Source organism: Pyrus communis, chromosome 6, assembly GCF_041283825.1.
Source record: "Pyrus communis isolate YQ-2024b chromosome 6, ASM4128382v1, whole genome shotgun sequence".
Classification (NCBI taxonomy): domain Eukaryota; kingdom Viridiplantae; phylum Streptophyta; class Magnoliopsida; order Rosales; family Rosaceae; genus Pyrus; species Pyrus communis.
The window spans coordinates 21,212,548-21,284,636 of record NC_142570.1 but is presented as its reverse complement, the minus strand read 5'-3'; the positions used below and the strand labels follow the sequence as shown (position 1 = coordinate 21,284,636).

Genomic DNA, 72,089 nt, shown 5'->3' with positions numbered 1-72,089 from the left:
GGGTTCGTCTCTAGTAACGCAATCTCAATACTCTAGTTCTCTTGCCCACTACTTGAGTCTAAAATTGTTTGCTAACTTGACCGTTGAAGAGCCTTTGGCCTGCACACACCTTCTCCTTGGTCTTAGGCTTATTCACTGTTGTTCTCTGTTTTACAGGTTGCTCGAATTTCTACCTCCACCATCTGCAGTGTTGCGTAGATTTGGTTCTAACAATTCATTCTCATGATTAGACATTTTTAACCTTATCTTGGCTTTGCGTTCCGATTTATTGGAGTCAAGGCTAATGGAGATAACATCTTCATCGACCTTGAACTTCAGGATGCTATAATCTAAGGGGTTAAGATCTAAATCGAATTCTTTGTAGCTTGGTTGTTGACCCCCTGACTGTGATTGCTATGTTGTCTTATCTATGGCAGAGCTGGAGCTTCGTTTTCCTTTCCTAGATAGTGTTCATACTTTCTACTGCCCAGCAAGGTGATCTCCCATGATATTTTTACTTAGCCGAGCGTTGGGTATTGAAGTAGTTGATGGTAAGATGAAGAAACTGTTTTCATCTTATGAAACTAGTTTTTTCCCAATATGGCATTGTGTAGGGATTAGCAAATCCATGACATGGAAAAATACTAAGTAATTGTAAGGTTCTGCTTGAACCGTCTTTTTCACCGTTCCAAGAAACCATATGAGACTTTCATTGAAGGTATGATGTGTAGTCTTGCCCTTGTTAATGATGTCTAGGATCCGTATTACCTCAGCTGCATCTTTGAAAAGGATGTTGGCGTCAAACCCGTTATCTACCAAAAAACGGCCGACCATGGCGTTGGGAATTTGGACCTTGATGACAAGAGCGTCATCATGGGGTGAATGGATGAGAAGAACGTTATCATGAGGATATTTGAGTCAGAAATGAGTGGCTTGTTAATTGTCGCCACCATCCGGGGCTTTTTGCATGTCTTTTTTCTTTCGTTACGGGTCTTTCCCTGGTATTCTTGTTCCCCATAAATGTAGTTGATGCTAAGTGTGTAGCTTTCGGCTGGATCTTGATCTTTTGAGGGTTCTTGAGCTTTTTGGGGCTTATTTTTTAAAACCTTATGGTTATGGCGTCGAGGCTTCGCTCGTAAGTTCAGATCAGGGGTTCTTGCTGGGATCTAGATAGGCGCTAACTCTGCTACAGGTCTTATAAAGTAGAAGATGACTTCCTTCAAGGTTTTCACTTGTATTTCGAGGTCAACGAACCCCTCATGCTCTCTATTTTACGAATCCTTTCAGAGCTTGTTGACTATTACGTAACTCTGTAGCAGACTCTCCCAAATTCTACCCATAGGTGGGGTATCTTTGTTGGCGCAATTGCACCGTGTGGTCATTGTTGCAGTCATAGTAGTAGTAAAGTGATCTGGTTGAGAGGTTCTTGAGTTTAAATTCTCAATGAAAGAACCACGTTGTTGAACCAAATTCGCACATCATTGTGAGCGACAGAGATGCTCGAATCCATTTAAAGTAAAAGAATACACAACCATGAGTAAGCCAATGACCATGGCGTGTGCGGGTCAAAGGCTCTCCAACGGTCAAGCTAGTAAGCAACATTAATATTCAACCAATGGGTATAGAATAAGTGTGCAAAGATTGCATTACAAGATATGAAACCTAGAAGGGTGTGCTTATAGCCTTCGAGGAGACGACTTTTAAGGATAGCTGAATTCATAGTAAATTGGGAGAATCCTAGAAGGTATTTAAGCAATAGATATTGCATCCTCTTAGTAGTGTGATTACCTGTGGCACATGTCAATCCTTATATTGTAAGGACTCCAAGATTATAAGAAACCTACAGATCATTCATTGCAGGATTAGGTTCTTGAATCTTACAGAACAAGAATAGCCTATCTCAATAAAGGGCTTTACCCATTGATTCTGGAACAAGATGATGGTGGCATCACTAATCCATTTAGTCAACTTCATTAGAAGGTTGTTGAGTCCATGACTGGACCTCTAAGGTAGGCCTACTTCGATTCGTCTTACTTGAGCCCTAGAAAATTACGGTCCCACGCCTAGGGTCCTTGGATATAAGGAGTTTGAGTACTCTGGCGTAGACAATAGAAAGCTCTGTTTTTCCCTAAATAATCTGCATTATCTACGTGGTCACTTCAAGAAAAAGGTTGAATGAGTTATATGTGTTGAGGTGAAAAATATGCCAAAAAAGAAAATAAATGGTGGAGATTAACCAAAAAAAATCTCTACCCTTCATTTATTGAAAAAATTATAAAAAATCAATTAAGGCAACAAGGCAACAAATAGAGGGAGAGACAGAGAAGAACATAAGACAACAAGGCAAGAAAACAAAAGCAAAACAAAAAAAAGAAGGAAAGGAGCACATAAAGGTTAACGGCGAGGAGGAAAGAGCAAAATATTCAAAGGTTTAAAACGCCTTTGTAAAGAGCAAAATACTGTGCAGAAGTTGCAGATGCACCCCAAAACAAAGATGGAGGTGGGGACTTTGTAAAGTTCACCAATTCCCCATGGCAGCAACAAAAAGTCCCAAAGCATCTTCATTTCCCTTCAATTCCCCTTTGTTCGAGCAGGAATTTCCCTCGCACAGCTCCCCGAAGAGGTGGCACTTTGTTGGTTGTCGGACGAGTTCTTGTTGCTTGGTGTGCTACAAGATAAGTTTATAGTTAGTTTGAAAGGTGCCTTTGTAGGGACAATAAAAACCAATAGAGATCTGAGCATGCCACTATTATCTCAATATAATAGATTGATAAATAGAAGTGAATTAAGTTGATTACTTGCACCCCAAGTTACTTAAACTTCATGTTACCAAAGGATTGTCACATATGGGTTAAGTCTGCATTAAGTTCTTTTTGTAGCCTTGTAAACCATGACTTTTAGTTCATAATCTTGTATGTCCACAAACGAAGGGAGTTCAAGGCCCTTTCAACCATTCTCACGATTACAGTTTACACTTAATAAAAATAGGCTTAATACTTAACCAAATTAAAAAAAAAAAATGAAACTCTTAAGTGGGAAATAGTTGAAAATGACTTAGATACACGAAGGAAAGTACGTTTAAACAACAGATCTATTAACTATAAGTACAAACAGAAGGGACTCGGGCAAGATTTAACTTTGTAGGGCAAGGTTGAACTTCTTGCAGCCACTTTTCTTTGAGTTTACAGAGATTTTTATGCTAAGAGGGATGAAAAGTAAATAGGTTTTACACAAGGGAATCGATACTACAATACTAAAGGAAGGTAGTAGAGCTTTTACACTAGACAAAATATGGCTTTTTCTAAGGGAACTATAGCTAAAAGGATCTGGATCTAGATAAGATTCAACTTTCTGGGTACGAATTGGATTGAAAGCAGAGTTTGTATGTCTTTTGATTGGTTTGTTGAGTGTCCTTGTCTCTAGTGTCTCTTTCTCCTTTTATCAGCAATTTGGCTAGACAGTCTTGGCTTTGCTCTTGGCCGCTGGCTTTTGGAGGGTAGTGAGTCATCATCTATTTACTTCTTTATGCCATCAGAAAGTGCTTTTTGGTTGGTGGTGAGTTGGTCTCTATCACCCATCACTTCCATCATAGGCACATGGCCTATACCTTAGCTGAAGTGGCTCTAATTTGCTTTAGGCTTGTCGACTAGGCTTTGGGCAAGTCTCCATTTTACTTTGGCATCCTCGGGCCTTACCAGCATAAAGCCCAACATTAAATATTAACCCAAACAGTGCCTCCTTTAATCATTGTTAAGTTTGCTAACCAAGATATTAATAATGATTAAATACTAACTGCTTGCTTTAACTCAGGACTTGCACCACTTAAATAGCCGTTTTCAAATGAACCTTTGCATTAACCCACGATCTCCAATGTTAACTAAACACCTATTATATAACCTCCATTTAAATTTCTCGACCAACACCTCCAGCAATCCTTATTCTCTAAATTTCCAGAATTTCTAGAATTTCTCCCTACCCTCAGTCTTCTCTTGCTTTCGCAGTTCTTTCTTGCTTTCTACCATCAATCTTCTTTCCTTTCTTCTTCAAAATTAATCAATCAATGGCACCCAAACTTCGCCCTGGATGTGAGTCTAGTGAGGGGATTGTTACCATGCATTGCCGACTCAACGACCTTCATCACCCTCTAGCTTGCCTGAACTTATCGATTTTCTTCGATGAGAGAGGAATGCATTCTTTGGGGCCTGCCTAGATTGCTCGAGTTCTTTGGGGCCTGAACTTATCGATTTTCTTCGATGAGGGAGGAATGCATTCCTACTAATGAAAGATAAAGCCTGGTCGTAGTGGGTGGACAAAAGTGGATGGCCAATAGATCTACGAGCTTATCATGCTCTCCAAGGTCACGATTATAGCCAAGTTCGAGCTTTTTACCACAACTTTCTTTATCGGAAACAATGGGACTAACACATTCGACTTTAGAATGGGTTCCATGTCTTTCATGGTCCTCGACATGGCTCAAATTTTTGGTCTAAGGGCCTTGGGCAGATGAGTAAACATCACCCACGATTGGTCATCACCTTTTTGCCTAATCGCTGAAAGCTCAGGTGAATCTGAGTCTGTTAGTCATTTGGAGTATAACTTCTCGACTTCAAGAGCTATGTGACGTCCTACGTGGGCTTCATCCCATTTGCAAAGAAGACCTTCAACCCGTCCTTTTCCACTGTAGATAGGGCTTAAGAACACATGTACTTCATTCTTTATTGGTTAAACAAGCATGTGTTCCTAAATAAGTCGAAGGGAGTGACGCTGGAATGGATCCCTTTGGTAGAGACCCTACAATCCTTCCATGATGTGGCCACGGGGCCTTTCCTTCTAGCACATCTCTGCCATCTCCTTTATGAGATAACCAGAGGTGAACCCTTTGAGACCAACCACAACGGGCCAACCTGGATAGTCTAGCTATGGCTTTAATGCTACTTTCCAGAGTTTCACGCGCCCAACTTAGAGTTCCCTGAGGGAATGGCTTCAGCCCATATCCTAGCAGAGGCTTCTCCGACAAATCATTCGACCTTTACTTACCTTTACTTTTTCAGAGTATGTCGAACTCAGGTAGACTTGGAGTGTGGTGCCTTTATGTTCAGGAGATACTTATGGTTCTCAGACCAAATCTTCCAAGATGCCTTTAGAAAGGATGCCAGTGGCTTTTGCAAGGAGAGGTTCATAAGTTGCATCCAATAGAGGGACCTGACTTGGGGAGTACGCAGTGATCGCACGGGCTACAAGTACGGGCTATAAGTCTATTGCCCTAATTTTTGTGATAGATAACTAAGATTTAGGCATGCGATCGCAGTGCCCTTCTTTGAGTATATGCATTGTGAAACCTCTTATCGCCTCCATTCTCCCGCCAACGTGACATTTCGGGCAACTCAACGCAGCTTGGAAGTGATGACCAGAACCACCCTTAAGCTTGTGGTATGAACTTTAAGTGCACTCTTTCTTTTGTCACTTGGTGGGAGGCCAAGTGGTCAAAGAAGTATGATGGAGACATCAGAGACGCCCACGATCGTCTCTTCATACAGGTTTTCTTCAATTCTTTCCCCAAGAATGAAAAGTTTGAGAACTGGAAGAAGGCAATCCACCAGAAGAACCAACTTCTTTTTATAGGTATACCCTATTACTTTTGTTTTTCTTCTCTTTGTGATGCTTTCATAGTTTATCATTTGCTAAGTTTTATATTTGTCTTGCAGCCCGATGCAACTCTGAAGAAGTGGATATCGCGCTAGAAGAAGAAGCTGCAAATGCTCTAGTTCTTCAAGAGGCCGCTGCTGAGGTAGCAAGGTAAGGGGTAGGGTCCAACCAAGCTGCTGGAGATATTGAAGACATCTCCGAGCTCTTTAGGGATTCAGAGGTCGATGATGGGCCTAAAGTGGAGACAAGGGCTCTTCGTCGAGCAAGGGCTACCATCGTGGAGTTTTCAGATTCTGGGCTCGAGGAAAGGACCCAAGCTCAGCTTGCTTTGCCTGGGCTGAGGGTAACTCCTACCAAGAAAAGGATCAGGTCATAGATCTCTCAGGCCTCCAAATCTTCCTTTGCTCTTCCAGTTGATGTAAGCAAGAAGAAGCAAAAAACTGCCAGTAAGCAACTTAGTCTTAGTTCTTTTCTTTTCAATATTTGATCATTCTGAGTTTTGGGCTAACATACTCATTTCTTTTGTAATTAGGGCCTTTAGCTTCTAAGAAACCTACCCTCATTTCTAAAGAAGGACAGTCGGGTGCAGAAGTCCAGCAAGGGGATAAAGAAGTCCTTGCCAAGATCTTCGAGGAATTGAAGGTATAACTTTTATACCTGAAGCACTAGGTTACTCTTAAAGTTCATTTTCTCTGACACTTGTGGCTTTTGCTGTTTACTTGAAACAAGATACTAGAGCAGAGGCGACTTCCCAGCCCGAGTCTTCATTTTCTCCAGCCCGACCGGTGCATTCTTTTTGTTGGAAATATGCCCACAAAGCCACTCATTTGATGTAATAGCTTTTGGAATACTTATTGTGTTAAACTATTATATGTTAAATAAAGGGCAAAGCTTATTGTTAATCAATATTTATTGTATTATGTGTTTAAGCAATACAGGAATCCAAGGAATGTATTTAATCTAAGAGAGCCAAACGATTACCAATTGGGCATTGATAATCCGCTAAAGTTAGTATGTGTTATGTTAACTCAAGCGTAAGTATGACTAGTCTCAAGTCATTTATTGTTAGACACTGAGACAAACACATACGTGCTCAAAAGGTAATTGAGTACACTGAACTACGAACAAAAGAGAGTTCAAACATACATGTCATGTAAAAACTCAAAAGTTCCAATATGCAAAGTAGTCATTTGACCTGAGGCATCATAGATGTCCAATGGTTAGGTACTTGATCTTTGATCATGTCAAAGGCATTCCATCGAGAGTGTCCATGACATTGTTGGGGTCAAGCTATCTAGTCATGTAGGTATATGAATGCACAACAAGGGATCTCTAACCTTCTATGGCGGAGGGAGAATACTCTGAGATATGATTTGGGAGTCTTTGGCCAAAGCCTACAAATATGACTTAGGAAGTTTGTTCCAAATTATATTCAATTGAATCATATAGAGAAGTATCACATTGGATAGTAGACATGAAACAAGCTATCACTCAAACAATGTGATTAAGAGTATTGTATTAAAGAATGACCGTATTGCATTGTAATTGTAATTGGATAGGTTCTCTAACCACTTCTACTTAGCTTGGGTAGCCATGACATACTGCTAGATGTCACTTATGGTTTGTGGAAACCCTGAAGATTAGCAAACACTAATCTTCATCATAGGGAGTATTGAAATGTAGTTTCAATTCACAATCGATCATTAAAAGTAACAATCGCCCACTGCGCTGCTAATTGGAACCTAATGGATCGTACACCAAGTAAGGATGAAAGTGAAGAAATATAAATGAGATGGATAAACAATTAAATGGTTTAATTGGGAATGGTCAACCTTAATTAATTAGTTAATTAATTATACGAAAGGTTCGTATTGGGCTTTCAAGTTTGTCACTCACATGTGAGGTGGTATAAAGGCAATCTTATAGACATTCTCTCACTAAGGTTTTCTTTGAGGCAAAAGAAGAGAAACTTTTTCTCCCTTTTTCTCTATAGAGGCCGGCCACTTAGGGGAAAAATAGCTAGCAATCATTTCTTCCTCTAAGTCATCCATTCCATCTTCACACTTCATCTTTGGTGTGGAGACTTAGAGACACCAAACTTTTGGTGTTCTTGGAGATCCTTTCCTCACATCCTCAAGGAGCAAATGAGTATCAAAAGGAAGAAAATCACAAGGAAGATCTGAGGAGCTAGGAGGTGACTTGAAGGCCCTCCACTTGGGTGAATCCCTTGTGTAAACAAGGATGAACTTCAAGGGTAACGAATCTCAAAATCCTTTCTTCTCTTTAATGTAGTTAAAGAGTTTTGTGGTTCACCATTCACTAGGCTTCAAAAGTCATGGGTTTTAGAATTGTTTTTTAATGCATGCCTACTTTGAAGTGTTATTAGTTTGCTTATGTGTTCAAATGTTCTCACATGTTCTTAGCTAGGACAAAATTTATCCTTCATTTCCCCTCATTAGGCCAAGCCTTCACATGTATATTTATCTTTCAATCTTGGTCAAGTTTGTAATTTTCCAAGTTTTACAACTAACCACCACTTTTATTATTTTCCAGGCAAAGGTTAAGGCACATACACCACAAGTCGGGCAAACTTCAGCTCCTACTTCTTCTACTCCTCATCTTCCCATGGTGTTGACTCCCATTTCTCAGTTCAATCCAACAATTGGGGAGAGTTACTGCACTGTGGAGGATGACAACACTTCGGTAAGTTCTTTTCGTCTAGCTCTTTTGATTTTCCTTCTAAGTTTTCTTTCAAATTCTTCCTTGTTTTACACTTTGTGTTTCCTTTCTGCCAGTCATCTCCAGTGCACGAGGCCTCTAACCAGCAACCACCAGCCTTTGGGGAGCCAATAGTTCTTAAGATACCTATGGTCTCAGAAGTAACTAGCCCGAGGGCTCCTTAAGCTACTTCTCCGACCAGTCCGCATGTTTCCCCCAAGGCAGCTACAATAACAGAGGCCCTATAATCCAAAGCTCAAGGGCTAGCTCAGGTATATAAGTAATTCCATTTTATACTTTCTTCCGTTTAAGTATAAACTGGTCATTTAACTCATTCTTTTCTTTATTTAAAAACAAGCTTCTGGTGAGGGCTCAGGCAAATCCCCTAAACCTGCAGCACATAAGGTTCATTGGCCTCCTAATGCCTCTAAGGTCACAGGGATCCTCATCCCTAAGCCCAAGAAAGATGTTACTGCCATTCTTGTCTTCGGATCTCTTCGTTCTACCTCCATTGAAGCTGTTTCCACTGCTGCTGCTTTTAGAGGAGCTGGAGTAGTGCCTTCCCCTTTGACATCAACTCCAGCCATGACCTCTTTGCCCGAACTAGTCATTTAGGAAGATTGGGACAAGGTTAAGGTCCCCAAGGCATCCCTCCGAGCCTTAAAACCTCCAAAATCAACATTGGGTCTTCAAGGAGTGGATGCAAAGGGACTTTACTGCTTCATTCGACTCTTACTGAGTTATATAAGGCTCAACAAATGTCCAAGGTCCAGTACAAGTCATTATTCTCCTTCTTCGAGAACCTGAGGGCTTTAAGGGATTAGCACCTTCGGGCTGAGAAGCATGCCTACAAAATAAAGTGTTACAAAAAGAAGCACACCAGAACTTTGACTTCTCTATAGTAGTTGGTGGAAGAGGGCTCAGCCATAGAAGATAGGATCATGATGGTGACCTTCGAGTTCTAGAAGTTGGAAGAGCAGCTTTTAACATTAAAGAGCAAGCAAATGACCCACTCGAGTAAACTTTGTCAGAAAATCAAGGAAGTGAAGAAGGTCAACCAAAAAGTGGAAGACTCCGAGGCCCAACTAGCCAATAGCAACGTAACTTTAGAAGAGCCTGGCAGGGTTTTTACAATTATGTAAACTTATTACTCTAGAATAGCTGCCTTAGCTAAAAATGTAAAAATGTTAGGCTAGAGTCTTTGTAACTTTTTCCAATATGAATGAAAGATCTATTATGTCTCATTTGACTTGTCCATCTACATCTAACTATTAAACCAAAGCTCCAACACTTCTCTTAATGTCTAAACTTCATCAATGTAACAGTCTCTAACATCCCATAGAGTTGGGTGATATTTCTTTACGAACTTAGCATTAATTGAATGTCTTTGCAAGTTTCCTTCCAAATCTACCAAGTAATATCATCCTCTGTTTAACACTTGGTTGATAACGAAATGACATTCCCAAGTGGGATTCCACTTCCTAAAACTTCTAACCTGGGCTCCCAATGGTAGAACTGGCTTCCAGACGAACTCTCATTCTTTGAAGGTTTTCAAGTTCACTTTTTTGTTGTATGCTCAGGCAACAACTTACTTCCTTTCTTGGATTTTGTTCAAGGCTTCAATTTAGGCTACATCCAACATTGATTTGATTTCCATAGGGAGTACATCATCTTACTCGAAAGTTAAGGCATAAGGGGTAGTCCCATTTCCTGCTCTTTTTGAGGTTCTATAAGCCCAAAGAGTATCTTTCAACTTTTTATGCCATCTTTCTAGGCTATCTGCCACCATTCTCTTAATAATATTCACCAAGATCTTATTGCTAGCTTCTGGTTGACCATTTGATTGGGGATAATAAGGGCTATACTTGATCATCTTTATCCTGAATTTGTTTGCAAACTCCTCCACCTCTTTCGAGATAAAAGATAGCCCTCAGTCTGTAATAATTATCTCGGGCACCCCATATCTATGTAAGATTTTGGTTTATTGGTTTCAATGAATCTTTTCACATTAGCTAAAAAGATAGTCTTCACAACTGAAGTCTCTACCCACTTGGTAAAATAGTCAGTTGCTGCAATTATGAAGATGTGTCCCTTGTTGGAAGCTAGGTAGACTTGCCCGATGAAGTCCATTACCCACCCTCTGAAAGGTCATGGCTTCACTACTGGATTTATAGGTACTAAGGGTACATGTTGGAGAGGTCCTTGTCTTTGACATCCTTCATATCCTCTAGCATAAGCCTTATAATCTTTCTCTATGTTGGGCCAAAAGTAGTCATACGTTCTCAACAACCACCTCATCTTGGTTCCAGCTTGATGTGCTCCATAAATACCTTTATGTACTTCAACCATTACCCTCATTAACTCTTCTAGGCCTAAGCATTTTAACAGAAATCCAATTGGAGTCTTCCTTAACAAAGCTTTGTCACATATGACAAACTTAGTTTCTTGCAACCTAATCTTCTTACTTGTGGGGAAACAAAGGTCTTTCAAGTACTGAATAATTGATGTTCTCCAGTCTTCTATTTCACGTTTTTTGGTCATTACGTCAAGGTTGAACCCTCTTTCAAAGATAGAGGGGAGATTCCTCCTTTGTACCTCTACATTCACCTCAAATCTTCTTTCTTGAATATGTGCTCCAGAAGTGAATAGTGCCGTCTCATTAGCAATTAAATTTGCTTCCTTGGGAATATGGTCGATTGATACTTTAGTTTCCCAATAACTCAACAATTTAGTGGCTGTCAAATAATAACCTGCTATTGTGATGTGTCTGCATTTGGAGTCTCTATTTAACTGGTTAATTACTAGCTCAGAGTCACCATATATCTCAACCTCAGTTGCCCTTAACTCCATCAGGATTTCCAAGCCAATTATCAATGCCTCATACTATGCCCTGTTGTTGGTAGTATCTAGATAATCTAGAAGGAATGAATAACAATGTTGAACTCCCTTAGGATTAATAATGACAATCCCAGCTTTAGCAGCATGTTGAGTACAAGATCCATCAAAATACAACCTACAATGAGTGATTCATAGGCTAGTAATTCTTCTCACTTCTTGCTGGATCCATTCTTCCTTGCCTGAGTGATCTTTACTTGGTGGGATCCAAAGATTGGCCACTTCCAGAGTTCCTGGGATGTTGGCAAGTTCATCCTTTGATTCTTGGTGGTCGGTCAAGAAGTCTGCAATTACTTGCCCCTTTATTGCCCTTTGGGGTATATACTGGAAACTGAACTTTGATAGTGCTAGAATCCACTTCCCAATTCTTCCAGTTAGCATTGGTTTAGATAGTATGTATTTTATCACATCAGTTTTGGCAATGATATGGATGTGGTAAGGCAACATATAATGCCTTAACTTGCAAGCAGTGAAGTATATGGCTAAACATAGCTTCTCGATTGGGGTATATCTTGTTTCCACTTCAGTAAGGATCCTACTGAGGTAGTATATTGCTTGCTCCTTCCCCCTTCATTGTTTTGGGCCATCAAACTTCCTATTGACTTTTCAGAGGCAAATATATAAAGCTTCAAAGGTTTCCTTCTCTGAGGAGGCATAAGTGATGAGTCCATATTATACTATATATTTTACCCTAATCTTAGTATTAATTTATTAGTTATTTTGGTGGAATTTTAATACTTTGTTTTATATTTTCAATGTAGGACATTCGACTTCCTCTGGAGCAAAGATGTATTCAAACAGACGAATTTTGGAGTGATTCCAATTGGAGGATGTTCGTGTGCCTTTCAAGATGATTATATCAAAATTCCAGATTTTTCTACCAGGCCGTTTGACCGTGGTGAAGAAAAGAAGGCCCAACGCGAAGCTTTTCCAGATTGATGTTTCTGGACGTTTTGGGTATTTTGGAGGTCAAGATGGCATATTTTGAGGAATATTCATTCTGAGGATTTGTAGGGGACATCTTTAGCTTTCAAAAGAGATATTTTGGGACCAAATCAGAGTTGATTTGGTCAGTCAAAAAACTAATTTTCTGAGAACTCCGAATTCTAGTTCAAATAGGAAACCTTTTATTTTCTGTTTTATTATTTTATTATGTTTCCTAGTTTTATTCTAAGACCTTTTACTAGGAGGATTTTAATCTGAGTAGTATAAATAAGGCTTGTTAGCCATTAAGGTTTTTTACGCAACATTAGAGGAGAATACACGCACTACTCTACAGGGTTTTGAAGTTTGTTTTCTAGATGTTTTCTATCTCTTTTCTATTTCAACAAATTCTTTTTGTTTTATGATTTTTTGTAACTAATTTCCGTTTGCTAGGGCGATGCCTTGAGCCTTAGCATGAATTTGTAGTTTCTATTTAATTGCTTATGATTATACATGCATGCTTTGAATTATTAATCAATGTGTTTTAAACTGTCTCTATATCTTAATGCTTAGCTACCATTAGGATGTTTAGATAAGTAATCAGATGCAATTTCGTCGGAATGCCACCGGGGAATTGAGTATTGCTTCTTGTGATTGATAGTTGTAATTTCACCTAGGGCGAATGCCACGTCTTAGGGGTTGCATGGTTTTTCAAAGGGTTTTTACAAAGCATAATGAGTCATGCATGTTTATATTTGATCTGAATGCCACAGATGGATTGCATGTTTAATATATATTCTAGCTTGAATGCCACAAGTAGAATATGCATAAGGAAAACCTAACCTTCAAAGTTGCATGTGTAATGCATAAGTAATTGGTAAATCTACATAGGATTGTCAAGGGGACGGCGGAACCCTAGGCTTTTACAATTTGGTTTTCAAAACGTTTTCTTTTGTAGGTCAAAACGTTTTTTTTTACTTTGTCAATTTATTTTACTTTGTCAATCTACATGTGTAATTCAAAACGTTTTTTTTACTTTGTCAATTTATTTAATTGTTTAATTTAAAATTCGTTTTTAATATTATAGGTCATAAAATCAACCTCTTCCAAACTTTATTTTCAAATAATTAATTGAGATTTGGTATTTACATAAATTATTCATTCAATCCTTACGGAAAACGATTTAGGGTACTACAACTACCTTGTTTTCTTGCAAGTATTTTTAAGTGTTTTTATTTCTACTTTTGTAGGTGGTAAAAATACCTATCAATAAGCACTGGTGGAGAGGCTAGGCAAGCTTTTACTTTGTCAAACGCCTCTTGGTGTTGTGGGCCCCATTCAAACTCTTCTTGATTCTTTAGTCTTAGTAAAGAAGTCAATGGTCGGATTTTGCCAGCCAAATTAGCAATAAACCTTCTCAAGAAGTAGATATTTCCCAATAACCTTTGCAATTGCACTTTGTTGGTGGGGGAAGGTGACTCCATTATGGCATGGGCTTTGTTTTTGTCTATCTCCACTCCCCTTTGATGAACAAGGAATCCTAAAATGTTGCCCGATCTGACTCCAAAAACACATTTCTTAGGATTTATTTTCAACTTATGGGTCCACATTCTCACCAAGGCTTGTTTAAGGTCTTTTAAGTGTTGCTCCTTAGTTTTAGACTTCACCACAATGTCAATGTATACCTCCGTGCTATGCCTACTTAAATCATGAAAAATGGCATTCATTGCTCTCTGATAGGTAGCACCAACATTTTTCAACCCGAATGGCATGACTACATATTCATATGCCCCTACATGTCTTGGGCACCGAAGCCATTTTTATTTGATTATATCCAGCATTTCCATCCATAAAAGATAGAACTTTGTGTTTTGCAACTGCATTTATGGATAGGTCAGCCATATGCATGAGGTATTCATCTTTAGGCATGGCTTATTTAATGTTTCTATAGTCGAGACAACATCATATGGCATTAGTTACAACTTTTAATAAAGGTACAATGTTGGCCAACCACTCGACATACTTGGCAGATCTAATAAATCATGCCTTCACCAGCTTCTCGATCTCTTCTTTGACATTTTCTTCTATCTCATTCAACATTCTTCTCGGTGCTTACTTCACAGGCTTGTACCCTTTCTTGATAAGCATTTTCTGCTCAACTAAACTGGGGTCCAATCCTGGCATCTCTGTGTAATGCCATGTAAAGCAATCCTTGAACTCATGCAAAAGGTCTACCATCTTTGCACAATCTCCAGTTTCCAACAAACCACTGAGTTGTATTGGCCTTGGATCCTCCTTAGTCCCCAAATTAATGGTTTTTAATGGGTTTTGTACTTCTAGTGCTGTTTATCAGGCTCTGTACATAAAAATTCAACTGACTTTGGACCCTCAGACACATCATTCAACTGCTTGAAGCTTCTTTCTCCCACTTTGCCTCTCCTTGGCTAAGCTCTCTGATGAGTCCATATTATACCATATATTTTACCCTAATCTTAGTATTAATTTATTAGTTATTTTGATAGAATTTTGATACTTTGTTATATATTTTCAATGTAGGACATTCGACTTCCTCTAGAGCAAAAAGTATTTAAACAAATAAATTTTGGAGTGATTCCAATTGGAGGATATTCATGAGTCTTTCAAGATGATTCCATCAAAATTCCAGATTTTTCTACTAAGCCGTTTGACTGTGGTGATGAAATAAAGGCCCACCGCGCAACTTTCCCGGATTGACGTTTTAGGACGTTTTGAGTATTTTGGAGGTCAATATGGCATAATTTGAGGAAGATTCCTTCTGAGGATTTGTAGGGGACGTCTTCAGCTTTCAAAAGAGACCTTTTGGGACCAAGTTGAAGTTGATTTGTTAGGCCAAAAGTGTGATTTTCTGAGAACTCCGAATTCTAGTTCAAATAGGAAACCTTTTATTTTCTGTTTTATCATTTAATTATGTTTCCTAGTTTTCTAAAACCTTTTTAAGGTAGAGTTTTATTTTCTAGTAGTATAAATAAGACTTTTTAGCCATTAGAAGAAGAGGGAGAACACACGCACTACTCTAGAGGGTTTGTGAAATTTATTTTTCTAGGTGTTTTCTATCCTTTTTCTATTTCAATAGAATTTATTTCATTTTATGATTGTTCGTAACAATTTTCGTTTGCTAGGGAGATGCCTTGAGCCTTAGCATGAATATGTAGTTTTTATTTAATTGCTTATGATTATACATGCATACATTGAATTATTAATTATTGTGCTTTAAATTGCCTCTAAATCTCAATGCTTAGCTACCATTATGATGTTTAGATAAGTAATCGGATGCAATTCGGTCGGAATACCACCGGGGAATTGAGTATTGCTTCTTGTGATTGATAGTTATAATTTCACCTAGGATGAATACCACGTCTTAGGGGTTGCATGGTTTTTCAAAGGGTTTTCACAAAGCGTAATGAGTCATGCATGTTTATATTTGATCTGAATACCACGGACGGACTACATGTTTGATATATGTTCTAGCTTGAATACCACGAGTAGAATATGCATTAGGAAAACCGAACCTTCAAAGTTGCATGGGTAATTCATAAGTAATTGATAAATCTACATAGGATTGTTAAGGGGACGGCGGAACCCTAGGCTTTTACAATTTGGTTTTCAAAACGTTTTCCTTTGTTTTCTTAACTTTGCTAATTTCTTTATTCATTTTAATTAAATTCGTTTTTATTATTTTTAAATTCAAAATCAACCTTTTCCAATCTTTGTTTTCAAATAATTAGCTAAGAATTAGTTTACATAAATTATTTATTCAATCCCTGCGGAAAACGGCCTTGCTTGAGCTATTTATACTACAACTACCTTATTCTCTTGCAAGTATTTTTAAGTGTTTTTATCCCTACTTTTGCAGGTGGTAAAATCCCTATCACTCTCCCTCACTTCTTTTCTTTCTCTTCCATACACTAGCAGTCTCTTGATTAAGGACCTGATTGCAATCACTTGGTCCTTCCTCCTATGTTCTGACATCATTGGTGTTGGGGGGTTGGGACAATGTGAGGCCTATCCCATTCCTCCTTGGTGAGAAATAACCCTTGTTCTAGGAGCTTTCGGGCTGTCACCTTAGTAAGGCGGCCGTTCTCATCAGCTCCTAAACACTGCAAGATCCCAACAATTGGATTGTAAAAACTTGCTTCAGCAATATTGGCTATGGGGAGAAATGGTCGTGACTCAGCCTTCACAATCTCCCAAAATCCCAGTTCCTCAACTCTGGACTCATGGTAGACAGCAATGATAGGAGCATATTTATGCGACTTAGTTAGCTTGTTTTCTTGCATTTACATAGTTAGTTTCCATTTATTTTAGTATTTTAAGCTATTTTTGTGTGTTTGTAGGTCTAATTGACTAAAGTGGCAAGAAAGTGCAATTTGGAGCATTTTGGAGCAGTTTTGGGCTTTGAATGGATAACATATGCATGGAGCAAGGTGGATGGATGTTTTTGAAGATCAAAATAGGCTAGGAATGTGCTTAACATCTGGAAGAATTAAATCAAAGACTTGGAAGATAAGGAATCAGCTATAAAGAAGGAACATTTTCCAAATTTCCTTATCTTATCCAAACCTTATCTTATCCTATCCTATCCTAATCTTTTCCTACCTTAATTCCAGCTGCAAAGAGGACTCATTTTCACATTAAATCACCTAAATATCAGGTTCTAGAAGCCCTATTTTCATGCCCTAAGTTTATGCCACATGTAACCCTTCTAGAAGTTCTAAAATCTGCCACAAGGACCATTCCTTGTCCTCTTTGGAATCTGATTGAAAGTGTCCTTGTTCTTTGGTGATTTGGAGTCCAAATTCCTCTCCTTTTCAGCCCAATTTTGTGCCTTGCCTTCACCTATAAATACATAATGCCGCAATACTCATAAACCACCACCCTCTACCACAATTTCACACCACACCTGGAACTGTTCTTGCCATTCAAAACGTTGGATTGTTGGAGCGTTTATAGGTGTATTCTATTCTTTTTTTTCAATGTTTAAATTTAATTATCTTTGTTTTGTGAACATAATGAGCTAAACTCGTTTTAGCTAGAGGTGGATTCAAAGCCATGAACATATATGTGATATGAATTGATTTCATCCAATTATTGTTTCATAAATTGTGAATGCAATTTGCTTAACTGCTTGATTGATAACTTATTCTTGTATGTTGATTAAGGAGGCCTACTTAGTTTGCATGCATGAATTTGATGCTAGAATATAAGGGAGTTTCACGTAATAGTTATTCACTTATATTCATAAGTAGTGGAAGTCACTAGTCATGATTGTGTTAAGTGAATCCTTGGCAGGAGTCTCATGCGTTTCATAGTGATGAATGCCTTGTCAATGCTTATGATTTTCATAGAACTTAATGATTTTTTATATGTATCTCTATCATGCGTTTCATATAGGGAACTTGAGAAAGATAATTTGGTTGTAATGCGTATTCATTCAATTAAGGAAAATTTGATGGTTGGTTGTGCGATGCAATTAACTTGGGGCATTGTCATTCATGGTTTAAAGGAATAATAACTGGAAATCGATTTGCATGCATATGTGTCATGTGTGGAGATGAACCCTCTAGCTAGCCATTCACCCATATTTCACCCAATTTCGTCCAAGTTGTTTAGAGTCTTTATAATCAGCTTGTTTTTACCTTAATTTCATCCAAAATCCAATCCCCTTTTACTTGGTTGTGTCTTTTAGTTAGAATCTATCCAAATTTATGTTTTTAAGTGTTTTGAGTCAAAGTTAAGTTAGAATTCGTCCAAATCACCCTTTAGAGTCTAGTTTGAGTCTATTTGATTGTTTTGTGCTGTTTTGAGTCATATAAGTCGAGTTAAGTGTTTTTAAGTTTAGTTTTGTGTTTTTAAGTCAGTTTAGAGTAGATTAGCATCTCTTCTAATCCCCGGCCTAGAACGATCCCTACTTTCATATACTACAATCATAGGGTTTTAATTTGAGTGTTAGAATATTTCACATCAAGTAATTTGTTGATGTAAAGTGAAGGGCACTTGACAGATTTTGGTGAATCCAATCCCTGCCTAGCAATGCTCCATAAGTAGAGCTGCTATCCACCATAAAGAATGCCAACATGATTTGATTGGATCCCAAGTCAACCTCCAAGGGCAATATCCCATAGGTTCTGGTGATTGCTCCAGAGAAACTAGAAACTGTTAGATTAGTGGGAATAAGATCTTCCTCACTTCTACATAGCCTCTTCATTTGTTTAAGTAGGAGCACGTTGACTGCTGCTCCGCCATCTATCAACACATTTTTTAAGGGTACTCCCTCTAGATAAATTATTATGTATATGGGCTTGAGATGGTTTGCCAAGGTTGGGCTCGATCTACTGAACACCATTTGGTCAGAATACACCTTCTCGGGCTCCTTTTGTGCAGGTTCAGGTAATTTTGCCATGCTTAATCTATCTTTCCCAACTTCTTCAATGTTATCAAATGCATCATTGGTTCTAGTGCCAAGTAATCACCCTCCATTATGGTTGGTTGATCTGGTTTAACGCAAAACACAATTGATACAACATAAGTTATGTTTACATGGAAGTTACAAGGTCCAGGTACCTCTTTTTCTTTTTCCATCCAATCTGATACACAAACTCGTCCATCCAGGCCTGAGCATCCTTGGTTAACATCAACTCGGGCACCTCCTCCTCTACTGCTATATCAAAGTTAAGTAATTGCCTTGGGGTTTCACAGGGTGCATCTTCCAGTCTAGGTGAATGTATCCCCCTCTCAAGGGAAATGATCCTAAAACAGAGAGGCTCTGGTGTAGGCATCATCACTACACTATCCTAAGCTCTTTTTAGGACTCTGTACTTTCCTGGATGGGTATTCTGAGGTACATGATCTCATTCATCCTCCATTTTACTAATAGCCTTTTTTATATCTTTTTAGCTTCTCCATTTGGAGGTGTTTTCTTCCTCCTGGTGTGACCTCTTCAAACTTGACATTTCTAGAAGCTTCTAAAATGGTAATGATTTTTAATGAGTTCATATGGGCTTTATGCTGTCTTTGAACTCTCCTTATCATAGATGTTCCCATCTCTTGAACATGTCTCCTATCTTTCCCAACTATGTACCACTTTCGACCAAGTTGGGCTGAGTTCTTCTTAGTAACTGAGGGAACTGGGTTCATGGTTCTCTTTCTCCATCCTTGCCTTGCACTACCATGATAACTTGGCTGGGGAGGTTTCACTTCTACCTATATTGGCGTCTTGGCTTCCTTGTCCTCAACTTCTTTAGAGACTTCATAGTTTCTAAATACCTTAGATAAGCTGTTTGGTTCTGAATCTCCACCTAACCTTTAGAATACATTCTTGGAAGTTTCCTTCTTTGCTGCCTGAATAACACTTATGCGGGCATCTTGCTCTTCCATCTTTTTTCTTTTAACTAACTCTCGATCAATAATGGCACCTGATGCTGATACCTCTAATTCACATTCACATTGACATTTACTACATAAAACCACTCCCTTGATTATAGCTGCTTGAGGTCTGTTGGACAATCTTCTGACACCTTCAGATGGCCTAACAGCTTGCCTTCTCTCACCATTATCTTCCTAAATAGCCCTTCTTTTTCCTTTCTCAACCCAGTTAAGGTTAATCACGTTGATTGGAGCTTCTGGGAATGGATTGATGTCAATCATCATGTTAGCTTGGGGGGTTTTTTAACAATAGCTTTCCCTTGACCATGAGATCCTAGATCCAATACCTGAACTGCACACAATTGGCTATGGAATGGTTGAAGGTGTACTGAAGTTTGCAATACTTTTCCCCTCTCAGATATTCTAGTTTGGGCATCTTTTTGGTGTTGTCGGGCAAGATTACCTTGGCCTTTACTAACTCTTCATAGATGTCAACCACCTTGCTTAAATCAAAAGAATAAGTCTGGTACTTCAGGGGCTTTATAGGCACAAAAGCTCCATCATTTATAACAACCTTCTGATCCTTGACAGGTTGGACTAATCCTTTCACCATCAAAGGTTTGAATGCGGTGGTCATCTCTGTTGTGCACAAATTAATTCCTTCTCCCACACTGATGTCATTCTCTCCTGGTTCTAAGCCTTCAAACTTCAATTGGTGTATTGGGGCTTTGTTCTTGTAGAAAGGGCGCACTTTAGACGAGTGTTTCACTTGTTGTTCCTCGGTCAACAACTTTTCATACTTGGTAGCTACAATCACCAATTCCTAAAGCTCATTAAACTGTACATCATAAAACTTTTTCCTCAAAGGTAGCCTTAAAGCCTTATGGGCAATGGCTATGAGCTGGGCATGATTGATTGGAAACTGGCATCTTATCCTTATTCTCTTAAACCTCATCATGAAGTCCTCTATAGACTCATGTTCATAATGTTTCATTTCCACTAGATCATTGATGGTCATCTCAGGCTCCACCTTATAGAATTGCTAGTGGAAGGTCATATTCATATGCCCCTAGTTGGCAATGGAATTAAGGGGTAATAAAGAGTACCACTGAGATACCAAGCCAACCAACGAATTCCCAAACAACCTCAACTTGTAGTTAGAATTATCTTCAAATGCTACGCATTAGTTGGAAAATTTGAAAATGTGGTATCTGGAAGACACATTACAGTCCTCCCCACTAAAGGTTAGGAACACGGGCATCTTGAAGTTGAGGGGGAAAAGGTTCTACTCATCAACATACTCAGGGTAGAGCTTCTGGTATGTGATCCTAAACAGAGGGCGAGCATGTGGTTGTTGGTTAGCTGCGTTGTTGTGTAGGGTATAAAAAGGTCCCTACTTTGGGCTACGCTCATTGCCTGTGAAAGCCTAATTTTGTGGCTCTGGCTGTCTCCACCTAGCTTCCCATCCCTTATTAGCCAATAGTGGTAGCTTAGAAGAGGGAAGTTTGCCCACAGTTAGGGACAAACTTTTTCCAATAGACTCTCCAACTTGCTTAATCATTCCAAACTTCCATCCTTCTAGCTTGATCTGCCCTTACCCTTTATTAGGAATAATAGATGGTTGGGTAAACCTGTTTCATGGATGTCTTCTTCCTCAAGTTGACTAGCTTTAACATCCTCGTTCTTCTTCCCCTTATCCTTCTTTTCCTCGAGCAAGGGAAACAAAGAAATCACTGGCTCTTTCTCAGGTCTTGCTTCTCTGATCACTTCTCTGGCATAACCATCTCTTGGTGTGGAGTACTCTAAGTCCAACTTTGTCTGCAAAGTTCTTGTTAAGGAACAAAGTCTGCTAACTTCTCATCTGATCTCCAAAGTGATCTTTTCCATACTTCTCAACACTTGCACCATAGTAGCTTGTAAGTCTTCATTAGTAACTTTTCCACCTGACTTCTCAGAAGAAGTTGGGCTTTCCAGAATAGCAAGACCTCGTAGGGAGGGAAAATCTTTCCGGTGATCTGTTATTTCTATCGAACGATGGTGTTGCCCATATTCTGTTGTCCACCTGAAAGTTTACTTATTCATTCTTCTTCTTGGCATACAAAACTACCAGGGTCTCACCGGGCTTGCCAAAACTATGTTTGGGCAGGAATTTCCCTCGCATAGCTCCCCGAAGAGGTGGCATTTTGTTGGTTGTCAGGTGAGTTTTTGCTGCTTAGTGTGCTGCCAGATAAGTTTATACTTAGTTTGAAAGGTGCTTTTGTAGGGCCTTTGGTGTTGGCCTTTAGGCTCACAATCAAAACTAATAGAGATCTGAGTGTGCCACTATTATCTTAATATCACAGATTGATGAATAGAAGTGAATAAGTTGATTACTTGCGCTTCAAGTTACTTAAACTTCTTGTTACCAAAGGATTGTCACAGATATGTTAAGTCTACATTAAGTTCTTTTTCTTGCCTTATAATTAAGGACTTTTAATTCATGATCTTGTATGTCCACAAATGAAGGGAGTTTAAGGCCCTCTTAACCACCCTCACAATTACAATTTACACTTAATAAAAATGGGCTTAATAACTTAACCAGATTCAAAAACAAAATGAAACTCTTAAGTGGGAAATAGTTTAAAATGACTTAGATACATGAAGGAAAGTACGTTTAAACAACAGATCTACTAACTATAAGTACAAACAGAAAGGACTCGGGCAAGATTTAACCTTGTCGTGCAAGGTTGATCTTCTTGTAGCCACTTCTCTTTGAGTTTACAGAGATTTGTATGCTAAGAGGGATGAAAAGTAAACAGGTTTTACAAGAGGCAATCGATACTACAACACTAAGGGATGGTAGTAGAGCTTTTACACTAGACAAAAGATGGCTTTTCTAAGGGAACTATAGCTAAAAAGATATGGTTCTAGAAAAGATTCAGCTTTCTAGGTGCGAACTAGCTTGAAAGCAGAGTTTGTATGTCTTTTGATTGGTTTGTTGAGTGTCCTTGTCTCTGGTGTCTTTTTCTCCTTTTATAGGCAATTTTGCCTGACTGTCTTGGCTTTACTCTTAGCCGATGGCTTTTGAAGGGCAATGAGTCATCATCTATTTACTTCTTTATGCCATCAGAAAGTGTTTTTTGGCTGGTGGTAAGTTGGTCTCTGTCACCCATCACTTCCATCATAAGCACATAGCCTATGCCTTAGTTGAAGTGGCTCTAATTTGCTTCAGGCCTTCGGGTAAGTCTCCATTTTACTTTAGCATCCTTAGGCCTTACTAACATAGAGCCTAACATTAAATATTAACCCAAACACCCTTATTTCTCTTTTTCCTCTTAAGGAAATGAAGAAATAGAAAAGGGATTAGGAACTGCCCAACTTCGTCATTGCTCTCTTTCTTCCAAATAAAAAAAGAAGAGAAGCTCAAGGGTGATAGGAGCATATTTATGCGACTTAGTTTGCTTGTTTTCGTGCATTTATGTTATTAATTCTTAGTTATTTTAATTCTTCAAGCTTCTTTTGTGTGTTTTCAGGATCATAAGACGTATTTGACGAAAGGATGCATTTTCGAGCCTTTTGGGGCCTTTTGGAGCACTTTTGGGCTAAGGATGGATAGCTTATGCTTGGAGCCAAAGTGTTGGATGAAATTGAAGGCCTTGTATGCACTTTAGGACATAAAACAAAGGGCCTAGCCCATTCCACAACCTTGCCGTGCATTCCCCTTGCACTTCCAGCTTTCCCACTTCATCATTCAACCACATGCTCTCCCATTCATGCACCCTTTAATCATTCACTTCCTAGCTGTTTTTCCATTCATTCCCTTCATTATTTCAGCCACCAATCACCCTAGCTGTCACTCACATGCTTTCCCATTCTATAATTCACCCACATGATCTCCATCACTCCATAACCTTGTCGTGCATTCCCCTTTGCATTTCCAGCTTTCCCACTTCATCATTGCAGCCACCAATCACCCTAGCTGTCACTCACATGCTTTCCCATTCTATAATTCACCCACATGATCTCCATCACTCCATAACCTTGCCGTGCATTCCCCTTTGCATTTCCAGCTTTCCCACTTCATCATTGCAGCCACCAATCACCCTAGCTGTCACTCACATGCTTTCCCATTCTATAATTCACTCACATGCTCTCCCATTTCTATATAAAGACACACATTCATCAAGAGAAGGATTCAGCCGCAAGCACCACTCCAACCAAAACCATTTCTCTGCCGTGCCTTCCCCATCAATCCCATCACCCATTCACCCTAATCCGCAACCATCTCCACCATTCCATACACTTTCCACACCTCCATACACCTTCCCACTACCCTACCATCACACATCCATTCCTCCATACAAATACTACCCCAAAACCTATCCTTAGACCTTGTGCCGCAACAAAGAGGAGGAGAAAAGGGCCTAAACGTTCATACAATTCAAGTTTGAGTTGTTGGAATTTTTAGGTGTTTCCTTTCCTTGATTTCAATGGTTAAATTTACTTATCTTTGTCTTGTACGTATGAGGAACTAAACCCCCCCTTGGCTAGGGGGGGATTCGAAATACATGTTTATGCTTGCGATATGATTTGATTACTTCCTAATTGTGTTTCATAAGTTGTGAATTCAATTTACTCATCTATGTGAATTACATTGATTTGTGTGTGTTGGTTGAGAGTGCACGCTTAATTATCATGCATAAATTGAATGCTAGGATATAAGGAAATTTCACCTAATCGTTATGGAATTATATTCACAAGTAGTAAAGGTTGATGATCTCAATCGCGTTAAGTAAATTCTTGGCATAAGTTTCATGCAATCATAGTAACAAGTGCTTCGTCAATGCTTATGGTTTTCATAGAACTTAATGATTCTTGCTTGTATCTCTATTATGCAATCATGTAGGGGACTTGTGGGGAATGTTTTGGGTTGTCGTATGCAATCATCCAATTCAATAACGTTAGGAAAATCTGAGGGTTAATTAGTGCAATTCACGGTTAATCTGGGACGTTGAGAATTCATGGTTTATTGAAAAGCAATTGGAAATCGTTTTATATGCAAGTATAACATGTGTGGAGATGAACCCCTTAGCTATCTTCCCATCCATTCAATTCTATCACAATTTGTCTTACAATATGTTTTCTTTACAATCTGTCCATTTAATTTAATTTCGTCCAAACACAATCCCCCCATATTTTGTTAAGTCTTAGTCATTACAATCTATCTTATTTTGTGTTTTTAAGTATTTGGAGTCTTGTGGACTTGTTTTGAGTTTTTGTTAAGTGAGTTAAGTGTTTTAAAGGTTAGTTTTATTTATTTGAGTCAGTTTAAAGTGTTTAGCACCCCTAGTTAATCCCCGGTCAGAACGATCCCTACTTACATCATTACTACAATTGTCACAAATAGGGTTTAATTTGTGTGTCACATTCGTATCGCATCAAAGGGCCACTATTGTAAACACCAAAATCCATCTCCACCACAACCCGCCTATCTTCCGCTAGCAGTGGGTAAACAAAACATCCCATCCCTATATAGAGGCGCTGTTTTAAAACCAAATCCTACTCATTTTTTACTGGCAACAACAAAGAGACACCCATCACGACGACTTTAAACCAGAGTAGAAAGCCATAGGCCTTTAGAGATCTGCACATGCATTACAGAGTCAAATCCTTGAAGTGGTACAAAACCACGAAGGTCTTTCTGTTTGAAAATATTAGTATTTTAGGTATTATATTGTTTGAGTTTTCTTATGAGTTTAGTTTGGGCTTAGCCTATTAGTATTTGGGTTAGGTTTGTTCGCTATAAATATAATGCTTCATATCTCTGAAGAACAAGTTAGTTAAGATGTAACATCTTGTGGTTTTGTAGCCATTTCAACATTCTTGTTTGTTTAATAATATTCTTATTTGTTTGTCGCACTCTGATATTCAACTTGATATCAGAGTAGGTTTGATTCTTTAGGATTTAATCTGTTTTTGATAGGTATCAATCTGTTGTTTGTTTGATATTAGTTTTGAAAAAAAAAATTGAATATGTTTGCTCGGAAGTCACACCATTCCCAAATCCTTGCATACTCGAAACCCTAGCCAGCAACCGCCGCTTCAAACTTGTCATGCCCAGTTTTTCTGCAACCTGCCACTGCTGTTGACTGAAGCCCAGAAACATACACTGTCATGTCGAAACCTACATCTGTTGTGTTGCATTCTGCGACTCGAACCCGATCTTGCACCAAGCCACTGGTCGGATTGGCCCAAGAGAATGAATTTGTTGATGGGCCAAACTTATTAAGTTGGGTTATTGTTTTCTGTTGGTTTGAGACCCACACGAATAACATGAAAATAACTTGCTGTTACAATTTGTTGTTTCTCACAATGATTGTTCAAGTGCTTGGATTGGTGACCACTTGAGTGATAATACTTTGTTTTTGTTCGTTCATTGTTACAATTCAGATATGGAAATCTCGTCTGTTTAGTGACAGGTTCTTTCCATACTCTCAACATTAGCCAGCCTGAATTAGAACCAATTTGCCAGTTCTCTAGTCAAGTCCAATTTGCCAGTCAAGTCAAGCCCAGTTTGCACGCCTACCAGTCTGCCTAATGGAGCTAGTCCGCATATGCTTGTTTGCAAACCCATGTCGTATACCGCCATGAGTTTGACGAGGATGTTGGAAAATATTAGTATTTTAGGTATTATATTGTTTGGGTTTTCTTATAAGTTTAGTTTGGGCCTAACCTGTTAGTATTAGGGTTAGGTTTGTTCGCTACAAAAATAATGATTCATATCTCTAAAGAACAAGTTAGTCAAGATGTAATGTCTTACGCTTTTGAAGCCGTTTCGACATTCTTATTTGTTTAATAATATTCTTATTTGTTTGTCGCACTCTAATATTCAACTTGGTATCAAAACAGGTTTGATCCTTCAAGATTTAATCTGTTCTTGAGAAGTATTAATATGTTGTTTGTTTGATATTAGTTTTGAAAAAAAAAAAAAAGGAAAAAAAAATTGAATATGTTTGCTGAGAAGTCACACCACTACCAGATGCCTGCATACCCGAAAACCTAGCCAGCAACCGCCGTTTCAAACTTGCCGTGCCCAATTTTTCTGCAACCTGACGCTGCTGTTGACTGAAGCCCAGAAACATACACTGTCACGCCACCAAACCTGTATCTGTTGTGTTGCATTCTACGACTCGAACTTGATCTTGCACCAAGCCATTGGTCGAATTGGCCCTAGAGAATGAATTTGTTGATGGGCCAAACTTATTAAGTTGGGCTATTGTTTTCTATTGGTTTGAGACCCACACAAATAACATGAAAATAACTTACTGTTACAGTTTGTTGTTTCTCACAACGATTATTCGAGTATTTGGACTGCTGACCACTTGAGTGATAGCACTTTGTTTTTGTTCGTTCATTACTACAATTCGAATATGGAAATCTCGTCCATTTAGTGACGAGTTCTTTCCATACCCTCAACATTAGCCAGCCTAAATCTCGTCCATTTTGCTTGTTTGTAAACACATGTCGTATACTGCCATGAGTTTGACGGGGATGTTGGAAAATATTAGTATTTTAGGTATTATATTGTTTGGGTTTTCTTATAAGTTTAGTTTGAGCCTAGCCTGTTAGTATTAAGGTTAGGTTTGTGCACTATAAATATAATGATTCGTATCTTTGAAGAACAAGTTAGTCAAGATGTAACATCTTGCGCTTTTGTAACCGTTTCGGCATTCTCATTTGTTTAACTGCTTCAACGGGCTGGCTACCAAGTCATAGAAGATGGTTCTCTACAAGCAAAAAAACAATGGCGCAGACATGGTGTTTCCATCGTTTCGTCACTCCCACAAACAGGCATAAACCTGCAGCAACAAAGCGTGAGCCTGCAAAGTGGGAAAGTGGCAACAAGCACGAACTTGCAGCGGAGGAAGACAAAGAAAGGAACTCATCCCTGCTGTCCGTACTCGCACATGCAGCAGCCCCGCAACTGATGCTCTCCAAAATCAGATCGTTAAGGTCTTTCCCGGTAATTGCACCGGCTCGGCCGGCGTTGAAGAACAAAAAGTGGTATGCCCAGTAAAGAAACCCCAGCCAACAAGCAAGAACAAAGACGAAGCAAGTAGTGAACCTACATGAAAATATTTGGGGTACCAAACCCGTGCAAATCTTGGATGCCAAATTCATCTAGTGGAAGGCTTAAAATCAGCTTCGTCTCTTCTCACGGCTACTGACAATTTGTAGACGATAAGACTGCACAAATAAGGAGTGCGCTAAGGCTCCTCTGCGGTGCAATGTGCACCAAAAATGGTACATGTTGCTGTCCAGGTCAGTGGCAGTAAAAAGAAAATATGCAGAAAAAGGATTTTCAGTTCACTCCTTTGCACCATTGGTCGTCTTACGAGTGTTGAAAGAAAGCAACAAGTCCCTTAATTTTCTTTCGTCGCAGAGTGTTTATCGTCATAATTTTGTGGTGCCCAGAGAACTGCAGCTACGAGTTTCTTTAAAAAACAACAAAAGAGTCCTCGTGCCTTTTTCTTTGAAGTTCACGCATGGAGGAAAAAGCCATCTTAAAGATTTAACTTTTAAAAAGAAACAAGTTGCTGGGCTGCCGTATTTAATTTATAAGAATTTCATTAATTCTTATAAGTCTGTTGGATGCCAAACAAAAAATATATAAAATGGAGAAAATGAAAAGCTACAGCAAGAGAGGAAAACAAAAGCTCATACAAAACTTTCCACTCACGTGGCCATTATGGGCATGGCCTCCATTGATTAACCTGTTATCAAATACAAATATAAACGAGTGTGGAGACAACGTGGATGGCGCAAAATTCGTGGACACAAATTACTCCAAATACCGTGGACACGAAAAATGTCAAAAGCTCTATGGATTTACCACCTCAAATTAGTGGACTCAAGCTATGTCGAAATCCCAAATGACACGAAGCTGCAACATGTCTAGAATAGCATAAAGCCGCGACAAGTCTCAAATGGCACTAAGCCTGCACGGCAAGTCTCAAAGGGCACGAAGCCATGACAAATTTCAAATGGCACAAAGCCACATCAAATTTCAAATGGCATGAAGTTGTATCAAACACCAAATGGCACGAAGCCATATCAAATACCAAATGGCACAAAGCCATATCAAATCTCAAGTGGCACAAAGCCGCGTCAAATTTCAAATGGCATGAAACCGCGTCTAGCTCCAATGGCACAAAGTCCTTACCGGACGAGTTGAAACTGCACAAGGCATCAAATGCTCCTTACCTGCATGAGCGGAAACTGCACAAGGCATCAAAATCCCAACAGATACACTTCGAACTACGCCGATTTGTTTCCAGCAAGGATACATAGGCAATCTATTATGACATTCTAGATGTAACTGCAAAGCCCAAACACAAAATTGAATCCTTGGTTCATCGCAGCCAAATTCACCACAAATCCAAATCGAATCCCTGGTTCACCACAACAAAATTCATAACAAATCCAAATGGAATCCTTGGTTCATTCGACCAAATTCACCATAAATCCAAAATTAAATCCCTTGTTCATTCAACCAAATTCATCCAAGTAAACCAAACACCAATTCTTTTTAGTGGGTCATCCACTCACTAAAAATCCCTAAACCAAATTGAAGGAACTACAAGTGATTTGATCCCTCAAAACAGCTCAACCTAGGTGCAGTCCCAAAATCAAACAAACACCGAAATCCTCAAATTTCATACTTTTCATGTTAGAATCAAATGGTATTCCTTTCTCAAAAGATAGGTTGTAATTAATACGCGTGTAGCCTAGAATGAGGCGAACTCAAAATAATAAAACCTCTTCATAAAAGTGAGCGAGGGTGAAATTGTGTTGAGTAAATTATTTACCCCCGTGACAATTTTTTCTCAACATAATTTTTGGCACACCTGGTGGGACTCATTCACTTTTTCATCTCTAATTATGAATAAATGAAATTTTGTGTGCTAGATGTTTTCTTAGAGCATTCCCACCGTAGCAAATTGCTCGAGGGACAGTGTCCAAAACAAAGGCCCGAGGGCCGGTGGCAGGCCTCCAGCGTGAGGAAGCCCGGCGGAAGGGGGAGGCCCGAGCAAAGGGCCCGTGAGGGATTGCCAGCCCTTGAGCCCGAGGTGGGGATGACGTCATGCTGACGCCAGGGTGGCGTCAGCCTAATATTTTATTTTTTTGTGTCAGGCGCGTGCACCCCACCCGCGCGTGGGGGCGCGTCCCGACAGAAAAATCAGAAAAAAAAAAAGGGTTTTGTCAGTTACCGTTGGGAAGCCACATGGCTTCCCACGGTGCGTTAGATCTTAACGGTCACTTAATGTGAACCGTTAGATCTTAACGATAATGACACGTGGCGCAACGAGAACGATTAAAAATCTTATCCGATATTACAATTAAAATTATTTTGTATTATTTTATAAATAAAAAAAAATACTAATATTTTATTGCCTATTGCCAGGGCTATTGAAGTGTAACGGTGGAGATGCAAATTCTATTGTCAGGGCTACTTACTGTTCATTAAGGGCAGTTACTGTTCATTAGGTGGATTGAATAGTGTATTGCCAGGGGGAATGGCTCCAACGCTGGAGTTGCTCTTACAGGAAACAAGATGGTAACACAAGTTGCTTACTTCCCTAAGCTTAACACACAACTCATTTCAAGGTAGGATGTTCAAGGCGAGCTGGATGTCGAATGTCATCCATCATCGATCAAGCACCAGTCTCACTCAATGTCCAAAAGCCAAATCTTGGAGTCGAAACCAACAAGGTAGCTGTCAAAGTCATGAAGACCATGCAAAGAAGATTCCGTCAAAGAATGCCACCAAAAAAGAGGCGAAGAAGCATGTTGCTAAAGCTCTTAAGAAGAAAAGAAGTGAAGATGCGCTCTCGTGGAAGCTACCGAATGCATCAACCAAAGCCGTGAAGGCCAAAAAGCACAGAGTCATCAAGACCAATGCACTTGCAGCTGATAAAGCTTGCACCACAACTAAAATTGTGATTGGCTCAACCCCAATCACGTTGGTCACTGAGGAGCCTGTGAGTCACCTCCTATTGAAAAAATTCTTAAGGGTCCAGATATTCCTCAACCTCGGACGTTTGCCAACGAGAGAGACAACGTAGAACCTACAGAGAGTAAGATTTCGGCTGGAGAGTATCGAGAGGATAACATGGGCGATCCATTGAAATATGGAGAATAACATGGTACATGTCCTTTCTCCTGAACTCTAGTCGAATGCGGGACGGCTAACCATGCTTAATCGAGATACAGAGGTCAAAGATATGACACATGTTGAATGGGTAAACACTAAATTGGTCGATTTAGTTGTGTCAATTTTGATCTTGTAGTTTACTCACCGTTGCAATTCAATAATGTCTCACATGAGAAATTTTGTAACATGTGGGTTATAGTGATGAGGATGAAAGATGGCTTCAAAACACGCAGTAAATACGCTATCTTTAGACTTTATTTTGGCCAACACATTCAGTATCCCACCTGGGGCGTATGTTTGCAAGAATGAAACTCAAAGGAATACAGAACCAAGGTCGAAAAACTTGATTAAAACCAGTCATTCACAACCACTAACGAAGGATGCTCCCACATCTAGTGTGCAAGACGAAGTATGCGAATAAGCCATGTGGATAGAATGAAGGTTAGCAACTTGCTATTGTTGGTCACAAAAGACCACCAACACAATAATGTGTGCATCACAAATATTTTTTATTTTTTATTTAGCTTGCACTTACGAAAATCAACCCAACACCGAAAGAAGACTTTCAAGAAAATCAAGGACTCTAGAACGGTGGCAGCCAAATAAACAGTGACGGCTGCCAGTTATAAAAACGGTGCTGCAACTTGACAGTAAATAAAAGACAATGACATAAACATATACCAAACAACAATACAGGAGGCGACACAGCATTATGTTTGAAAGGAAAGAAATACAAAGAAACGAGATGAGGTAAAGAAAGGTAAATAAGGAGAAAAACCGGCCTGTAGCCTTAGATCAAGACAAATCAAACGCCACAATATGCCTTGACGGTATAGTCAGGTCCAATGCTGGCGTAATTTTTCTTCTTATATTCAGTATATACCGACGTATTCAATGGCTTGTACTGTAAGGGGTGGTCCTCGTCTATAAGCTCCTTTGGTGTATGTGTTTCCCCTACCCTGAATGAAAATAATCCGCCCGAGTATCGTACATCATTCTCACTCCAGGTCACTCGATGTCTACAAGCTCGTATTCTGTCGTTGCTCCAAACCTGAGTCAAGCAAAACCACGCAAACGTTCCCGCTAAGAAATATATTATTATACATTTTCCAATACAAGATATTGATATTTTGATTACAAAATATATCATTTCAAACGTTCTCCACCTTTAGAAATTAACAATAGTAATGATAATTTGATTACATACGTACGTATCACATAATTGTGTTTGTGGCGTACCTGAACTCCATCACCTGCTAGAAATATGAAGGACGAAGGCAGAGGATCAAAACCTATCCACTCATCGTCCTTTGACTTTATTTCTAGACCTTTGACATCATTTTGATAGAGTATGGTGGTAAAGTTTGTGTCTGTATGACCGTGGATACCACGGAGGATACTCATATCAGTTCCAGTTTTCTCAGCTGGCTCACTGTATTTGCTAAATCGGCATGTGTGAATTGTCGATTGAAGGTGATCATCAAGGTACTCCTCTACACCATAGTTTTCAAACACCATTCTCGTGACAGCATGATGTAGTTCTTCCATCGCTTTTATATACAAATCAGCAGTCTCACTGCCCAACAAAGAACAAATTAGTTGTGTAAATGTACGTAAAAAAATTAACATTTCAATGTTTATTGTGGAATTAAGTTGAGTAAATCATACTGAAATACATCATTTCCATTGGGCCAAAAATGATGCTCGAATATCTGAGTTTGTTCAAGATTTGTAGCACCAGCAATCCCCAAGCTTTCGTAAGCCGCACCCTCAACTCTTTGGTAGCCAGTGGGATAAGGCTTTTCATAAGAACTTTTCACTTTGGTTTCAGTTGGGAAATCAAACAACTCGTCCAACATACCGAAGTGGGCACTACGAAGCTCCGAAGAAATTTTGTCGGGTAATATTGCCACGAAGCAGCCAAGATCCTCGAGTGCCTGGCAAATGTCTTTGCGTATTGAGAGCCAAGAACTTGTCCCAGGCTTGAAGCAGTCTTCATTGGATAAATCTACTATTGCTAGTTTGGCCATTGTTTGAGTATACTATATATGAAGAGGGTTTGAGGGTTCTAGGTTAAACTGCTAGATGTATATACCTCACTAACCAAAATTACATTTATAGAGAAGCATGCATGTTATGTGTTTTCTGATTTCTTTAATAGATTATACCAATTTTTAACTTGTTTTATTACAAGCAAGTACTACTTAGTTTACGATGTGAATGATTTGAACCCTGCCGATAACGCAGTAGATTGAAGATGAGTGCTCTATCCAATAGGCAACCCACTACAATTTTCTATGTACACTTGATTTGGATGGCTTATTATTGTAATAATATGTCTCTCTCTTGGGCCAGTAAACCAAGAATTAAACCATAGAACATATGAACCATGTCATTCACACCATGCTGTGAACACTTGTGAAGTCTTGTCCCTCTATTATTTGGAGTTTGATTAGATTTCTTACTTAGATGTGGTAATGGAATTATAAGACAATCACAAGTGATAAAAAAATTCTTAATATATTTCTTGTAATTTAGCGTGGTTTGTTGATATATCATGTACGTCGGACTTCTGATTGAATGCAATAATAGAGTTAAGTTGGATTAATTTAGTATTATAGGACAGAGTTAACATAAATAAAAGAAGCCGGTCGCTATCCTTTTTCTTTTTTTTTCTTTTTTTTTTGTTGAATGGTCGATTTGTTAGATTAAATGTTAGATTAAGAAATCGAAGTTTAAACTCACGTCGTGGTGCAAGCGCAACATTTCTCTCTACCGCTATAGTAGTGGGCCACTTGCCCTACTGCTGTCATTGGGCAAGCTTAAAGTTTTATATTAAACTTTTGGCCGAGTTTACTAGCTCTATATTTGCTGACCTGAATCATTCGGCCAAAATCGAGGTGGGAAAGAAGCCTGCTACTGTCCTTGGCAGCTGGTACATGGAATGGCAAATTCGAGAGAAGCTGATTTTCACACACCATTTGAACAAACGACAAATTCGAAAGAGGAAGTTGATTTTCACCACCATTAAACGAATGAGAGCGAACAATATTAAACAAGGGTGTGTAAGAGAACAGAAATTATGCGTATCTATCATTTCCATATAAAAGATAGAGATTAAACCACAATGTGAATGAAGGGGTATGTCATTATAACCCGTGGCAGATGCATTAAGGGACTTGGGTGGTCTCGAGACCACCTGGAAGCCCAAATAAGTGGTCGTGAGGACCTTTGAGGACCACCTAAGTTTGGTCATGTGGTGGACAAGAAGAAGAGTGCAGCGGCTGCAAGTTATGCAAATGATTAACGAAGAGAAAGAGGACTATTTGACTTGGCCAAAATCATGTTATTTTGAGCCAAGCCAAAAAAAATTTCCCTTTTTTAAATACAACGATATATTTAGACTAAGTTATGCATCCTAACTTGGCCATTTAAAGCAAAATCATTAAAAGCAAGTCTTCTTATTAAGCCATGTAATAAAGACCCTTTTTTTTATTAAAAATAAATAAATAGAATCTATTCTCTTTCCTCTTACTCAAGATCTCATCCCATTTTGGATTTACTTTTTCCAATTGGATAATTCCCAAATCCAAATCCATGTTTCCTCTAATGCCACCCAACCGATCCCCAAGCCACCACTAGCTGATCCACGCCTTCACATGTCTCATTTTCCCGACCACCAGCTAGGTCCCTTCTCTCCAGTCTCCACTGCCACTTCACCCCCCCCCCCCCCCCCTGTTTGTTTATTTTAATTTCAATACCCTATTTTAGTATAAATTAATCATTTAAATATTAAAATTGAAGTGTATTGAATGGAAAATTTAATTTCATAATAGCTTATAGATAAGTTAAGTTGTTATGATTAGTCACTTAGTACTACGGTCTAATAATATTCTTTTTCATTTGTAAGTAAGATGTCTTAGGTTTGATTATCGTCAAATGAGAAATTGAACCACATTATTATGGCAAGCCCATTATAAGGCTTAGCCCACTCCCTTAGTATAGATACTATCGTTTTTTCAAAAAAAAAAAAATTGTTATGATTAAACTTCATAATTGATATTGTCGACAAATTGAGTCTTTATAGCTTGTAATCTAGTTTGTACAAAGATTATGAATGAAGAGTTAGTAGTTTATCATCTAATTTTTCAAAATTATTTTTGTGTATTTTTTTTTTAAGCTTTTATATTGAGACCGCTAGATAATAACCTTTCCCTCCCAAGTCTCGAGCACTGCAGCGAAAAGAGAGGAAGGTTCTTGAATGAAGTTTGAACTTTGAAGAAAGGAGAGAAGCTTGAGAACACAGAGGTTGAACGTAGAATAGTAACAAAATTGGAAGAAAACCAGCATTCTGATCATTGTTTTTTTTTTTTTTTTTAATTTTTTTTTTAAACAAACGATATTATCTACATTGAAGAGGAAGGAAAGTGAGCTAAGCCTCATAATAGGCTGCATCCTGATCATTGTGATTCAACCTCAAAGAAGTAGAGTCACCTCACGAATATTTAAAGGCAAAAAAGAAATGCAATACAAGGTCAAACAGTGATCAGTTTCTTAAACTTGTCTGTCAATTTCGTACAATAGTCACTGGCGCAAACTAATCCTAGCACTCAATCCTGTAAGGAATTCCAGTGTCACAATATCACAATCCTCATAGTTTCAGTTGTTTGCTATGAAACTGCAACAAGTAAGTCACCAAATAAACATATCATCCTAGAAAACATATGTATTATGTACAACAAGAGAGGGTACTGCGTGCAGTCATATTGTCAAGAATTTAAACTACGATATTATGAAGTTATTCGTAATTGTACTTTTGAACATGAAATAAATGCTCCGGTGCTTGGCCACCGAGAATGATTTGAGGTAAGCTGACTGCCAATTTATCTTTGTCATAGTTATGATGATGATTGAAGAGTAACCAACATTAGAAAATTGAGCGTATAAATTGCACGCAGAATTGTGAATAATTAATGTATACTAATTTGATTTAGTACCTAACATATAGCGGTTAGGTTAGATAATTATAATGATGCCATGTCATATGCGTACAAACTTCACAAGGACTTGAAGCAAAAAAAAAGAACGAAATAATAAAAGCAATGATAGCCATCGTTTGTTTGAGGTGATGTGCCGTACGGAAAGCAATAAAAAAAGAGTAAAATAAGGCAACGATGGCCATCATTTGTTCAAGTGATGGAACCGTGTGCGTTCGTGCGTGCGTGCGCGCGCGTGTGTGTATTATATATTATATATTATATATTATATATTTTATATATTTAAGAGAAGGGATTCTATTTCTTAAAAAAAAAAAGGTTAAGTTGTGAGGCATGTACGACATTGATATTTAACGATTATTTTTTAAGTTACAGTTATTAGGTTATTTTTGTAAAATATTAACCAAATTGAAAATATTTGAGATATTTAATTGAGTTCAAAAAAATTAACGAATATTTTGTTCTATAAAAAATAATGAAATTTTATCATGATAATCAAATAGACAAATTGTTTCAAATTAAATTAAATTAAATTTTTGCATGGATGATCTATAAATTGAGACTTACAAAATAGACGGTTCAGATCATTGAAATTCGTGATGAAATTAACATTCAATCTTCTCATCTTGAAAAAATCCAAATACTTCATATTCTGAACTTTTCAATCTGTAAATATCTACCAAAGCATGTTCTTCAACATTCACTTCAAAGTTAGCAACTGTTTGGATAGGAATCATCAAAACACCATTCTCTGAATACTCAAGCATAAATTGGTGGGGAGTTCCAATCAACCACTCTTCAACCATTTGACATTCAAATAAATGAATAATCTCACCCATGATCTTCATACGCAGCGAAAAACCTGCTTTGATGCCACTTAACGTAGGGAAAAACCCAAGGAGTCTCGGGTGATGAGGGATGATAACCTGGGAATCGCTCAACCAGGGAAACATATTCGGTCACATCTCTACGGGAATACAACTTGGGAATCACTCAACCAGGGGCAACGGAAGCACTCACGTTGCTAATCGTAGATTCACTCGACACGACCAAGTCTAACAATTGATTTAAGAAAAGAGAAAATCACTCTTCTTTGATTAACTTTAATTCACTAATTCACTTTCTTAAGGATACAGTTGGTGCCCTTTAAATAGGGAGATTACAAAGCATTGGTAGAGTAAATATTTAATAGTAGGATAGTTACTAGGAAACTCAATTAAAAGAGAATGTGACAAAGGTTTTGAGAAATGAAAAGTCACTAAAGCCTTAAATATATTTGCTCCCCATTCACTGCATCAGAGAATCAACAAGCACAACAAATACATGTGCCGGTCATCCACATTAAAGCCGAAGACCACTAGCCACATGACAATCCTCGTGGTCCAGTTTCATTCAAGATCAAGCCTCAACGGTTCTTGAAGAAATCACAAGTCTAATTCAAGATCAAGTTTCCTCCACCCTTGAATCAAACTCGAGAGCTGAGAAATGAAGTAAATTCAAACCTTCGGATGAAACTAGAAAGCTCCCTAGCCAAAGTAAACAAGCTTGTTCTTCATCAAGCTCGTGCAGAATCCACAAGCATAACAAACATGTGCCGATTCATCCACCGCCAAAGTCAAAGATCATTCACCACTTGAAACTACTCGTGCTCTCGTTTCGTTCAAGATTGAGCCTCGATGGCCCTTGAAGAAACTTCCAGCTCAATTCAAGATCAAGCCTCGACGACCCTTGTATCGACATCTACGTTGAAGGACTTCAAAGTACAGTGGTCAAAGTACATCCACTATGCGAAGAGACTTCAAAACGCACTATCTACACGTGACAAAAACGTGCATACACTGCGCCTTAAAGTAGGGGCATTTGTAGACACTGAAATTTCGATGAAATAAATATTCATCAACACATTAAATTTTGACATACCAGGGATACGTAAAGTGCACCGTGAGTCTCACAAATTGTACGCATGGCACATGACTCATCAAAACCGAACAAGTCACTAAGGGCGTAATGCGACGACATTTGGTGAAAAATAGTTACAAATTATTTTTATTAACTTTTTAATTAATTTAATTTAAGTCAAACAAATTAATTGATGGAATCAAATCACTAACCAAGTCTCAAATCAAGTCCTAGTTCTTTCGTCAATTAATCAAGTCCACAATCAAGGCCAAGCTCAACCATAGCTAAGGCTTGGGGAGTCTATAAATACAAGGTCGAAAAGATTGAGAAAAATCAATCATTCACAACCACTAATGAAAGATGCCAACACATTTAGCGTGCAAAACAAAGTATGCGAATAAACCAAATGGATACAATGAAGCCCAACTTGCTATTGTTGGTCACGAAAGACCCCTTTCGATGGCTAACACAATAATGTGTGCATCACGAATATTTATTATTTTTTATTTATCTTGCACTTACGAGAATCAACCCCCACCGAAACAAGACTTTCCAGAAACTCAAGGATTCTAGAACGATGGCAGCCAAATAAACAGTGACGGCTGCCAATTATACAAACGGTGCTGCAACTTGAAAGTAAATAAGAGACGACGACATAAACATATACCAAACAACAATACAGGAGGCCACACAGCATTATGCTTGACAGGAAAGCAAACAAAGAAACGAGAAGAGGTAAAGAAAGGTAAATAAGGAGAGGAACTGGCGTGTAGCCTTAGACCAAGGCAAATCAAACGCCATAATATGCCTTGACGGTATAGCCAGGTCCAATGCTGGAGTAAATTTCTTGCTATATTGAGTATATTCCGTGGTATTCAATGGCTTATACTCTAGGGGGTGGTCCTCGTCTATAAGGTCCTTTGGTGTCTGTGTTTTGCCTACCCTGAATGAAAATAGTCCGCCCGAGTATCGAACATCATTCTCACTCCAAGTCACTAAATGTCTACAAGCTCATATTCTATCGTTGCTCCAAACCTAAGTCCAACAAAACCGCGCAAACATTCCCACTAAGAAATATATTATTGTACATTTTCCAATACAAAATATTGACATTTTGATTACAAAATATATCATTTCAAATGTTCTACACCTTTAGAAATTAAAGAAGAGAATGGTTTGAATGTGTTAATTGTGAGAAATAATCATGTACAATCCTACTACAACAAGGAAAGAATAATTAATTACAAGCAATCTATCACCTAAACTAGGAAACCCAAAATTATAGGATTCCCAAAATTAAAGGAAATATTATACAAGTCAACCTCCACATATATGTCACACATGCCCAACTTGTCCAAAAACATTGAAAACTTGTCGCTAGAACCGACCTTTGTAAGTATATCTGCCACTTGATCCTCGATCCTAATCGGAGGAAATTCAATTACTTTTCCTTCCAATTTTTTTTTTTTTAATGAAGATCCTATCAACCTCCACATACTTAGTCCTATCATGTTGTACCGGATTATGAGCGATATCCCTTGCAGCTTTGTTGTCACAAAATAACTTCGAGCTTGTTTGGATGTGTTTTAAAAATGACTGAAAGCGCTTTTGATAAAAAAAATATTTTTGGAACTAATACTTGATAAAAATGCAAGCAAATTCTGGAAAAGCACTTTACATGCTTTTGGAACCAAAAAACATTTCTCTAAAAGCGCTTTTAATCATTTTAAAAGCACATCCAAATGAGCCCTTCATTGGCTGACTATGGTTAACCCCCAAATCTTGTAATAGAAACTTCAGCCATAAGAGTTCACAAATACCAAGAACAACTATTACAAAAAAAAACAGTTTGCGCAACGTCGGTAACTTCATCACACAAAGTCAAAAAATATTGCCTGAAAATTAGCCCAACGACATCTTCGTCACACACAAACCGTCGCACAAAGGTTGTAAAAGCAGGGTTTGCACGACGAAGGCGTAACCTAGATCGTGCAAAGACCTTTTGCGCGATGACAATACCTACGTCGCGCAAAAGATCTTTGTGTGACAACAATTCATGAGTCGCACAAAAGGTCTTTGCGCGATGACAATACATACGTCGCACAAAAATTTTCGCGTGACACATCTTGCTCTCGTTGTTGCGCAAAGATAGGTGCACGACGCAGGTATTGTTGTCGTTTCGCAAACCCTTTTTTTTTTCTTTTTTTTTTTTTAACAAAATATTTTGTATAAATATTTTTATTAAATTATAAACAATAATTATTAAACAAAGAAAAAGTATTTAATTATAAAATATATAAAAATGTACATACAAGCTGTCCGAACAAAAAAGCAAAAACAACAAGTAGTCGTCTGGGTTTTATTCATCACACTACTATGCCAGCTTCATGATGAGCTCCTTAAGGACGAAACATTTGCCAATGGGATGGCTCACGATACAATGATATTTGCAATACTTAGGATCGTTAACGCGATTCATCTCTTCGGGACACTTGTATTTAGGCAGCTTAATCATTTTCTTCTCTAGCACGTCGTCTAGCATTGCGACCACGTCAGAGTCCAAAAAAAGGTATGTCTTCTACTCCAACTTCTTCAAGATGTTTTTGTACCTATCTTGGGTGTCAGAAAGCTTACTTCTTTTTATCTCATTTGCTTTATTCTTGGAGGAGATCTTGACGAGCGTAGGGGAGGTCTTGATGGGGGTAGTAGTGTTGACAGCAAAGTTTCCTTGGTGGGCTTCTTCCCAATCTTGTCTACCTTCGGAACGAACACTTTGTCCTTCTTGAAGTCAATGATTCGCTCCTTTTTCCCATGGTTGGCGATACTCAACTCCATGTCGTGGGAACGAGTTGCCAGTTCCCCAAATGTCCTTGCCTTTATGCCTTAGAGGATGTAGAATAACCCTTAATGCATGCCTTGAACGCACATTTCAATGGTGGAGGTTTCAGAAAGCCGATCCTTGCAATCCAAACTTAATGAACGTTATCTGTTGATTTAGTCGACAACAAGTTCATCATTCCATTACTTCGTACTCATCAATTCCAGCATGCTTACAGTGCGACGAGTGCTATATAAGCGATTGAGAAATTCCTTTTCAAGTTAGTCTCAGCTGTTTATGGATTCGGGCTCAAGGTCAATGTACCAGTCAAAGGCATTACCTTTCAACGAGCGCACAAATTGCTTGACGAGGTAGTCTTCATTCATCCCAGCATTGTTGCAAGTTTGAATGAAATGGGCAATATATTATTTAGGATTGCCATTTCCATTGAATTGCATGAACTTTGGCGGCTGATAACCCCTTAGCCTCCTCAAGGCGTCAATCTTCTTGAAGTAGGGCTTTGAGTACAGCACGGAGTCACCTAAGCTTCCTTCGAACTGCGCATTAATGGTGCTAGTGATCATCTGCTAGATAAAGAGAGATCCCACGAGTGTTGTTGCTTGGTCCAACTTCTCCTTCGCTTTCTCCACCAGGGGTTCTTCCTTTTCGTCAGTTTCCTCCTTTGGTGGATCAACCTTCAGGTCAGCTTTGTCGTCATGTTGCGTCTCCAAATGGTTGACGAGCGTAGCAATTTGGAAGTCTTTCTCTTCCACGGTGCTTGTCAGCTTTACAATTGCTTCACTCAATTAAGTCAGCTGCTCCTCGATGGAAGTCGCGCTAGTAGTCATGACTTGCATGGCTACGGGACACGAGCTGCTTGAGTTGGCATCAGAAGTCAAAGACTCAGAGTACTTCCTCGAACTTTCTTCCCTTGGTGCCATCAGCGAGGCCAAGGTGATCACAGGTTTGTGCCTCAGGTGCTCTTTTTCCTTCGGCAGAGTTGATGGAAGGGTGGAAGGCACGACAGAAAGAGTTATTGCCATGTTTCGGGTTGTGACGCCCAAAGTGCCACCACTTACAGTAAGGATGCCCTTGTTCTTTGCGTTGGTAGCAGGAATAGCTTGATCTTTTCTTGATGCTGTTTGTGCTTTTTACGGATTTGAAGACAGAGATAAGAGGTAGAGATGTCCCACTGGGCATGCCAATTTTGTAAAAACGAAAATTCTATATCGAATGAAACGAGGACACGTGTATAAAGTAAATTTGTATTGATTTGAATTTGTAGGTTACAATCTCTATTTACAAATTTCCTCTTATTCAGTCTTTAAATTTGATGTAGATGCGTGGTTGTTGATCCAATGATCGCGATGATTTGATCTCGAACAAACAGTTGAACGATTGCTTCAAGTTTCGAGCTTGAAACGACACGTGGGTGGTATTCACCTCAGGTTTAAAGCTGCGGCAAAGGTAGAGTTGATGTAGGATTTCATTGATTCAAGGATCTTAGCGACTTGATCTTGAAACGAACGTTGCTACAAGTTTATAAGCTTGCAACAAAGTCTTGAAGGAATTGGCACAAGTGCTTGTTAATTCTTCAAGGAAGTGCTTCGGCTTTGGTCAAATGTTCTTCGAATAGAACTTTGGCAGTGTATCAATCTTTAAAGGTTTGGCAGAGGTTATTCTGTGTAGAGATTTTTCGACCCTTATCCTTGTGAGAGGACCTTGTATTTATAAGCTTCTCAAGGCTTACCTTTGGATGGATTTGGCTTTGATTTATGTCCTAATTCATCCAAGGGAGAATATAGGCATGTTTTGTGTCTTAATTCCCTTGCTTGGCCAAATTTAAAAGCCCTTGTTGCCTATTTTGTGAGCAATCTTCAATTCTTGCTTGCTTTATAAAGATGCTTTAACTTTCTTCCCGGTTTTAGGATCAATTTGGAACCATTTGCTGAATTTAAGGGAGATTTCTCCCCTTTGTCGAATTTTGAGAATGTTTTATACTTCCCTTTCTTGATTTGTGCCACACGTCATTGATGACTTGTCCATTTGTCATGAGTCGTATGCCACGTGGAGCTTTGCGATGCATCCTTTGTATGCAACGAAATTTACATGTCTACAAATGCCCCCACTTCAAGGCACGTTGTAGGCATGTGTTTATGACATGTAGAAAACGTGTTTTGAAGTCTTGCAATGTGAACGTCCTAACTCAATGGTCATCAAGACTTGGTCTTGAATTAGTTTGCTTTTTCAAGGGCCGTAAAGGCGTATTTCTTGAATCATGACGATGAATTTTGTCAAGGGCCGTTGAGGCGTGTTTCTTGATCGAATCTTTTCTTCAAGGGTCGTTAAGGCTTGGTCTTGAATTAAAGTGGTAAATTTCGTCAAGAGCCATCGAGGTGTATTTCTTGAACAAAACATTTCTTAAAGGGCCGCTGAAGCTTGATCTTGAAAGAAATGACATTTTTCTTCAATGGTCGTTTGAAGCTTGATCTTGAAAGAAATAACATTTTTTCTTCAATGGCGGTAGAGATTTGATCTTGAAAGAAATGACATTGTTTCTTCTAAGGCCGTAGAGGCTTGATCTTGAAAGAAATTTTTGAAAATGGATAAATCGATTCATACGTCTTGTGCATATGAATTTTCCATAATTGTGACAAAATACATGTGGCGCATTTTGAATTTTCTTCATGTGGTTGCAGGAAAAAATGTTTTCCTTCCTTCGACAGGAATCCCCTTCAATTTTGGTAACGAAGGTGACTTCCTTCAAAGTGTTGGAAAGTTTTTGTGATTTCCTTCAAGGTTTTGGAAATATGTGATGTTTATCACCCGAGTAGGATGTGCATTTGCACTTTTCCTATTTTATTTTCTTTCCTGTGGCAAGGAGGACAATTTTTCTTTCCCTTTTTGATGCCCACGGCAAGGGGAAATTTTTTCTTTCCTCTTTTCTTTCCCTACGACAAGGAAGGGGATTTTGTTTCTTGTTTTGAATTTCCCACAGCAAGGAGGAGTACTTTTTGCTTCCTCTTGTGATTTCCCACGGCAAGGGAGGGATTTTTTTTTTTTATTATTTTATTTTGATTTCCATAGCAAGAAAGGATCTTTCTTTCCTTTTTTTGATTTCTTACAACAAGGAGGAGTATTTTTCTTACCCTGTTGATTCCCCATGACGAAGAGGTATTTCTCCTTTCCTTTTTCTTGGTTTTGGGAAACATGTCATCTGTTTTGCACACCCAATTTGAGGTTGATTTCTCTTCTGGAAAATTCTGTAAAAATATGGGAAACGTACCTTTATCCCTTATCTTTCTAGGCATATATCGCATGCCACTAGGAAAAATCGGGAAGGCCTTCAGCTTTGCATTTTCCTACAATTGCGCAATCCTGACGGGAAAGCAACTTCTGCGAGAATGATTTTAAAAATTGGTACGTTTGGCTTTAGGAAAAATTATGAAATTTAGACACAATGATCCTCAGCCACTTAGCTTCCTTCTCCAATTGGCCTTGCATCAAAACTCTTTCGGAAAGTTAAATTATTACCAAAAACATCCTGCCTGCGCAGATTGACTGAAACTTGCCAATTTTTTTTGCTTGGAATTTGCTCCCTTCTTTTGGTGTGAATGTGCTTCCTTGTTTTGACTTTCCTTTTGCTATTTGGGTATGCATTTCCCTTATAGCATTAGTAAGCAATTGACCCATATTTATAGAACAATTGGGTGTGAAGCTTTTGTCGTGAGTTTGCTGATGTTGCCGCGCCCTTCTTGCCGCTTGGAGCTTGTTGCAGTGCATCACTTTTACCGTGTGGGGTAGTGCAAAAAACTGCAATATTTTTATGCCATGTAGTGACTTTTGGTCATAACTTTCGTCGGTGGTGACATTGTCGTGTCTCTTGCCGCTGCTTGGAGCTTGTTGCAATGCATCACTTTTACCGTGTGGGGTTGTGCAAAAGACTGCAGCGTTTTTACAATGTGTAATGCTTTTGGTTACAGCTTTCCTCGGGACGTTGTCGTGCAGTGCAAGAAACTGCTTGCGTAATCGTTGCAGGATTGCGTAGTGCGATTACGTGGCATTTTGGTTTTCTTTGCTACTGTAGCGTGCCGTGAAGGAACATCTTGTAGCTACCTTCTTTGTCGTGTTTGATTAAGCTTCGTGGTTGATTTCTTTCTGTTGTTGTGATGTTGTCATCGTCATTCTTCAACATTCACGAGGTTTGTCTCGCATGTCTTTTGCTTTAGTGAAACGTTTTTTTTTTTTTTTTTTTTTTTTTTTTGGCTTTCTTTGCCGCCCTACTTTTGTACTTATGTTGCTTTGTGTATTTTGTTGCAACCATGGTATTGTTCAAGTGTTGTAAGAATAATACCATCACCATTCTTGTGAAGGAAAATGATCCGCAAGTTAGGGGAAGACGTTGAAGCTTTGCGTGCCGTTAACTGGCCCTAAGGCGCTTGTTCTTCCTGCCAAGTCGTGGTCTTCTGAAGTGTCTTGGGAGGTGACAGCTTTCAATTGATCAACTACGAAGAAGAAGGCGTGTACATTGAAGATTCTTATCTAGAATCTTTCACACCACGCTCGTGACAATTCACCGGCTTCGTTTAAGCTTCTTAACGATCACATCCGCAGCGGAGCTATTACTTGGAATAGCACAGTTTGTGCTCTAGCGGGTCAGGAGTGTTGAGTGTCGCCTTTTAAGCTCGTGCAAACAAGAAGCGTAGCATGTCATTTGGTGCCGTTTGCAGTTTAGACTTATGCAGGCGAAGAATGTTGCGTCGTTTGCAGTTTATGCTCATGCAGGCGAGGAGCATTGTGGCGCTTAGGGGTAGTAACGCTTTAAGAATCTGCCATTGATGGGGCCAATCTTCAAGCCGTCTTCCATCATGATTAAGTAGGTGTCGTTGATGTAGACCTCTTGAATTACATAAGGTCCATCTCACTTTGATGTGAACTTGCTTTTTGTCTTATGAGTTGTGATGATGGGCCTTCATAATGCCAAGACAAGATCTCCAATTTGGAAAGACCTTAGGCGAACCTTCTTGTTGGTTGAACGCGTTGGATAACCGTGCTTGGTAACATTTCAAGTGTTGTTAAGCTTCAAGCCTTCTTTCATCGAGTGCTTCCAACTCTTGAAGTCACAGCTTTGCATTTTCCTCTTCAGTCAAGCTTTCTTGTATAACCATCCTTAGTGAGAGGATTTGACTTTCGAGTGGCAGAACAGCTTCCACACCATATACGAGAGAATGAGGCGTAAGTTGGGTAGGAGTCCTATGTGTCATCCTATATGTCCAAAGTGCTTCGCTTATTTTTTCGTGCCAGTCTTTCTTTGTTCAGCCGATCACCTTCTTCAGGAAGTTGCACAGCGTTTTGTTGAATGCTTATGCAAGATCGTTGGCCAGAGCAAGATACATAGAAGACTTATGCTGCTTGAACTTGTACTTCTCACAGAGCTCGTTCATGAGTTGGTTGGAGAATTGTTTTCCATTGTCAATGACGATGTAGCAAGGCACATCATATTGGTAGATGATATGCTCCTTGATGAAGCGGACGACAGTTTCCTTCTTGACTTCCTTTAGAGGTACAGCTTCAGCCCATTTGGATAAGTAATCCGTTGTGGCTAGGATGTAAGCCTCTCCGACAAATGATTTTAGTGTGATTGGTCCCACGATGTCCAATCCCCGCACATCAAATGGCCATGAAGCAACTGTAGGGTGTAATGGCTCAGACGGTTGATGTATGAAGTTAGCATGGAACTGGCAGGCTTGGTACCTTTTGGCGTGCTCTAGGCAATCCTTCACCATGCTTGGCTAGTAATAGCCTATTCTTTTAAGCTGGAAGTGTAGCTTTGGTCCAAATTAATGTGTTTCACATACACCTGAGTGTGCTTCTTCCATGGCTTGATTGGCCTCTTCCTCACCTAGGCATCTTAAAAGTACTCATTCGAAAAAGCGTTGGTAAAATGTTTCTTTGTAGTAGAGGAACGAGGCGTTTGTCGACATATTTCAAAGTGGTGTCTAGGATCGTCTGGAAGCTTTCCATGCTCCAAGTAGTCGATCACCGAATGTCTCCACTCTTCAGTGTCGACTGTAAGTACTGAGATGACATTTGTATCATCTAGTAACGTTTCAGTGATGAGCGGGATCACCCATCTTCAGCAAACGGGCACGTCTGCAGCTTCGTCTTCTCCTAACGCCATACTTGAGGCTAAGTTAGCAAGAGTGTCTACCATTTCATTTTCTTTTCTTGGCACATGTTCTAGCAACACGGCCTCGAACTTTCGTAGTAGTTGAGTTGTTAGTCGAAAGTACGGGACGAGATCATCTTTCCTCACTTCATATTCAGTCAAAAGTTGATTGATTATGAGCTTAGAGTCGCTATACATTTCTAGGGTTATGATTTCCATGTCGATTGCCATTTGGAGTCCAATAATTAACGCTTGGTACTTAACGACGTTGTTGGAGCATAGCTCGCTTAGTCGGAAGGAAGAAGGTAGTATTTGTCATTGTGGTGACATGAATACTACTCCTGCCCCTGCTCCGTCTTCTCATGCAGATCCGTCGAAGAACATTGTCGATGTCGGGAAAATGTCGACATAGAACACCTTCTCATCAAGCAAGTTGTCTGAGATTTTCCAATCGGCTGGGATTGGATGATCGGCAAGGGAGTCTGCTAGCACTTGTCCCTTGACGACTTTAGCTGGAACATAGATAATCTCATATTGATTGAGAAGTGACACCCATTTCGCTAGTCACCCTGTCAAAACTAGCTTGGACATGACGTATTTGACCGGTCAACTTTGGCAACCAAATGGATGGTGTAAGCATGCATGTAATGTCTAAGCTTTTAGATGGTAAAGACTAAGGCAAAGCACATTTTCTCGATTGGTAAGTAGTTGAGCTCGACACCAATGAAGGTTCTACTTAGGTAGTAAAGTGCTCTTTCCTTTTGGTCTTCATTTTCTTGTGCTAAGAATGCTCCAATGGAACCTTCTTGTGCAGCAATGTATAGGATCAGCGGTTTTTCAGGCATGGGAGCTCCTAAGACAGATGGGCTTGCCAGGGACCTTTTTATACTTTCAAATGCCTTGCGGCAAACGTCATCCCATATGAATGGAGCGTATTTCTTCATGAGTTAACTAAAGGGTTTACAACGTCTAGCAAGGTTGAAGATAAAGGGCCTAATAAAGGCTAGCCATCCTTGAAGCTTTTCAGCTCATGTAAATTCATTGGCTCAAGCATGCTTTGAATGGCATTGATCTTTGATTGGTCCACTTCAATGCCATAGTGCTTGACAATGAAGACAAGGAACTTCCCAAAAATGACACTAAATGCACAATTCAACGGGTTCATTTTAAGGTTTTAGTGCCGTAGTTTGTTGAACACCATTCGTAAATCCTTCAAGTAATCGAATCTCTTCTTGGTCTTGACAACTACATCGTTTACGTAACATTTTACGTTTTTTGTACAGCATGTCGTTGAAGATCCTCTGCATTGAGCGTTGATATGCAGCTCCAGCGTTCTTCAAGCCAAATGGCATTACCTTGTAACAGTAGATACCTTTTCAAACACAGAAGGCTGTTAATTCCTCATCTTCGGGAGCCATGCGAATTTGATTGTACCCAGAAAAGTTGTCCACCAATGATAGCGCCTCATAGCTAATGGTTGTGTCCACCATGATTTCGATGATTGGCAAAGGAAACTTGTCCTTTAGGCAAGCATCATTGAGGTCGCGGAAATCTACACAAACACGTATTTGTCCAGATTTCTTAAGGACAATGACGATGTTAGAGATCCATTTTGGATATTGCACATTTCGAATTAAGCTTACTTCAATCAACTTGTCAACCTTAGCATCAATTTGTGGGATGAGCTCAGATCGATAGCATCTTTTGAGTTTGCTTTATTGGTTGCGTTGTAGGCTTAACTATAAGACGATGCACGACAATGGTAGGCTCAAGGCCAAGCAAAGACGTCTTTGTATTCCAAAAGCAGTTGGTAATACTTATCGATCTTGTCTGCACTTAGTGATGCACATACGAAGATAGGCTTTGGTTCCTTGCTTGTACTTAAGTTGAGCTCCTTAAAATCATCAATTGTAGCTTGCCCCCCATCCTTGAGCTGTGGTGGTACAACAGTAACGTCCTCCTCGGGGATTTCATCTTCTGTCTTCAGTACCGTCCTTTTGGGCTTGTTAGCGTGAAGATTGGCCAGTGTGGATGATGGTACGCCTCCTTACCTTCAGTGATCCTTTTGTGTCCACCTCTAGGGTTGCTTGCCATTTCATCCTTGAAGAAATCGAGCTTCAAGCATCGTCTTTTTCTACTAAGTCGTTGAGCTTTTCTTCCTGCAACGTTGTCTTCCTGCTTTTAGAAGACTCCTTGGTTTCTTCAAATCTTCCCAAGGTCGACCGTTATGGAGGAGAACTAGCAATGTTGCTTTGTTTCTTGGGTTTTGACAACCATTCAAAAACAGAGTTTTTGGGTGTTGGTGTGTTAAGCCTTTTGAAGACAAAAGTTCATTCTTTCTTATCGACATTGTGTATTGGCTTTGCTTGTTCCAATTACAAACGGGGATTGCCCATTCTTTCTTCTCAACATTGGGATGTATCGGAAGACGGGTTTGTTTGGTCCTTTTAAGGGCATCACACTCCTTTTGATTGTTGTGAGCTTAGCAGGCTCATCGTCATCTTTGCTTGAAGATGGCACGGCTTCCCCTTCTTGTTTCTTGGGCACGGCTTTCCACTTTGTTTCTTAGGTGCAACTTTGCTTATGGATTTGATTTCTTTTGGAAGAGTTTCAGGCACCATTTCCTTATCCATGTAAAACTTGGCATTCGTTAAGTGTGATTCAGATTCAATGAACGGGTTGGTGTTGCCTTGTATCACCTTCACTCTTTCTCTATAAAACTTTAGGCATTGGTGCAGGGTAGACAACACTACCCCATTCTCGTGGATCCAAGGCCTTCCTAAAAGCAAGCTGTAGGAAGTTCTCACATCAATCACGTGGAATAACGTGCTTGATTTGAGTTCGCCAATGGCCATCTCCACGTCAACCATGCCCATCGCTCTTTGTCCTCCTTGGTTAAAACATTGGATTAAGAGGCAACTCTGGAATAGTTCATCCACCTTGATGCCGATTGTCGTCATTGTTGACTTTAGCATGATATTTATGGTTGATCTTCTATCCACAAGCATGCGATTGATTTTGTGTTCCCTTACATACCCAAAGACGAAAAGATGACAGTTGTAAGGCTTTAATTCTAGCAGCAGGTCTTTGTCAGTGAAGTTGATTGCGTAATGGGTGGCACAGCATGTGGCATATTCATGTAGCCAAAGATTCAAGCTTTCATCATTGCTTTCTTGCACTTCATAGACATCGGGACTCACCAAGACCGCTATTAGTGCTCTTCGCATCTCTTTGGGCAATTGCAGCGCCTCCTCGATGCTAAAGTATAATGCCAAGCTTTCTTCAGGCGTAGGAGTTTTCTCTTCCTCGATGGCAAAAGCTTTGCCTTTTGACGACTCCTCTATCTCTACTTCAACCATATGACAAGCAACGGTAGTGCACTATTGGAAGAAATTCTTCGGGAAGTACTTGTACAAGGAGACGGGAATGCGCGGTTCTTACTCCATAAGTTCCCCGACATACGTCGGCTTAGCAACTCTTACATTTCTTTTATGCTTCCAATTGTTGCGACAGTGGTGTTCTCCTTTTTTCCACCATTGGCTTTACAGCTTGAGGTCTTGGCTTTCTTGTCTTTTCATAGGTCACCAGTGTCCATCCTTCTTCATCATTGGTAAGTGCATTTTGGTCATTTGCCCCCAACAATGGCTGTGTAGAAGGTGTCGTGCAGCTGAAGCAGGAATAAGAGTGGGCATGTGTCACTTGGAGAGGCACGGGATCGAATGATCCAAACACAATTGCAGTAGTGTGCGTTGCAACTGTGTCTTCAAGGTAAAGTTTAATTTGCCCTTGTTGTGCTAGCTTCATGATGAGCTCCTTAAGGAAGAAGCATTTGCCAACATGATGGCTCACGATACGATGGTATTTGTAATACCTAGGATCATTAACGTGATTCATCTTTTCGGGGTGTTTGCATTCAGGCAGCTCGATCACTTTCTTCTCTAGCAGGTCATATAACATTGTGGCAATGTCAAAGTTCGAAAAAAGGTAGGTCTTCTGCTCTAGCTCCTTCAAGGTGTTTTTGTACCTATCTTAGGTACGAGAAGGCACACTTCTTTTTATCTCATTCGCTTTGTTCTTAGAATAGATCTTAAGGGCGCAGGGGAGGTCTTGATGGGGGTAGTGTTGACGGCAAAAGCTTCCTTGGAGGGCTTCTTCCCAATCTTGTCAACCTTCGGAATGAACACCTTATCTTTCTTGAAGTCGGTGATTGGCTCATTTTTCCCATGGTTGGCGATACTCAACTCCATGTCATGAGAACAAGTCGCCAGTTCCTCAAATGTCCTTGGCTTTATGCATTTGAGGATGTAATGTAGCCCTCAGTGCATGCCTTAAACACACATCTCAATGGCAAAGGTTTCAAAAACCCGATCCTTCCAGACTTAATGAACACCATCTGTTGATGTAGTCGACGATAGGTTTATCATTCCATTACTTCATACTTGTCAATTCCAACATGCTTACGGTGCGACAAGGGATGTAAAAACAATTGAGGAATTCCTTTTCAAGTTGGTCCTAACTGTTGATGGATTCAAGCTTGAGGTCGGTGTACCAGTCAAAGGCATTACCTTTCAAAAAGCGCAGGAATTGCTTCACAAGGTAGTCTCCTTTTGTCCCAGCATTGTTGCAAGTTTCAATGAAATAAGCAATATGTTGTTTAGGATTGCCCTTTCCATCGACTTGCATGAACTTTGGCGACTAATAACCCCATATCATCCTCAAGGTGTCAATCTCTTTAAAGTAGGGCTTTGAGTACAGCACAGAGTCACACGAACTTCCTTCGTACTGCGCCTTAATGGTGCTAATGATCATCTGTTGCAGCTGCTGGATAGAGAGAGATATCATGAGTGTTATTGCTTGGTCTAGCTTTTCCTCTGCTTTCTCCACCAGAAGTTCTTCATTTTCGTGGTTTCCTCCTTTAGTGGATCAACCTTCAGGTCATCTTTGTCGTCGTGCTACGTCTCCAGACGGTTGACGAGCATACAATTTGCAAGTCCTCTTCCACGATCCTTGTCAGCCTTGCAATTACTTCACTAATTTAAGCCAGTTGCTCCTCGATGAAAGTCGCGCTAGTAGTCATGACTTGCATGGCTACAGGACATGAGCTGCTTGAGTTGGCATCAAAAGCTAAAGAATCAGAATACTTCCTCGAATTTCTTCCCTTGGCGCCCTTAGCGAGGCCAGGGTGATCACAGATTTGTGCCTTAGATGCTCTTGCTTCTTCGTCAGAGTTGATGGAAAGGTGGAAGGCACAACCGAGCAAGTTCTTGCCTTGCTTCGGGTTGTAACGCCCAAAGTGCCACCACTTGCGGTAAGGATGCCCTTGTTCTTTGCATTGGTAGCAAGAATAACTTGATCCTTTCTTGATGCCATTTGTGCTTTCTTGCAGATTTGTAGACAGAGATGTCCCACCAAACATGCCAAATTTGTAAACACGAGAATTCTGTATCGAATGAAACGAGAACACGTGTACAAAGTAAATTTGTATTGATTTGAATTTGTAGATTACGATCTTTGTTTGCAACTTTCCTCCAACTCAGTCTTCAAATTTAATGTAGATGCATGATTGTTGATCCAAAGGTCACGATGACTTGATCTCGAATGAACGGTTGAACAATTGCTTCAAGTTTTGATCTTGAAACGACCCGTGGATGGTCTTCACCTCAGGTTCAAAGCTGCAACAAAGGTAGAGTTGATGTAGGATTTCGTTGATTCAAGGGTCTTGGCGACTTGATCTTGAAACAAACATTGCTACAAGTTTATAAACTTGCAACAAAACCTTGAAGGAATCAACACGAGTGCTTGTTGATTCTTCAAGGAAATGCTTCGGCTTTGGTCGAGATGAAGCTTCGACTTTGGTCGAATGTTCTTCGAAAAGAGCTTTTGCCGCGTATTGATCTTCAAAGGTTTGTCAGAGGTTCTTCTGTGTTTTTCAACCCTTATACTTGTGGGAGGACCTTGTATTTATAAGCTTCTCAAGGCTTGCCTTTGGATGAATTTGGCTTTGATTTATGTCCTAATTCATCCATGGGAGAATTTAAGCATGTTTTGTGTCTTAATTCTCTTGTTTGGCCAAATTTAAGAGCCCTTGTTGCCTATTTTGTGAGTAATCTTTAATTCTTGCTTGTTTTATGAAGATGCTTTAACTTTCTTCCTGGTTTTAGGATCAATTTGGACCCTTTTGCCGAATTTTGGAAATGTTTTATACTTCCCTTGCTTGATTTGTGTCACATGTCATTGATGACTTGTCTATTTGTGACGAGTCATATGCCACATGGAGCTTTGCGATGCACTCTTTGTGTGCAACGAAATTTACATGTCTACAGTTATCACCAATTGCATCGAGATCAGAAATACTTCTTCTGCCAATAACACCTAGGCTAGCAGAAGGTTGATTGAATTGTAAAGGTTGCCCAAGAGAGAGATCAATATCTCGTGGTACTTGAGCAGGCTCTGGGGAAGAGCCAGAAACTCCAGCCTTCAAAAAATAAGTTCAGTAACAAAAATAAAGTCACATTCCACATCCATTGTTCCACAAATAAATTAACAAGAGTCCAAATAAGGTTTTTACTGCTAAATGTCAACTGGTCAGAATGCTATGTGAAATTGAGAGCGTTTAGGAATAAAGGTAGTTTGACACAACTTTTGTATGCCTATCCTTTTCTGTATTCGACTTGGGCAGGCAGTACAGAGAGTAGCCAACCTGTTCATTTTGCTCTGCCTTTACATCTTTTGAAAAGAAAAAAAAAAACTATAATGATAAAGATTTACTAACTGCTCTACACTAAAACAATTTTTCCGTAAGAACCAGTTAAAAATCGAATAGAAGAAGATAAAGAATATTGGCAACAAATCATAATATATACTAATCAAGAAAATATTCATACCAGAGAATCAATTGCATATGAGGCGCTCAAGTCATCTTCATTCATTAGATTCTTTATGAGTCCAGAATTAGGAGTAGAGTCTGCAGCACAATCATCAGGTATATTCTGTTGTTGTTGCTGGTCCTCAACTTTTGGATGACTTACATCTGCATCAAATGAAACAGATCATTCAGTTTCGATGATAATGCATCCTTGTTACACAGGGCTGATCAGTACAGTCCGCCACTATAAATTTGATCCCAAGTGTTTGGTAATGGTATGGTGTGGGTGTAGACAAGAAACTGCCACTCTTTATTGATCGTGAATTTTTCATTACAAAACAATTCCTATGTATTTTAGTGTTCTGTATTCAATTCAGTCTTTTCACTTCTTTGTGGAAACAATAAATAAAAGAGTCATGATAAGATAGCACAAATAAAGAAAAGGAAAATAGACACTGATGAGTTTTGAGAATTAAACTGCACATATAATCAAATGTCATCTATAATAACTCTTTTGCACCAAATAAGCATATCTTATTCAGTAATAAACGATGGATATTATTATTCATGATATTAACTAAAGCAATGCGCAAGGAATTGGATGATCAACAAAGTGCAGCTACAGAGATTATTGTGGGAAAAAAATATCAATCTGTTTCCATGAAAGTTTGATATGAATTACATTTGTCCACATTTCACTGAATCAGAAGGAACACAAACAGCTGATTCTACAAAAAGTAAAGTACCTGCTGCAAAAGTGGGTTTTGCTGTGCAGAAAATTGCTTATGATTTCCAGCAGCAAGAGGAGGCATGCCAAGCATGGTACTATGACCTTGTTGCTGCACTGAAGCATGAAACTTCCACGATCACTGAAAATGCATGCCAAATAGAAGCAACTACGAGCCCAAGAAGGAAACTTTTTAAATTAATAAGCAGAACCCACAAGTTTTTTACTGGAAAATTGAGGGGGATTCTCAGCAATTCACTCTCTAAACAAAGAAATTTGAAACCACAAAGTTAAAAAAATTCACAAACTCACAAATGGGTACCCTTAGTCACACTCTCCTCTGAACCAACATTTCCTGAAAGTACTGTTGCGAAGAATTTGAGGTTTTCTGTCTCTGAATCTCTGTCTGCGGAGGACGGAATTTACAGGGGAGTGTACCGAAACGGAGAGAGAGCAGAGGAGCGAAGAAGAAGGTTGTCGGAGGCGCCAGGAGTAGTCTCTGAAGGAAGAATGAGAACACCTAGCCTAGGGTTATACAAAACAACAAGTGCCCATTTTTTTCCAATCGGAAAAATTTTGAAAAAAAACCGCCCATTTTTTTCAATTAAACCGCCAAAATTTTAACAAATTGCACGACGCATATATAGATTATGACATCCCACTTATTGGATGTCATTATTAAAAGTAGGGTTAAATATTAGAAGAATAACAAGTGGTGTCTAGTGGTGATGGAGAAACAGCTCAGCTTGTGTCATTGCCTAGCTGTTATCTTCGGTCCTCCCTCTCACCTACTGTTTTCATCCATTGCTTTCGGCTCTTCTTGCTGCAAAAGCCAAAGCTGGATAATAGATTAAGTTTAGAGGGATTGCAGGTCATCATGATGTTGGCATTAGCTGCCATCTTCCCTCCTCTCTTCTTCTTGTTTCTTCTTCCATATATGCTGCATCTTGTAACTGTTTTATTCATGAAATATACATCAAAACGTCAACACCACTAAGGGTGTTTGTGCAATAATTCTAATATGATGACACGTGAGATGTATTTAAAGAGAAAAATTATTATAATAAATTGTTTGCATAACGATTCATTGTGGTGTGCGCAAGACATATTTAAAAAAAATATATTTAGTATAAAATTTATTATATATACAAAATAAATAAAATTTAAAGTTACTTAATAAATATATACATCATTCAATTTAACAAGTTTACATTAATCCTCATTCGAACTACAATTGAACAGTTATTTTAACTCCAATTTTGATAATTTTTAAAAACTACACTCCTTGATCCTATATGAATTCAATTTTCAATTTAAAATTTTTACACTAGTGGATACCACAAAATCTTTTGTTATACTTAATGAAAATATAAAATAAACTCTAATTGTTAAGTGAATCTATCGTTTTGATGGGATGCACATTCTATGAAACTAGTTTTAACAATCCAACTGTCAAACTTGTTTGTATATACTTCGAGATCCCATACGTCAAAAATCGTAAAAAAAAAAAAAAAAAAAACATTCAAAGATTATGTAACATGACAAAACTTTTCATCGGTTATAGACGAAAAATCACAATTTAACGATTATTTTAACTCCGATTTTGATGATTTTTTACATCTACACTCCTTGATTGTATATGAATACAATAAATGAATTCGATCTTGAATTTAAAATATTTACACTAGTGGATACCACAAAATCTTATATTATACTTAATGAAAGTATAAAATAAAACTCTAATTATTAGTGAATCTATTGTTTTGATGGGATACCCATTCTACGAAACTAGTTTCAACGATCCAACCGTCAAACTAAGAAATAACTTATGCAAAAAACCAAACGAAGCATGGCCAAGACAACGGTGCCACATCCATACATCTGACGCTTTATTATTCTCTACTGGAGTCTCATTCACTGACAGTGCTTGAGTGAGCAATCTCGAGCTACTGGAATTCAACTCGAGAAAATATAGCTTCCCTTGTCTAATACCATAACCAATCGTCTTCCATGTCCGGATGTCCTTAAATACACAAAAATAATAACAGTATCAAGTCTCATGGTATCAGAAAGAGAAACAGTGCCTTCTCCAAGAACTAGGGCGGCATCACCGTTAGCAACATTAACCTCAGTGTAGGTAGAGTTTTTTAGTGAGGAAATCTGTCCAGAATCACAAGTCATATGTTCAGTGGCTCCAGAATCAATTATCCATGTATTATTCATAACAGAAGTGGAAACATTAAGTGCCTTACCATTGGTACCTGCCATGGCAATCAGAGTTAATGCTTTGCTTGGTACATCCTCTGAATCATCCTTGGTTTCTGCAACAGAAGCTTGAGGTTTACTGAAGCAAGGGTCACGTGTTTTATCCCACTTCTTGGGATACCCAATCAGCTCAAAGCACCGGCTCTTAGAGTGTCCCGTCATCTCACAACGTGGACATTTACCCTGAGGATGATCACGACTTGATTGCCAAGTTCGTGGTTGCCTAGTCTTACTCTCGAACCCACCTCAGTTGATTCAGTTGGAGGAGTCACAAGCCTTGGCTACCGTTGCAGCCGGTTCTGAGCTTTGGCCCTCCATCTTCATAGCTTACTTGCGATCCGCTTCACGACAAACGTACGCATAAGCAGCCTGAAGTCTAAGTGGTGGGTTTTTGCGTAATATTTCTCCACGAACCTGATCAAACACATCATCAAGTCCACCACGAAACAAATACAACCATTGCTGCTCAGTTGTCTTTTGAAATATCAAGACATCATTTTCAAATGCCATAACCACTTTGTTAAAGTGGTCCAATTCCTGGAAAATCTCTGTCAATTTTCCAAAGTAGCTAGCCAACGGTCGCCCATTCGGCTTGAGACGTGAAGCTTTCTTATTCAACGAATAAATCTTGGCCTCATCATTCTCATCAAAATAGGCAGTCTTAAAAGTATCTCAGATCTCTTTAGAAGTTGACAATCGAATATACCGTTTCATGATTTTCGGCTTCAATGCCAACAAGAGCTAACTCTTAATTCTCTAATCTTCAGAGAACCAATCATCATATTTGGGATCATCTTCTGCAGGTGCCTTGATAGATCCATAAAGATATCCAATCTTTTTCCTTCCAGCGATATGAATTTGAATAAAATGAGCCCATAAATCGTAATTCTTCTCATCCAAAACATCCCAATGTTGAAGCTTGAATTATCCGGCTGAACCACAACCAGGGTAGTGGCGGGAACAAGTTGGTTATTCTCGACATACATCTTTCACGAGGGGTGATAGACTTGTGCAGCGGCCAAGACACTCAGGCAGCAACGACACACGTCGCTCGCTGTAGTTCGAGGCATAAACGGAAACAGCAACAACTTCTCGTTGCTCGTTGTTTGTCTAAGGTGCAGCAATGGTGCTAGGCACGAATCAGTAGCACAAACCCAATTTGGGTTCGAAAATTTTTCTTTCCTTTTTTACGACCCGACTCTGGTGCCAAGAAGAGAATGCTTTGAATGTGTTAATTGTATTCTTCTCATTCTGAGGTATATATAATCATGTACAATCCTACTACAATAAGGAAAGAATAATTACAACCAATCTATCACCTAAACTAGGAAACCCAAAATTATAGGAATCCCAAAATTAAAGGAAATATTATACAAGTCAACAATTAACAATAGTAATGATAATTTGATTACATACTTACGTATCACATAATTGTGTTTGTGGCATACCTGAACTCCATCACCTGCTAGAAATATGAAGGACGAAGGCAAAGGATCAAAACATATCCACTCATCCTTCTTTGAATTTATTTCCAGACCTTTGACATCATTTTGATAGAGTATGGTGGTAAAGTTTGTGTCTGTATGACCATGGATACCGCAGAGGATACTCAAATCAGTTCCAGTTTTCTCAGTTGGTTCACTGTATTTGCTAAATCGGCACGTGTGAATTGTTGATTGAAGGTGATCATTAAGGTACTCCTTTGCACCAAAGTTTTCAAACACCATTATCGTGACAGCATGATGTAGTTCTTCCATCTCTTTTATATACAAATCAGTAGTCTCACTGCCCAACAAAATTAAGAACAAATTAGTTGTGTAAATGTACGTAAAAAATTAACATTTCAGTGTTTATGGTGGAATTAAGTTGAGTAAATCATACCGAAATACACCATTTCCATTGGGCCAAAAATGATGTTCAAATATCTGAGTTTGTTCAGGATTTGTAGCACCAGCAATCCCCAAGCTTTCGTAAGCCGCGCCCTCAACTCCTTGGGTGGGGTAAGGCTTTTCATAAGAACTTTTCACTTTGATTTCAATTGGTAAATCAAACAACTCGTCCAACATATCGCAATGGCCACCACGAAGCTCCGAAGAAATTTTGTCGGGTAATATTGCCACAAAGCAGCCAAGCCCATCGAGTGCATGGCAAATGTCTTTGCGTATTGAGAGCCAAGAACTTGTCCCAGGCTTGAAGCAGTCTTCATTGGATAAATCTACTATTGCTAGTTTGACCATTGTTCAAGTATACTATATATGAAGAGGGTTTGAGGGTTCTAGGTTAGACTGCTAGATGTATGAACCTAACTAACCAAAATTACATTTATAGAGAAGCATGCATGTTATGTATTTTCTGATTACTTTTATAGACTATACCTATTTTTTAATTTTTTATTACAAGCGATTACTGCTTAGTTTAGAGATCAAATTGGCAGTTCACCCTATAATATATAATAACTACATCATTTTCAACAAAATAAAATAAAACTACAAAAAAATTTCATGTTACATTATTCTACATATTTACAGTAAAACTTGTCTACTAATTGTTGAGAATAAATCTCACATTGATGAGAGGATGGATCTTACATGGGCTTATAAGTAAGTTTGACTACTCCCCATATTGTTAATTGGTTTTATTGTGGAACCTCAATTTTCTTCATGGTATTAAAGCAGGTTGTCCCATCTATGAAGCCAAATTTGTGTGATGCAAAATAGAGTGGTGATTCACACCCTAAAATTTATTCGGTGCACCCAAAAACCACGTGGGAGGACGTAATGGACGTCTAGTATAATTGGGCTGATTTTGATTTGTTTTTAGGATTGGAATCAAGGCTACCATCTGATAATTTGTCAACTTTCGATAACCTGTAGGGATTTTAGATCTAGGTTTAGCCAAGTTAGTTAAAACTCTTCACTGAAACTTAAATTAAGAATATCACTAGAATAAATAATACAAAGAAGATGGAAGATTGATTTAATATAAGAGCAAGTCCACCCCATCCAAATAGGCTGGCCCAAGGTTCCCCAAAATAGCTTAGCTCCCTAAACACCCACTTCACCCCACCCAATAGGCTGGCCCAAAGTCCACCCTAGCTTCTAGGCCGGCTCAAAATGGACTGAGTAAGGAACCGGCCCATCTGACGTTAGTATGACGTCAGCCACGGGCAGAGTCTTTTTGTGGTTGGCGCATGGGCGCGCATTCCTAATAGCTAGCAGAGGTGGGACCCGCGCTGCAGACACACTAACTAGGGTGCCGGACTTGGGTCACATGGCACGGCGATGGTTGTTGGACGGCTAGAAAAACACTAAAAAAATGTCAGAAATCTTACCATTGGCCACGTGTCCACTTTTGGGCTGTTGGATTTCAATCTTTTTGAAATCCAACGGTCGAGATTAATTACTTAATAAAAATTGTTAAAAAATTATTAAAAATTGTTTAAAAATACAGAAAAAATAAAACGAAAATTTATTATTTTCTTCTATAAATACCTAACCATCATCTTCCACCTTAAACCACATTTCAATATTTTCAACACTTTCAACCAAAGCTTTCATATACTTTTGTGTGCAAAAAAATGGCTACTTGGAGGGTCATTGAAGATGTTACATTGTGTGAATGCTGGGTTCAAGCTACTCATGTCCTGATTACGGGTAATGAGATGTAGTTGCGAGAACTCTGGAGTAAAATTACTACATCGTTTTGCGAGAAACTTGGAAAAGATGCAATAAGTAGTCAAGGTCTTCAAGGTCGTTGGAAAAAACTCAACAAATCGCTTACTTGTTGGAAAAATGCCATCTCTCATGTTGCCAATAATTTGAGTAGTGGCAGAAGTTTAGCAAATCAGGTGACAATATTCCCCACATTAATTACCTTGCTTATAAAATTGTCTTCTTTCACATTTTATAAACACTTCAAAGCATAAGCTTGGTACAATGCAAACAACAAAAACGAATTATTCAATTGCTAGGAATGTTGGAATGTTGTCAAAGATTGTCCTAGTTACAAACTTGTGCCAACCGGTCCAAAAGTTGTCATGCACGGCATATTTCTACATTGTTCGCCAGAAGCAGACCTGGACCAATGGGAAGGCGACGCATTTGAAGAGTCATAAGGGATGCCTAAAGTAGTGCCAGAGCCGACTCGTCCGTCCCGAAGGCCTCAAGGTAAAATGGCAGCAAAGAAAAAAGGGAGTTCTTCCAAAAGTGACTACTCGCCAAGGTAAACTGAACTTGGCGCGGGACGCAGCTAGAGATGAGGCAAAAGTTGCAACTATGGAAGCAATCTTAGCAGTTACTGAGAGATGTGATGCAGCTAATAAGAGACATAGAACTACTTAATCAAGAAATGGAGATGCTTAGAGAAGAAAGGATGGCCCAAGCAAATCGTGATACTATGAATAAGCCTCTAGTATGAATGTCTTTGAATTTTAAATATTTTTAGACATCGGAAAAAAATGACGTGGTGCGAAGGAGGCTTGTAAGAAACGAAGGAACAAGTAGATGGGGTTATAGCTACAAAGATCCTAGCAATGAAGATCCTAGCTACACAGACTTTATGTAATTTCGTATTTATTCCTAGTATTTTATGTAATTTCGTATTTATTCCTAGTATTTTATGTAATTTCGTATTTATTCCTAGTACTTTATGTAATTTCTTATTTATTTCTAGTACTTTATGTAATTTCTTATTTATTTCTAGTACTTTATGTAATTTCTTATTTATCTTTAGTACTTTATTTAAACTAAGAGTACACCAAATAAAATTACATAAACACATCAAATAAAATTACATAATTGATTATAATGTCCATACCTTTTTCAATGGCTCGTGTTGCACGAGGTATGCGGTGCGGTCATGAGCACAATATATATGTGTTTTGAAATTGTTGATCGTGTCCAGCTCGTATTCATCAATGACATCATAATCATACTCATCTTCCACAATCATGTTGTTGAGAATGACGGACATCATCATGATAGATCGAAGAGCCTCTACATCAAACAATCTGGCAGCACCCCTGACAATCAACCAACGAGCTTGCAGGATACCAAAAGCTCCACATACTTCCTACACCGCTCTTGACATCTTGCGAAGTGTTTTTCCTTTTCACTTTGTGGACATGGCACTATTTTGACAAACAATGTCCACCTTGGGTGAATGTCGTCTGCTAAGTAGTCTACTCCGTTGTACTTATGTCCATTGACCCAATATGTGACTTTCGGTGCTTTTCCTTGCAGCACCTCGTCAAACACTCGAGATTGGGCAAGGACATTGATGTCATTTTGAGCTCTTGGAATACCCAAAAAAACATGTCAAATCCATGTATCAAATGATGTCACGGCGTCCAAAATGATATTTTTGGCTCATTTTCGATTACCATAAGCTCCTTGCCACACACTTGGACAATTTTTCTAGGTCTAATGCATACAGTCGATGCCTCCAATCATGCCAGGAAAGTCGTGCATCTCACCCTTCTTCAGAAGCCTTCACAGGTCCATTGTCGTGGGTTTCCAAAAGTACTCATTGGTGTTGAGGGCTTCGATTGCGGAGCAAAACCACATCAGGGACTCTAAAACAGTTGATTTTTCCATCCTCATAATCTTATCCACTTGGTCTGCAAATGCTCCATATGCAAGTCTCCGCAAGGCATCATTAGTTTTTTTGCTCAAGACAGAGACCTATAACATGAAAAACATCCTTTTTTTGCACAAAGTATGGATTATGGTTGAAAATAGCAATCATGATTTTGTTGAACAAACTTCGTTGCATTCTAAAATGACGTCTAAAAACATGATCAGGGAATACATTATTGGGGATAAAATAATCTTCTAATAGATCATTACGTTGTCTTTCCCTCTTTCTATCCAAGTTTGCGGCACGTCTGGGTTTGGAGATTTGACCCACAACTTGCATGACATGACAAGAATGTGAGGCTCTCTGCCTTCTAAGTTTATCGTCCTCTTCTTCTTCCATTACGAACGCCTTATCTGCACCATCCTCGAGATTGAGTAATTCTTCATATTCTGCCAATGATTTTTTCTCTTCCTCATTGATTTCATACAATCTCCTTGAAGAAGACGTTGTAAGAATTCAAGATTTAAAAACAATGAAGAAGGATTCTAAGCTAGTTTGAGTTTGGTGTATGAATTAGGATGGATGTAGGTTTATATGGACAAAAAATAAACGATGAGGTTGTGGATCATGCCACGTGGCACTACGTTATTGGTTGAAACAATATTCTTATTAGTTTATAGTCTTGGTTATGGCACACTCTGATATTCAACTGGGCCTTTCGGCATTTTCGGTTGTATAATAATATTCTCATTAGTTTATAGTCTTGGTTATGGCACACTCTGATATTCAACTGGGCCTTTCCTCTTCTCAACGCGGCTTGGGCTTGCGTTGCATCATGGGCTGGTTGCACCGTGGGCTTGCTGCTCTACAGCTACTCGCTGGGCTATTGCTCCGTGGGCTGCAGTTGTCGTTGTTTCGTGGCCTAGCTACCATGGAGTTGTCCCACTCTTCACTGCCACGACAATTGTTGTGGTTGGCATGGTGGTGGTGCTCCATGGTGGCAAGCTTACTTCTCTTGTCACGATGAGTCTCGTGGATCGTCATGGTGGGGCTACATCGTGTCCTCCATCATTTGATCCAGTTCTTTGAACGTAGGAAGTTCCATTCGTTGTAGTTTCCGAATTTCCCACCGTTGTATTTTTCTCCTACATCTATTCAAAGAATTAAAAAAATTCTAGAAATAAGAACATATGAAAAATTTACGAACGAACAAGAAATGAGAAACTTTGAATGCGAGAGTCATCTTCAAGCGTGTGAATCAAACTCTCAATGAAAACACCAATTTTTGGATGCAAATTTCCGCCATCTTCTCCTTTGACGAAAATGCACCTACAAAATAATAACACCTAAGATTAAGGCCAAAAGCCTCACTCGCCCACGATGAATTGGGGGCTTTGGCCAAAGAATCTCCGATTCCAAAGTTAGAATTCTGAAAAGAATGTGTTTAGAAGTTTGTGGGTAGCAAATGCCTTAGCTTTTTAGTGGGATAATAGGGCTATTTATAGGGGAGTGATAAGAGGGATTTGAATAAATACCATTTTGATCAGCTTTGACTCTTCCTTGATTGAGCCGTTATTGTCCGTTGCATGCACGTGAGAATCCTAGTGTGCCTCAAGGGTAATTTTGTGCTTTTTACCCAAAAGTCCACGTGTCATCTCTATAATTTCTTGATTATTTTTGGCTCCACAAATATAAAAAATGATGTGTATTGGATAGAAAATTTAAATTTGCAATAGCTTATAGCTATTGTTAAGTTATTATGATTAAACTTCATAATTGATATTGTGGACAAATTTAGTCTTTGTAGCTTGCATTTACTTTTTCCAATTGAATAAACTGCAAAATCCCTTTTTCCTCTAACGCCACTTAACTGCTTCATGCCTACACATGTCTCCTTTCCACACCCATCACTTGGTTCACTTCTCTCCATTGTCTCCAACACCAATTAACCTTGTAAATTTTGAATTTTAAGTAAGTTTTATATTTTAGTCTAAATTGATCATAGACAATATAAAAAATGATGTGTATTGGATGGAAAATTTAAATTCATAATAGCTTATAGCTATTGTTAAGTTGTTATGATTAAACTTCATAATTGATATTGTGGACAAATTTAGTTTTTGTACCTTGTAATATTGTTCAAAGATTATGAATGAAAAGTTGGTAGTTTATCGTTTAATTTTTTTTCAAGATTTTATATTGAGACCACCGGATATTAACCTCTCCCCCACGAGTCTCGAGCACTGTAGCGAAAAGAGGGGAAGGTTCTTGAATGAAGTTTGAACTTTGAAGGAAGGAGAGAAGCTTAGGAACACATAGTTTGAATGTAGAATATAACAAAATTTGAACAAAAAAGAATACAAAAGGTTCAGTTGCCGGGAATTGAAAGTGGGTCTCCAAGGTGAAAGCTAGAATATCCTAACCTCCGGACAACATCGAATCCTTATACTTTATGTTTCGCATCATAATTTTTTTATTTTTTATGAAGCAATGCCCTACCAAACCAACATGTCCCATTAGAGCAACTCCACCTCTAAAAATGAGCTGGCCCAAAGTCTATTTAAGGCTGGTTTGGTATTAATGTGCTTTGAAAAAAAACTGCTTCTACTGTGCTGTGAGAATAAGCAGCTGTGAAATAAAGCAGCAAAGTGTTTGGTAAACTTTTTTGTATAAGTGCTTTTGGAAAGAAAAAAAAAAGCAGTATGATAGTGTTTGGTAAACTTTTATGTAAAACAGCTGTGATTGTGTGCAATGAACAAAAAAGGTATAATACTAGATGTGCTATTAATTTAATTTTCTTGATAAATAAAAGTGAATTACTAAATATACTTTATTTTTAAAAGAAAAATATTTATAAACTTTATCTTAAATATTAATTAGTATGACAGACTACTTCAATTGAAATATTTTAGACTAAATAACTATGATTCATTAGTACAATATTGTTAATGTACTTGAAAGTACTCTAATTAGATGCATTCATTAAACTTGCCGCTATTCTATTTCTTAATGGTTCTATCTCATGGGATCCTTCAACTTGATAATTTTGGTATTCTTCATCATCATCATCACTATTATCGCTCTCTTCACAATAGTCCATGGGGTCATCAAAATGACGATCACGTTCAGAATACCTCTGTATGTAGTTATGAAGAGCCATTGTAGCAATGATAATCTTCACTTGCTTATTGAACGGGTAATTAGGCATATCCCTTAAAATTGCCCATCTTTTCTTCCATACCCCAAAAGTTCGTTCAATGATGCTCCTAAGAGAAGAATGCATGTGGTTGAATACCTCTTTATGACCCGTTAATTCGGGACCCCTACGAAAATCCGGGAGATGATATCTTTCACCTTTATATGGTCCCAAATAACCTCTCATTTGTGGGTACTCCGCATTTACCAAGTAATATTTTCCTGAAAATTGAAATTTTTGTTTTGTATTGTAATAATTATACAAAGCAAGTATGTAAATTGTTGTAAATTTGTCCTATAGATTCCTCTCTTGTCTCTAGTGGTAGTACCCCAGAAGAAGGTGCCCAGGCATGTTCACCGGTAGCAACTGTGTTCGAGAACATTCTATCTAACTTATCCTCCATCTCAGGACTAATTCCCTCTTTTCGCTATCTTCCATATTCTTTGTTTATCTACAAGTAAGAAATAATATGATTAATACATATTGCATGATATCATAATACATATTAAAAGATAAATACACAAATCTGAATTTTATTATTCCACCACTCCTCAGAGGCATCAACGGTACCCTTACTCGAATTCCACCCTAGGCCAATTTCTTTACCAACTAGCTCTTTCCACAACTTCCACTCATTTTTAAGTGCATCCCACTTATTTTTTAGTTGATTTCTTTCATAATCATGCCCACTTGCTGCCTTGAAGTTAGCTCTAATATTTGCATATCCATCTTTGTCAAAGTGAGTGCCCGGGCGATGTCCGGCCTCAACCTCCTTGATGCATACATCACAAAATATAGATATATTGTGGGCATTCCATGTAGCTGTAGGATTTGACGAAGATGCCCCCTTCTTTGTCATCGAGGGCATTCCATGTAGCTGTGGGACATGCATCCGTCCGTCCGTCCGTCCGTCCGTCCACACACACACACATACACACACACACATACATACACACACACACACACACACACACACACACACACACACACACACGGAAGCCGGTCCATTTGCATAATCCTAATTTCTATACACAATATATATGGTGATTTGCTGTCATTTGCATAATCCTAATTTCTCTACTATTCATTCTTTAGCTCATTCATTCCCCAGTCAAAAGGTTTCTTTTATCTTTGTTGGCCTAAAAAGACATAGAAAGGAAAGCCACCAAATAATTTGAACACAGAGCACTCTGCACTGCTACAAAAGGAGCATTTGGAATGAGACGAGGAATATCTACCATTAATGGTAGACAAAAGATCAAAATTCAAGTCTCCAAGTCCATAATATTTTTCATATCAGAATTGGTGATGAATGATAAGAACATATTAATTAGCCCTAAAACTTACGCAATTTAATTTTAATGTGTTTATTATAGGGTGTTCATCGAATCTAAACATCCACATACAACATACACATTCTCCCCAGCCAAGCATAACAAAAACACAAATAACTCTTTAATCCAAAACAAGATTCAAGGAACATGAATAGAGAAGTAATCAATTTTTCTTCTTTCTCAAATTTTCTTGTTTCCTCCACAAACCCTAAATTTTTCCCCAATTTTTTCCCCAATTGTTTTCTCCATCCCCAGTTTTCCCGACACCCATACACCCATCCCTTCGCTTTTCCCACCCCTCTTTCACTCTCCCCATCCCCAAATTAAAAAATCCAAACAAATAAATAACAAAATTTTAGAGAAGATAAGCTTACCAGAGGAAGGAGGGAAGGCGACAGCTGACGCTGAGACCGACGGAGAGAGAGGAAAAGGAGGAAGAGGAGAAGAGGTGCAGTGCAGTTGCAGGCAACAGAGGAGAAAAGGGCGTGCTGAATGTTTTGCGATTTCAGGAGGGCGTGCGAGAGAGAAGGCAGAGAGAAACGAGGGCAACATTGGCAATTTGAAAATTTCATTAAAAGAATTATTGTAGCTCCGTGTTTTGACAAGAAGCTGTTTTGTGAAGCTACTTTTTGCAGCTTCCCATTTTTAGCTTTTTTCATCTGAAACTTAAAAAAAAAAAAAAACTGGTTTGGGATGTTTACCAAACACCAAAAACTCTTTCAACTTTTTTTCATAGTAGCTTTTTTTTAAATTACCTCAACCCCAAACTGGGGCTAAGTTAAGTTGAAAACGTCATTCTCTTAACATACTACATAAGAAAGAGTAATAGGTTGAGTTCTAACATTGAGCCAACTTGAGCATCTTCATCAGGAAATAATAGGAATTTGAATGAAACATAACATGTTTGTATGATTATTTGGTGGTGGATAGCAATTCCCCTAACTCATTTTTCTTCATTTGTGAACTACTTAAAATATGTTTCTGTTCTGTTTTTGTTCGATTTAATTTAAATAGCAAATCAACTCCAAAAATCTCAAAAATTTGTGTGAGTGTAGGTCTGTGTGTCTAGTGTCTGCATATAAAATTTTGTAGACTTTAGATAAGCATAAGTCGGTCTAATAATTATTTTTCAGTGGCTGGTCAGTAGGGACAGTAACCCAGTTATTGTGACATTTTAAGTAGTTGGATAAAACAAACTTCTGCGGGAAAGACCTTTATTTTCATATGCTACAATTGACAAATCTTAGTGTTAATAAGGAAAATCAATAGGACATTTGTGAGCTACTTTGTGGTGTGCTTTTAATCCTATCATAACACTTGTCTTACAGTTTCAACCCGCAAATTCAAATAATTTATATGACACCATAGATTCTTCAACTTTCAAGACGGTGACATAATCCTAAACGGATCAAAGTGGTTAATGAATTGCAGCACAATTTCAAGCAACACATCCATTCTTTGTTATTGAAAATAATCTAATGTTTTGAAGGATTAAGAATTACAGCTTCTGAAAGCATAGGCCACAGCCACACCAGGGGGCAGCAGTCTTTCATGCGTAATCCTACGGTAGGATACTTGAAGAAATTGCATTCTTATAGCAGTTAATTTCTGGTCTATAGCATGAAATTGCAGAAAAATAAGTGTGTGCCTCCTCGAAATTTGCAAATGCACCTCCGAATTTCTATTCCCTATCATACCCATAAAACACATACAAGCGAGAGAACATTCAAATAAAGAGAAAATGGTTGCTGAGAAAATTCAGAAAAAATAACGGGAACTGAAACTCGCTTACCTGCCTCGACGGTGACCAGCAAGTCTCTCAAAAGTCTTGTTTAATTGAAGCTAATTTTAGAAGAACAAAGGACAATCAAAATCGTGGTTCACGATTCCAATTCCCCTTTCTCTGCTATCCCTAACCGAAATGAAATGAAATGAAGTACAAAAATCACAGGAGACAGAGAGAGAGTCCCAGTACCTCTTGCTCTCTTTCACTCTCTCTTAAACTTGCTCTCTGTGTTCTGGTCCGCGACTTATAGGCTACACGGAAAACACAATACATTTGTTGCTTATGTGTTAACTCTTAGTGAGAGAGGAGATAACAGGAAGATATTAACAATCCCAGCCTTTTTACTAGAAATTTAATGAGATCAAATATGAATAATATACAGAAAGTGGTGATTATGCTAGCTAAATAAATATAATTAAATGCTTACTTCCTCTCAGAGGAAGTCTAGAACTGGCCTATATCCATCCTGAATTTAAACCTTCACAGAATACATGGACAACTAGACAAGCATACCTGATGAGAGGTATGCCACTTTTTTAAGCAAACTTGAGCCTGATTATCTCAGCGCATCTTTATCTGTTAGAAAATAAGCTGAGGAAAAAATCTGCTTTTATTAGCACCTCAGTGCTCAAACTTGACCAGAAAATTTGTTTTTCTTGACTTCACAACTATCACCAGCTCTCGAAACTCGTCAGATTGGAAGCAGGAAATGCATGACATAACATGGGTGGTGCTATACAAACACCCATTTTTACCTCTCACACGCCCGTCTCAATTTCCGGCTGTTAGATCGAATGAATTGATGAAGATCAATGGACGAAAATTACAATGGTGTGTGAGAGGTAAAAAGGGGTGTGTGAATAGCACTACCCTATAACATTTAGGGACCCTAACATTTAATTAAGACTCTGAAAGAGAGTACTTAAACAAAATTCCTACTTCTTATAAAAATTCTGCAAGATGTTTCAAACCTTACAAATAAAGAAGATCGCATTTGCCTAATAACTACTAACTGCACCGAGTTCATTGTGATTTCAAATCCATTTGAGATTTTGAATGCATATATTTGGCGGCTTTGCATTCACAATACATGGAGTATTCTCTTAATATTACTTACGTATTCATCAAAGCATTGCAAAAACACAAACAAAATGAAGTGTCAAAATGTACCAAATGGACATGGAAGCAAGCTGACGAAAACAACTTATAAAACGGACTAACAAGAACAATATTTTTTTCTTTCTATTTTCTGGTCTCAAATGGCTACATTATCCAATTCATTGATTCTGGATGGATGACAAGCAATTACATGTGCAACAACGAGAGAAAGTTAAAGGAACACATACCTTTTAATTTGTATACAGATCTCATGCTACAAAACATTAGCTTCCTCTTAATGTAATCTTTCTCTTACCAAAAACTAATGGACTATCAAAACATCAACAAATTTGTAGCTGTCCCAACAACAAAAGGCTCCATTAATAACCGAGTCAAGAAGTAAAAAACGACACCCAAAATGATCGATATGGGCAGAGCCGGCAAAGCCCGATGGTACACTGACAACAAAATAAGAGTGCACCCAAGTCCCGAAATAATGGCAAGATAACAGGCATACACAGTCATAAGGTCATACATTGCAGCTCTGCCCACAAGAACACTGTAGAAAACGAAATCCCCTAGACCAAGTTTAATACCTTTACTGAACATTTCGCTACCTTCCCTCCTCAATTGCTCTCTCTCATGCTCCAATCCTGTCGTTTCAACAAGAGGAGACATTTCCTCGCTAATAATTTCAGATGCCCCACTGCCATATTGTGTAGCTCTATCGGACTGAACAATCATACTTGAATATCTCGAAGAACCACTACTTGGCGACGGCCTACCCCGTGAATTATCCTCCAATAGTAATCTCTCCCCTTCATCTCTATTACCCTCACCTTCCTCGTTCGCGACCTCAACATCAACAGAGGTATACTCAGAATTACCACCATTTTCATTCTCATTTTGATTCCCATTGCCCCTGGGGACTGCCTGAAGCTCCACAGACCCAGAATCCGAAACCCCAGCAACCAAAAGCTCCAAACCGGTCCCACGACGCCCAGAATTTGGCACAGTTGGGCGGGCCTCGTAAATCAAAGCTGGAAGCTCTTCATCCCGGCTAGAGGCCAACTCCACCAAGAGCTTAAGTGGGCCGCCCGGTGCCAGCACGGCCACCAAATCATAGACGGCCAGCGCCACAAGCAAAACCCAAGTAGTCCATTCGGGCAACTTGGTAAACCAAGCCGCCACAATAATCCCCAAAGAAACCATATAAGCTTGGCGTAGAAAAATGGGTACACCGCCGGAGAAGACGGACAAGACGCCCACAACAGTGAAATTGAAAAGCAGCAAAAAGCAAGTAATGGAGTCGATGGGTATGGAGAAATGCTGAACAATGGACAAGAAAATCGAACCTCCCATGGTACCCAGCACGAAAAAGGCGGAGAAGCGCATGTAGTTCTTCAAGAAGTTGGTGAAGTTGTAGTAGTAGAGGAGGACGAGGAGAAAGGTGACGACGGCGATGAGGACGACGAAGACCAGGGCGTTGAGGAGGGCGCCTTCGAGCTTTTGGGCGGCGGAATCGGTGGGGGTCTCGAGGTAGACGAGGTTGGCGGCGGTGCGGATCGGAGGAGCGGAGGCGGAGAAGGGATTGGAGGGAGAGAGAGCGTAGACTAAGAGAACAACAAGGAGCATGCAGATCGAGACTGGGGACATGACGCCGATGATCTCGACGCCGATCGACTCTAGGATGCTCGACTCCATCCTGGGATTTCAACGGTTGGGGCTTTCCGTCGAGCACTTGGTAGGCGTGGGGCTGTGGGTGTGAGTTTGGTTACCGCATTTTCCTTTTGCGTGAGTTTTAGGTTAAATTATAAACCACAATCTACAAATAAAATAAGCACTCGTGCCATTCTAACTTGTGGCACATGTAGTACAAGTTACCACTCAAAATTCACAGTCTCGATTTACATAATTTCGTGGTTATGATCGGAAATGATCATTTCATAAATCATTATGTAAGAACTATTTTTTAGAAAAATAATTAAATAGACTATTCGTTTAGTCAGTTAAATGCAACATTTGAGTTGACTCAGCAATAATTTCATATAATCTGAGTCGTTCACTTTGTAGATCTTCCTTGAAAGATCATCTTTACAAAACGTCATCCAAATCAGAATGTATTTTAGAATCGGTTTGATTCAAAAAATTTTTAAAATGAATGTAAAATCGAACCAAACGAAATTAGGCGGTCTGTTTAGTTGGGTTTTTTACCTTAACTATAAGTCGAACCACAATCTCATACCTTATGTTTAAAAAAAAAATTACAATGTCATAACTCATCTTACGAATTTGTCACAATGTCAGATCTCCTTCAATTTTTCTGTCAATTTCTCTATTAAATGCTGACGTGGCTTGAGAGGGGACCTACTCTCTAGCCCAACTGAATTAAAAACTTCATTCAATATTAAAAATAAAAAATAAAATCATTTAAATATTTGGGTGGGTCCCACATATTTTATATAAATATTTAAATGATTTTATTTTAAATTTTTTAATATTTAATTAATTTATTAATCCAGTTGAGCTAAGGAGTGGGCCACACTCAATCCACATAAGCACTTAGTAGAGAAATTAACAGAAAAATTGACGAAGGTCTGA

General features: G+C 38.9%; 2 protein-coding genes, 1 long non-coding RNA gene and 1 pseudogene across 7 annotated transcripts; all 4 read right to left on the bottom strand.

The window, feature by feature from the left end:
* Positions 1 to 31,247: 31,247 nt before the first annotated feature.
* On the bottom strand, positions 31,248 to 32,846 carry LOC137709838 (putative 2-oxoglutarate-dependent dioxygenase AOP1). Its single transcript, XM_068448820.2, has 3 exons — positions 32,426 to 32,846; positions 31,997 to 32,333; positions 31,248 to 31,808 (listed from the first exon to the last, which is right to left on the bottom strand). The coding sequence occupies exons 1-3, from the start codon at positions 32,785 to 32,787 to the stop codon at positions 31,563 to 31,565; spliced, it is 945 nt and encodes a 314-aa protein (XP_068304921.2). The 5' UTR covers positions 32,788 to 32,846; the 3' UTR covers positions 31,248 to 31,562.
* Positions 32,847 to 38,443: 5,597 nt separating this feature from the next.
* On the bottom strand, positions 38,444 to 58,734 carry LOC137709937 (deoxypodophyllotoxin synthase-like; annotated as a pseudogene).
* On the bottom strand, positions 53,135 to 54,778 carry LOC148696436 (uncharacterized). Its single transcript, XR_015963246.1, has 3 exons — positions 54,545 to 54,778; positions 54,252 to 54,401; positions 53,135 to 53,670 (listed from the first exon to the last, which is right to left on the bottom strand). It is a non-coding gene; the product is annotated as an uncharacterized LOC148696436 (long non-coding RNA).
* A 6,738-nt stretch (positions 58,735 to 65,472) lies between the features above and the next one.
* Positions 65,473 to 71,321, bottom strand: PS1 (Presenilin-1). Of its 5 annotated transcripts, XM_088695950.1 has the most exons (5): positions 69,737 to 71,321; positions 68,580 to 68,641; positions 68,397 to 68,446; positions 66,979 to 68,292; positions 65,473 to 65,721 (listed from the first exon to the last, which is right to left on the bottom strand). In XM_088695950.1, exon 1 carries the CDS (start codon positions 71,190 to 71,192, stop codon positions 69,822 to 69,824), a length of 1,371 nt encoding a protein of 456 aa, XP_088552076.1. In that variant the 5' UTR covers positions 71,193 to 71,321; the 3' UTR covers positions 65,473 to 65,721; positions 66,979 to 68,292; positions 68,397 to 68,446; positions 68,580 to 68,641; positions 69,737 to 69,821. The 5 variants fall into 5 exon arrangements, with proteins under 5 accessions (XP_088552076.1, XP_088552075.1, XP_088552079.1 ...); XM_088695949.1 differs by having other exon boundaries at positions 66,979 to 68,446; XM_088695953.1 differs by lacking the exon at positions 66,979 to 68,292.
* Positions 71,322 to 72,089: the final 768 nt, after the last annotated feature.

Bases quoted from the DNA above. Each gene is read 5' to 3' on its own strand.
- LOC137709838 (XM_068448820.2), bottom strand. From the start codon at position 32,787: ATGGCCAAACTAGCAATAGTAGATTTATCCAATGAAGACTGCTTCAAG. The intron at 32,334-32,425 runs GTATGATTTACT...TTTGTTGGGCAG, and splicing joins AATGGAAATGATGTATTTCA to TGAGACTGCTGATTTGTATA. The intron at 31,809-31,996 runs GTACGCCACAAA...TGCTTGACTCAG, and splicing joins TAGCAGGTGATGGAGTTCAG to GTTTGGAGCAACGACAGAAT.
- PS1 (XM_088695948.1), bottom strand. From the start codon at position 71,192: ATGGAGTCGAGCATCCTAGAGTCGATCGGCGTCGAGATCATCGGCGTC.